At 41.5% G+C, this 72,089-nt stretch overlaps 2 protein-coding genes and 1 non-coding gene across 4 annotated transcripts; 1 reads left to right on the forward strand and 2 right to left on the reverse strand.

The window, feature by feature from the left end:
* The first annotated feature begins 381 nt into the window (after nt 1-381).
* Nucleotides 382-15,060, forward strand: LOC135556604 (cathepsin D-like). The gene is made up of 9 exons (XM_064989929.1): nt 382-490; nt 794-944; nt 1,118-1,241; nt 2,151-2,269; nt 2,717-2,913; nt 3,117-3,239; nt 14,014-14,158; nt 14,440-14,538; nt 14,914-15,060. The coding sequence occupies exons 1-9, from the start codon at nt 429-431 to the stop codon at nt 15,058-15,060; spliced, it is 1,167 nt and encodes a 388-aa protein (XP_064846001.1). The 5' UTR covers nt 382-428.
* Nucleotides 13,338-30,312, reverse strand: cdhr5b (cadherin-related family member 5b). Of its 2 annotated transcripts, XM_064989927.1 has the most exons (15): nt 30,069-30,312; nt 25,906-26,081; nt 25,646-25,696; nt 25,053-25,142; nt 24,681-24,767; nt 24,466-24,564; nt 24,135-24,311; nt 23,852-23,942; nt 23,561-23,658; nt 22,930-23,136; nt 22,537-22,650; nt 22,324-22,390; nt 21,997-22,128; nt 19,545-19,720; nt 13,338-19,151 (listed from the first exon to the last, which is right to left on the reverse strand). In XM_064989927.1, exons 1-15 carry the CDS (start codon nt 30,157-30,159, stop codon nt 18,597-18,599), a joined length of 2,211 nt encoding a protein of 736 aa, XP_064845999.1. In that variant the 5' UTR covers nt 30,160-30,312; the 3' UTR covers nt 13,338-18,596. The 2 variants fall into 2 exon arrangements, with proteins under 2 accessions (XP_064845999.1, XP_064846000.1); XM_064989928.1 differs by lacking the exon at nt 21,997-22,128.
* LOC135556966 (U7 small nuclear RNA) lies at nt 20,430-20,483 on the reverse strand. Its single transcript, XR_010458096.1, has one exon. It is a non-coding gene; the product is annotated as a U7 small nuclear RNA (small nuclear RNA).
* Nucleotides 30,313-72,089: the final 41,777 nt, after the last annotated feature.

A 72,089-nucleotide genomic window follows, 5' to 3' on the forward strand; every position in this document is an offset into this window, starting at 1 on the left:
AGAACCTCTGAGAGTGAGGTCACAGCGAGGGATCAGTCATTATTGATGGCGACCCTGGAGCATTTAGGTTTAAATGCCTTGCTCTCGGGCACATTGACAGATTTTTCAGCTTGGGGATTTGAACCAGCAACATTTTGGTTGCTGTCCCAACACTCTTAAATGCTAGGCTGCCTGCCGCCGGCATAGTCTACATCAATAAGAATTATCTTAGCTCCAATATTTTAACCTGTGAATTAGCCTAAGGTAGGTAATGTGTTGGATGACAGGAGTGACAAGTACACAGAAACAAGCAAACAATGATTTGTATAAACTGCTCTCAGGAGAGATGCTATCCAGTGTATGGATCCTTACTCTACTGTCCAACGCCACAGCAGTGGTAGAGAAGCCATCAGAATTTGCATTGACAACAACCACAAGAAAGAGTCAAAATGAAGATGATATATCTCTGTGTGTTAGCAGCATGTGCGTGGATGTCTGAGTCACTCATACGGTATGATACACGGCAGATGTGTTTTTAACAGCATTTCTAGTTCATTTATAAAACTGCATTATTAACTGCATTAATGTGTGGTTTGCAACTGGACATTACCTAAATTATGCAGTAATTCTATATGAATTATGTAGTGATAAAAATAGATTGCTTCAGATCTATATAAAAGTATACTGCTTAAAACATTATTACTAGTCTAGAGACCTTTTTCGTTCATACTTAGTGAAGGCTCGACAAAGGTCCTAGAGGCACTGAGAAGATCCTTATGTCCTGTGTACCTTTTTTGTTTATTTTGCTATCCAGTATACCCCTCACAAAGTGTAACTCCTTGAGACAATCTATGTCTGACTCAGAGGGGGATTTCAGTCGTCTATTCCATGATTCCTACTCCGACAACTTTGACGACGATGACGCCAGTGGGACCAGCAAAGTGGCTCTGAGGAACTATGTTGATGTAAGGGTCTGCCCGCCTTATGCACAGTATAAGTCATATAAAAGTCCTATTTAATGTGCACAGTTAGTGGCCTTATGCACAGTAACTCAAGTCATACTTCACCCATTATGCATTACTCATTATGCATTGGTTTTGATATATCTTCTTCATCGTTGATGTGATTGTGTCTTCAGGCTCAGTTCTATGGAGAGATTAGTTTAGGAACCCCACCTCAAATGTTTAGGGTGACCTTTGACACCGGATCCAACAATCTCTGGGTGCCCTCTTCCAAATGCTCCGTCGCTGACATCACATGCTGTAAGTCTCTCATCATGCACTGTGCACATGGGTAGACTATTCCCTGTAGCATATACACTTAAAGTACAAAACATTTTTACTGTAGGAATATCATGTATATCATATGTTACTGCAATGTAATGTTAGCACAGCCAGAGTATAGGAAAGTTAAAGGCGTATGGAAATATACACTGAGTGTACAAAACATTAAGAAAACTGATCTTTCCATGGCATACTGACCAGGTGAATCCAGGTGAAAACTATGATCCCTTGTTGATGTCATATTTTAAAACCACTTCAATCAGTGCAGATGAAGGGGAGGAGACAGGCTAAAGAAGGACTTTTAAGCCTTGAGACAATTTAGATATAGGTTGTGTATGTGTGCCATTCAAATAGTGAATGGGCAAGACAAAATTTTAAGTGCCTTTGAACAGGGCATGGTAGTAGGTGCCAGGCGCATCGGTTTGAGTGTGTCAAGAACTGCAATGCTGCTGGGGTTTTCATGCTCAACAGTTTCCTGTGTGTATCAAGAATGGTCGACCACCCAAAGGACATCCAGCCAACTTGACATAACTATGGCAAGCATTGGAGTCAACATGGGCCAGCATCCCTGTGGAACGCTTTCGACACCTTGTAGAGCCCAATGAATTGAGGCTGTTCTGAGGGCAAAAGGGGGTGCAACTCAATAATAGGAAGGTGTTTCTAATGTTTTGCACACTCACACACAGTGTAAATTTGAAGTAAATGGATATAAGGTTTAAAAATAAAGATAGAGTTAAGAGTTAAAACCCACGGCTGATTTCATGTCTGAGTGACATTTATTTCAATACTAGGAATAAACATGAGAATTGTGACTTCCTGTCTGAGTTCGTTTTTTGTTCAGAAAACACCATATCAAACTAATAATGTATGTTTAACGTTGTATTGCAGTGATTCACCGGAAATACAATGATACCAATTCCAGCACATATGTCAAGGGTGGAAGAAATTTTTCAATTCATTATGGACTGGGAAGTGTAACTGGGTACCTCAGCCAGGATATGTGCACAGTAAGTTCGGAAAGGAGGAGAAATGAATGGCTGTAACGAGATTCCTCCTGGGAAGGAGAGGCAGACCAAAATGCAGCGTGGTTATAATTCATGGTTCTTTAATAAGGAAACTATACATGAATAAACTACAAAACAAGAAACGTGAAAACCCGAAACAGTCCCGTGTGGTACAAACACTGACACAGGAGACAACCACCCACAAAACAGGCTACCTAAATATGGTTCCCAATCAGAGACAATGACTAACACCTGCCTCTGATTGAGAACCATATCAGGCCCAAACACAGAAACAGACAAACTAGACATCCAACATAGAATGCCCACTCAGATCACACCCTGACCAAACTAAACATAGAAACATACAAAGCAAACTATGGTCAGGGTGTGACAATGGCTGCCACTGACAGATTATATAGTTTTAAATAATCTGCTTTGCTCTTCTGTCAGATTGGAAATGTATCCGTAAAAGATCAGGTGTTTGGTGAGGCCGTCAAGATAAATGGAGCGAACTTCGTTGGTGCTAAGTTCGATGGAGTTCTGGGAATGTCTTACCCAACAGATGATGCCATGAGCCCTGTCTTTGACAACATAATGAAAGAGAAGCTGTTGGCGCAGAATGTTTTCTCCTTCTACCTCAACCACAGGTGAGTGGCGATAGTGAAGTGGAACGCAGATCAGTATTGTATTTTATACCTATTTATCCAGAAAGTCCCATTGAGAAGAACTCTTTCCCGAGGGAGATCTGAAAGAGCTGTAAGTTAACATGGCAGTTTTAGAAATCGACTTGTGCCACTGGAAATGAACTGCAGATGCTTTTCTTCTGATGGGCTCTACTGTTCTGTGACAGGATCTCCTCCAACCAGCCAGGGGGACAGCTACTGCTGGGAGGGACTGACCCTGCATACTACACGGGGGACTTCCACTATGCCAACGTCACCACAAAGGACCTCTGGAACATCCACATGGATGGGTTAGTGCTGCTAACCAGTGTATTTATTATAACCAGTGTATTTTATTTTATCGGCATATCCCAACAACAGATCAATATGGGTGTATACCGGTCTGTTGTGTTCAGTAATTTGTGTCGTAGCGCAGTTGTGTATTGAATACTGTTGCTTTAAGAATGTATCAGGCAAATTGTGCGTATAGGATAGGATGGGTGAGTTGGTACTAGTTGTTAACATGTTGATCTGAAGTAAAGACGTTCAGTTTAATTGCACAACAAGCCTCCGTGCATTTGTAACATTTGGCGACGAGGATGGCCGAGTTTAGCTTACCTCCACCATCTCTATTTCTCCCAGTCCCTGGAGAGCCACATGTTCCATGGAATCACTGGTTTCAATCCTTTCAGTTGTATATGGTAGCTATCAATCTGCATGGAGCTGCCAACACACACAAACGGGTGATTCTACTCCGCTACCTCGGCGCTGAGGGACAATGTGTCTTCTCCACTCTGCAGCCAGTGGAGAACAAGTTTACATCGGCTGCCCAAGCTCTTGAGGAACACTACAGTAGCTCAAGCAGTGTGAGCATGCATTGTTTTCTCTTCAGACAAGGAGCCCAACTGCCGGGTGAGTCCGTAGCACAGTACCTAGTGGGACCATGCAGATTGGGACCACTAGAAAACGAATTTGTACATGATCAGATCATTGAAAACAACGTCATGTTCTCCACTGAGGGAGAAATTGTTGTTAAAGACTTACTGTTGGAAAACAAATGGAAGTTATTCTCACTGACCTACAGAGCGCATCTCAAGGGGCAGGGCTTCACACACTGGCTGAGGCACCAGTCCAAAAGGTGCAGGAAACCACTGGGGGGCAACGTTGTTCTAAATGTGGAACAGTCTACATGTCCAGCAAATGAGCAACGCTGCAAGAACTGCAAAAATACAATAATCTTGCCCATTGTTGTCATTCAGCATCGGCAGGACAGCATCTAGAAGATCAATCAATCAATCAATCAAATGTATTCATAAATCCCTTTTTACATCAGCAGATATCACAAAGTGCTGTAGAGAAACCCAGCCTAAAACCACAAACAGCAAGCAATGCAGATGTCGAAGTTCACCAGTCTCCATTAACTCTGTACATGATGACTCAGTTGCGGCCAAGCAATGTGACTGCTACATCGAGGGTGTTAAAACCTCACTGGTGACTGACACTGAAGAAAATATGTCACATTTGAACAAAGCCACTTATGACTAATTATTCTCACATCTTCCACTGCAGAGACCAGCAGTATCACTCTACAGCTACAACCACACACCGATCTCAATCACTGCCAGTCTGTTTCAACAACAAAACCACACTGGCCAGCCAGGACTACGTTGCCTGCACCAGTACCTATGGAGTACTCACAACTGTTTGAGGGGCCAGGTCATCTCAGCGGTTTTGTCCACCGACCTACTATTAACAAAGTGGTCAAGCTAGTAATCCAGTCATTGTGGAGGGTTCCGCTGACAGTTCGGGAGCCCATTGACAAGGGACTTGACAACCTCCTTGACGCCTCGCCATGGGTCTCAAACCTGGTCGTTGTGCCCAAGAAAAATTGCGATCTTTGGATCTGCATGGACCTCAGGACTGTGAACAACTGCTCCTCTTTAACGGCTAGGACTGTCGGGATGCTATGCAGGAGCTCAAGGTGCAGCTTACATCAACACCAACACTGGCTCACTTTGACACATCAACACAAACGATTGTCCCCTGTAATGCCTCGGCAGTGGCCCTTGGAGCTGTTTTGTCTCAACTGCATGGAGGCGTGGAATAGCCAGTGGCCTTTGCCTCACGGGCCTTGTCTCCGATTGAACAAAAGTACTATGTGGTAGAGTAGGACGCCATGGCTTGCATTGTAAGGCAGAACATTCAAACTCCGCACAGACCATCAAACCCTCACAGCACTGCTGGCCACACAGGGCTCCGGACATAAGCCTCTATGGCTCTACTGGTCATTCATGACTTGCGTTTGAAATGGGCAGAAGCCGTGCCGTTGTCCTCTACTACCTCACAGATGATCATCCAAACACTGGATAAGCTGTTCAGTCAGTGGGGGTTGCCCAGCACCATCACGACAGACAATGGTCCCCAGCTTGTCTCGACTAATATGTCTGTGTACCTTGAAAAGCAATCCATCAAGCACATCTGGACGGCTGTGTACCACCCTCAAGCAAACAGGGGGGTGGAAAGCTTGAACAGAATCCTGAAGGAAGGAATACCAGCCATCTTGGCTGAGAGAACTTTTTGACGTGGCTCTGTGCCTTTAAAAAAATATATAGATTTCACCATTATTTAACCAGGTCGGCTAGTTGAGAACAAGTTCTCATTTACAACTGCGACCTGGCCAAGATAAAGCAAAGCAGTGTGACACAAACAACAACACAGAGTTACATATGGAATAACAAACATACAGTCAATAATACAAAAAAGAAATACAAAAAAAGTCTATATGCAGTGTGTGCAAAGGAGGTAGGATAAGGGAGGTAATGAATAGGCCATAGTGGCAAAAAAAATTAAACTCTAGAGCGATAAATGTGCAGAAGATGAGTGTACAAGTAGAGATACTGGGGAGCAAAGGAGCAAAATAAATAAAATAAATAACAGTATGGAGATGAGGTAGTTGGATAGGCTATTTACAGACGGGCTATGTACAGGTGCAGTGATCTGTGAGCTGCTCTGACAGCTGGTGCTTAAAGCTAGTGAGGGAGATATGTCTCCAGCATCAGTGATTTTTTTTTTTTTGCAGTTCGTTCCAGTTCGTCATTGGCAGCAGAGAACTGGAAGGAAAGGCAGCCAAATGAGGAATTGGCTTTGGGGCTGACCAGTGAAATATACTTGCTGGAGCACATGCTATGTGTGGGTGCTGCTATGGTGACCAGTGTGCTGAGATAAGGTGGGGCTTTACCTAGCAAAGACTTATAGATGACCTGGAGCCAGTGGGTTTGGAGACGAATATGAAGCGAGGGCCAGCTAGCAAAAGCATACAGGTCGCAGCGGTGGGTAGTATATGGGGCATTGGTGACAAAACAGATGGCACTGTGATAGACTGCATCCAATTTGTAGAGTAGCGTGTTGGAGGCTATTTTGTAAATGACATCGCCGAAGTCGAGGATCGGTAAGATGGTCAGTTTTACGAGGGTATGTTTGGCAGCATGAGTGAAGGATGCTTTGTTGCAAAATAAGAAGCCGATTCTAGGTTTAATTTTGGATTGGAGATGTTAATGTGAGTCTGGAAGGAGAGTCTATCCAGACATCTAGGTATTTGTAGTTGTCTACATATTCTAATTCAGAACTGTTCAGAGTAGTGATGCTGGGCGGGCGAGCAGGTGTGGCTTATACTACTCCACATCAGGGTTACCAAGCACTCAACCACTGGGGTGTCTCCTGTCTCCCTGATGATTGGTAGGGAACTGAAACTCCCTTTGGACTGTCTCTGCCCAAAACAAAAGAACAAGCCTGCTGCAGCAAGGCACGCCTATGTTGGAGCAGCACAGCAACAGATGAAACAACGTTATGACACGTCTCACAGAGTGAAACAACTAAGCCTGAAGGCCCAGGACTGCGTGCAGATCAGGACTGACAACTGTCGGAACAAGCTCTCCTCATTTTGGTCCAAGCCCCTAAAAGTGGAACGATAGCTAGGGCTTGCAACATTCCAACTTCTTGATGGATTCCGCTGGCATGCAAATCGCCTCAGAAAGGTCCATTTGCCTGCGGTGTATCCTTTCCTGACCTGTCGGTCCACAACTCACTATGGGCATGAGCAAGATCAAGGGGCTCCTGCACCTCCAACCATACACCAGGCTCAGTTCAGGGCCCTTCCACCAGTCAGGCCTCAAATGCCTGCAGTTCCCCTGTCATCAGCCGCACCTCTGGACACTGGGAGACCCCAACGGGTAATAGCTCCTCCCTCGTGGCTTAATGACCATGTGAACTAGAGTGGGTGGGGTTGGGGGGATACTGTGTTCAGTAATATGGTTTCATACCTCAGTTGAGTATTGAATACTGTTGCTTTAAGAATGTGTCAGGCACATTTCGAATGTACGGAGGTGAGGATTGGATGAGTAAGTTTGTGTTGATCTGAAGTAAAGACGTTCAGTTTAATTTCACAAATTAAAATCAAATCAAATGTATTTATAACCCCCTTCTTATATCAGCTGATATCTCAAAGTGCTGTACAGAAACCCAGCCTAAAACCCCAAACAGAAAGCAATGCAGGTGTAGAAGTACGGTGGCTAGGAAAAACTCCCTAGAAAGGCCAGAACCTACGAAGAAACCAAGAGAGGAATCAGGCTATGAGGGGTGGCCAGTCCTCTTCTGGCTGTGCCGGGTGGAGATTATAACAGAACATTGCCAAGATGTTAAAATGTTCATAGATGACCAGCAGGGTCAGAAAATAATAATCACAGTAGTTGTCGAGGGTGCAACAGGTCAGCACCTCAGGAGTAAATGTCTGTTGGCTTTTCATAGACGATCATTCAGAGTATCTCTACTGCTCCTGCTGTCTCTAGAGAGTTGAAAACAGCAGGTCTGGGACAGGTAGCACGTCCGGTGAACAGGTCAGGATTGCATAGCCGCAGGCAGAACAGTTGAAACTGGAGCAGCAGCACGGCCTGGTGGACTTGGGACAGCAAGGAGTCATCAGGCCAGGTAGCACTGAGGCATGGTCCTAGAGCTCAGGTCCCCCGGGAGAGAGAAAGAAAGAGAGAGAGCATACTTAAATTCATACAGGACACCGGATAAGACAGGAGAAATACTCCAGATATATTAGATTGACACTAGCCCCCCGACACATAAACCACTACAGCATAAATACTGGAGGCTGAGACAGGAGGGGTCGGGAGACACTGTGGCCCCATCCGACGATACCCCCAGACAGGGCCAAACAGGCAGGATATAACCCCACCCACTTTGCCAAAGCACAGCCCCCACACCACTAGAGGGATATCTTCAACCACCAACTTACCATCCTGAGACAAGGCCGAGTATAGCCCACAAAGATCTCCGCCACGGCACAACCCAAGGGGGTGGCACCAACCCAGACAGGAAGATCACGTCAGTGACTCAACCCACTCATGTGACGCACCCCTCCTAGGGAGAGCATGGAATTGCACCAGTAAGCCAGTGACTCAGCACCTGTAATAGAGTTAGAGGCAGAGAATCCCAGTGGAGAGAGGGGTACCGGCCAGGCAGAGACAGCAAGGGCAGTTCGTTCCTCCCGTGCCTTTCCGTTCACCTTCACACTCCTGGACCAGACTACACTCAATCATATGACCTACTGAAGAGATGAGGCTTCAATAAAGAATTAAAAGTTGAGACAGTCTGCGTCTCTCACATGAGTAGGCAGACCATTCCATAAAAATGGAGCTCTATAGGAGAAAGCCCTACAAGCCTCTGTGCATTTGTAACATGGTCATCAAAATAATTCATGCAAGTAGACCGCTGATTGGTCAGCTCGTCCTCCTCAGGAGGATGACATCATCCTCTATGAGGAAATAGCCAGCATTTTTATAAACTGTCTGTTTGAGAAGTTTTAAGTGGTATTTTTGAAGTGTTTTTTTTTCTTCAACTTATGCTTTGGCCACAAATACGAGTATAGGATGAATCAACAATATAATTTGGGTATGAGTTAACTGAATATTAACTTTTTGACCATATTTTATGTTATAAAATACATTTCACAGAGACAAATTTGATTTTTCATGTTTTGGATCCTTCAGTGGGATCTATCTCCAACAAACTCAGCAAAAAAAGAAACGTCCCTTTTTCAGGACCCTGTCTTTCAAAGATAATTTGTAAAATTCCAAATAACTTCACAGATCTTCATTGTAAAGGGTTTTAACACTGATTCCCATGCTCGTTCAATGAACCATAAACAATTAATGAACATGCACCTGTGGAACAGTCGTTAAGACACTAACAGCTTACAGACGGTAGGCAATTAAGGTCACAGTTATGAAAACTTAGGACACTAAAGAGGCCTTTCTACTGACTCTGAATAACACCAAAAGAAAGATGCCCAGGGTCCCAGTTCATCTGCGTGAACGTGCCTTAGGCATGCTGCAAGATGGCATGAGGACTGCAGATGTGGCCAGGGCAATACATTTCCATGTCTGTACTGTCAGATGCCTAAGACAGCGCTACAGTGAGACAGGACGGACAGCTGATCGTCCTCACAGTGGCAGACCACGTGTAACAACACCTGCACAGGATCAGTACATCCAAACATCACACTTGCGGGACATGTACAGGATGGCACCAACTGCCCGAGTTACACCAGGATCGCACAATCTCTCCATCAGTGCTCAGACTGTACGCAATAGGCTGAGAGAGGCTGGACTGAGGGCTCGTAGGCCTGTTGTAAGGCAGGTCCTCACCAGATATCACCAGCAACAACGTCGCCTATGGGCACAAACCCACCGTCGCTGGATCAGACAGGACTGGCAAAAGTGCTCTTTTGTCATACGAGTCGCGGTTTTGTATCACCAGGGGTGATGGTCGGATTTGCGTTTATCATCGAAGGAAGTGTTAAAACGAGGCCTGTACTCTGGAGCGGGATTGATTTGGAGGTGGAGGGCCCGTTATGGTCTGGGGTGGTGTGTCACAACATCATCGAACTGAGCTTGTCATTGCAGGCAATCTCATCGCTGTGCATTACAGGGAAGACATCCTTCTCCCTCATGTGGTACCCTTCCTGCAGGCTCATCCTGACATGACCCTCCAGCATGACACCAGCCATACTGCTCGTGGGACATCAATGATTACACATTGTAACTATGCAATAGACTAGAATCATGATTGAAGTAAAGGCTGATTTGTAATTCATATATACAGAAAATAAAACATGCCTATCTAACTCCCTTCATCTGATGTCACAGGATATGACATACTAATTTCAACCAGTTGAGAATGTGAAACGCTTTATTGAAAGAAGTCAATTATCCAGGTGTTATAAATACATAATACATGCATTATAATGACGATAATTGTAATATTATATTATAAATACAAGTTCAATTTGTACTTCAATGCACATATGGGTGTGCATTATAAAATGAGGAAGAAAGACGAGGTGGGGAGAGAGGTGTAGAAGACAGAAAGGGAAAGTTGTAAGAACAGAGGCAGACAGCGTATGATTCATGAATTACAGTGCTACCCTAATATTCTCTCAGTTCATCACAATTACATTGCTACCCTAATATTCTCTCAGTTCATCACAATTACAGTTCTACCCTAATATTCTCTCAGTTCATCACAATTACAGTGCTACCCTAATATTCTCTCAGTTCATCCTAATTACAGTTCTACCCTAATATTCTCTCAGTTCATCACAATTACAGTGCTACCCTAATATTCTCTCAGTTCATCACAATTACAGTGCTACCCTAATATTCTCTCAGTTCATCACAATTACAGTGCTACCCTAATATTCTCTCAGTTCATCACAATTACAGTGCTACCCTAATATTCTCTCAGTTCATCACAATTACAGTTCTACCCTAATATTCTCTCAGTTCATCACAATTACAGTTCTACCCTAATATTCTCTCAGTTCATCACAATTACAGTGCTACCCTAATATTCTCTCAGTTCATCACAATTACAGTTCTACCCTAATATTCTCTCAGTTCATCACAATTACAGTGCTACCCTAATATTCTCTCAGTTCATCACAATTACAGTGCTACCCTAATATTCTCTCAGTTCATCACAATTACAGTTCTACCCTAATATTCTCTCAGTTCATCACAATTACAGTGCTACCCTAATATTCTCTCAGTTCATCACAATTACAGTTCTACCCTAATATTCTCTCAGTTCATCACAATTACAGTTCTACCCTAATATTCTCTCAGTTCATCACAATTACAGTGCTACCCTAATATTCTCTCAGTTCATCACAATTACAGTTCTACCCTAATATTCTCTCAGTTCATCACAATTACAGTTCTACCCTAATATTCTCTCAGTTCATCACAATTACAGTGCTACCCTAATATTCTCTCAGTTCATCACAATTACAGTTCTACCCTAATATTCTCTCAGTTCATCACAATTACAGTGCTACCCTAATATTCTCTCAGTTCATCACAATTACAGTGCTACCCTAATATTCTCTCAGTTCATCACAATTACAGTGCTACCCTAATATTCTCTCAGTTCATCACAATTATTGTGTGTGGTCTCACCTGGTGTCCACACTAAGTGGCTACAGTACTTGCTGAAAAACAGACACACGAGGACAAACAATAGAAGATAGTCATTATTAGACAAATACCACTTGAAGCTTGATGATGACTTGATCATTTGAATCAGCTGTGTAGTGCTAAGGCAAAAACAAAAATGTGCACATCTTTGGAGCATTCCGATATGCCACACCTGTGAGGTGTCAGGTTCACCTCTGTACTTAAAGGGTGATTATTCAAACTCTGTGAAATACTGCAGATCAGCCCGCAGACGAGGTAGGAACACATATCCCACACAGAAGAGGTGGATTGAATTCGACAGGTCAAGGTACTCTTCTTCCTCCAAACTGTGCATGTGAGACAGGTTCTATGTACAACAAGACGGGCAGAGAGGAAGAGAGAAAAAGAACACGGAACAGTTTAATTCCCAATGCACAACTGTGTCTCTAATTGACAATAAATGGGCAATATAAACCAAATAATAAACTGATAATTGTGTACGACTTCAAATGAAACAAGCAGGGAGCAGGTTTCGCACCCTCAACCTTCTTGCCCGAAGTCCAGCGCGCTACCGACTGTGCACCAAAAGCATGCTCAAGCCGCTGAATCTGTATGTTAGCTATCTACCTAACGTTAGTAGTTATACATCAAACTTGACAGTATATTAACTATAGGCTAACTACCCAACGTTTATTGACTTGATTATTCTCGTCATTCTTAGCTTAGCTAAATGGTATAGTCGTTGTGTGTTCTCAATGGACATTCGGGTGCTTTCGTAAATTCGCTCTGGCTATCTACTCCAATTTCAGAGCACTCTAGTCTGAGTGTACCAGAGCGCAGAATAATGAATTTACTAGCGCTCAACACCCATTGAATATGGCCGGTGTCAGTAAACGTTGGCAAAAAAAAGCGTAATTAAATTGTTTCCAGCAGCACAGTTACAGTCACCAAAGCTCTGGTTAACACGAAAACTGCCTAACCAGCTCTGCTAGGGCGAGTAAAATGGTCAGAGTGGTCTCATTTGTGTCTGGAAGTAGCTAGCTATTCTACGTTGTAGAATAATAGTGAAGACATCACAACTTTAAAATAACATATGGAATCAGTTTTAAGAACAAATTATTATTTACAAGGACAGCCTACTCCTTCCTCACGGTCGGGGAATTGAACCCCGGTGTTCCACGTGCCTGCAATATGGAAGACTATTGAATGCTTCTCAAAAAATACCCTCTGGTGGACAAACTAGCACTAACTTGCATTAACAAAAATAAATGGCTGACAATTAAATGACGTGCCACAGAATGCTGCAACAGCCCGCAAGGTGTGCTGCAGTATGACGCAACTTTTAAAGGAGGAACCACTGTACGCTTGTTTTTGTGAGAAGTCTTCGAAAAAGAAGAAACTTTTCATTAATATGAACAGCACATACTAATATGAAAATACTACATGTCATGTCTCAAAATTGATATCTATCTTCTCCTCTATATTGTTTTAAGTTCTCCGGATATGAGAAGAAAGATGGCGAGTTCAATGGAAAGCCTGTCAGGTAACCTTAATTCTCAGGTAGCATCGCGTCAGCTAGGCTGGATGCTATTTACCAGATTTTTGACCCTTTTTTTCCTCTGGCCTCCATAGGTTTAGTCTCGCTGTCATGCTGATATAAAGGATTTTGGAGAAAGGATTTTGAAGCCTAAAAAGCCGGTGATGTAGACCACCGGAACTGGTGAACAGAATGAGCATCAGTACCAGGGGGATCCGTGACACTCCCTAATTTTGACCATCCTACAAGAGTAAAAACTCCAATAGAAATCCAACGTATTATGATAGAGACATGAGGTTTATATACACAATTTGTCACGGCTGTTGAAGGAACTGGACCAAGGTGCAGCGTGGTAAGTCTACATTTTCTCTTTAATTTGAAATGACGCTGACAAAACAATACAAAACAAACCGTGAAGCTTCAGGCTATGTGCCATCAAACAAAGTTAACTTCCCACAAACACAGGTGGGAAAAAGGGTACCAAAGTATGGTTCCCGATCAGAGAAAACAATAGACAGCTGTCCCTGATTGAGTACCATACCCTGCCAAAACATAGAAAATCATAGAAACACAAAACATAGAATGCCCACTCTCGCCCTGACCAAACCAAAATAAAGACATAAAAATGATCTCTAAGGTCAGGGCGTGACAGTACCGGCGACACAGTGCGCATCACCCCATTGCACGGGGCCTGACCAGTCACATGCTCGCCACGGTAAGTACGGGGAGTTGGCTCAGGTCTCCAACCTGACTCAGCCACACTCCCGTGTGCCCCAAACATTTTGGGGGGGGCTGGCTCTCAGGCTTCCTTGCCAGCCGTGTTCCCTCATAATGTCGCCTGGCTCCCCTGTGGGTGTGCCTATGCCCTTTCATGTGAAATCCATAGATTAAGGCTTAATTCATTTATTTCAATTGACTGATTTCCTTATATGAATTGTAACTCAGTAAAATTGTTGAAATTGTTGCATGTTGGGTTTATATTTTTGTTCAGTATATTTCTCTAACTAAATATTTTGGTGTCTTTGGCAGTTTGAGCGTTGGAGAGGATGTCAAGCTGTGTAAAGGTGGCTGTGAGGCCATGGTGGACACTGGCACCTCCCTGATCCTAGGTCCCTATGATGAGATCAGTGCTCTGCAGAAGGCTGTAGGAGCTGTGCCCTGGAACCGTGGAAAGGTAGAACATGACAGATGACAGAAACTAGAATCACCTATTATCTCTTCTCTCTACAATATCTCCCTAATCCTTTTCTTTAGAAAATGCATACCAACCAACGAGTAATATCCTCCTGGTATCTACCAAACCAAAGAGGGTGAATATATTTGTAATCATGAAGCTAAATAGGTCCTTGAATAGCCATTTCACATCTCTCTATGGATTCTGTTGACATTAAAGCATGTTAGCTGTAAGAGGGTGGTTTTACTGTTGTTAAACACTATCTGTTACTTGTTTCACAGTACACGGTTGACTGTGAGAAAGTGTCCTCCCTCCCCAGTGTCTCCTTCACTGTCAGTGGAAAGGTCTACCCTCTGAATGGAGAACAGTATATTCTCAGGGTATGTACAGTGTATAGAGTATCAGGCAGTTTGTAAAGAACTAAATGCACTATATATTTACTGTATATATATCATGTATATCATATGATACTGCAATGTAATGTTAGCATAGTCAGAGTCTAGGAAAGTAAAAGGCACATGGAAATATACAGTGTAATAATGTAGCATCATTATACAGGCTGTTATAATAGAAACCTTGTTAGTATATCTGTAGATGTCACTGGTGCTCCTTCTTACCTTCTTAACTGTGTGTGTGTGTGTGTGTGTGTGTGTGTGTGTGTGTGTGTGTGTGTGTGTGTGTGTGTGTGTGTGTGTGTGTGTGTGTGTGTGTGTGTGTGTGTGTGTGTGTGTGTGTGTGTGTGTGTGTGTGAACAGTGGACTACGAGGGGAAAGAAAGTCTGCCTTTTAGGATTTTCCCCCTTAGGCTTCCCTGGCTGGACCCTGGGAGATATCTTCATTGGAGCTTACTACACAGTCTTTGACCGGGACAACGATAGGGTGGGATTTGCCAAAGCAATATAAGAGGAAGGGAAAGTGGATACCTCTTCAGTTGCACAACTGAATACATTCAACCAAAATGTGTCTTCTGCATCCGCATTTAATCCAAACCTTCTAGATAGTGAAATAATGTTGAAAAGAGTGTAACGCTAAAACACCTGATGGTATAAAATACAGTATATACAAATGGGATGAGTAATGCAAGATATGTAAAAATCATTAAAGTGTCATCATTAATGTGACGAGTGACACATGATTTCAAGTCTGTATGTTGGCAGCAGCCTCTATGTGTTAGTGATGGCTGTTTAACAGTCGGATGCCCTTGAGATAGAAGCTATTTTTCAGTCTCTCGTGCTTTCATAGATTTAAAATGATTATTTTAAAATAACAAACTTGGTAAAAATAATATTTGTCCTTGAAAAAGAGGATAAGCAGACAAGTATCATAACTAATTTTCTACAGCATTCAGTCTTGTTTGTTTTATGAGTAAGTGGGTGCATTTTCCTGCGTTCATTTCCCTGGTTAATCTCCCTATTTAATCATGACCTCTATTTCATATTTGTGTGTGTAAAGAGATTAATGAATTAAATAAAGACTTAACTCCCAGTTATTTGGCATTTGTGTGTATGTTGTGTTATTTCAGAGTAATTGCAGCAGATTGGGTGGAGTTGTGAAGTTGCACCAACAGCGATGTTTATCACAATTTGTTATGGCCTTGCTGTTGCTGAGTGGAAATGAATGTGCTTTCGTTTGACTTTCGAATCACTTCAGCGCATCCCCATCTATATGGACTCAGCATGCCCTCTACATGCTTTTCTTCCTGCGTACATTTATACATGTGTATTATTCAATGTTATGAGGATATTGCTTCCTATGCAGATTTGGAATTGAACATTAGATAATAGTGATATTGCTGATACTTGAACACGTGTGGGGTCGTTAGGCACAACATTATTTTGGTAATTCCACACAAATACTGCAGTGACAAATAGCTAACATTTTAATTCAGTCCCTGTGATGGATTTGATTGACAAGTGGACTTGTTCTCCCCTGGTATGTCATGGGTTAAGATGTACTCATTCTCATAAATATAGAACATCTATGATTATTGTACATGGATGACTATTTTATTAGAGTACAAAGTGCACTTGTTTGCATCAGTCTATTGCTCTTTACAGCCCCAGACTGCTGGTAACCAGGGCCTTATCATAAACAAGCACTAACAATGGAGGACTTGTTGCTATCAGCATCTGTACTGACACGTTTTTACATTCAGGTGTCTGTATTATCAAACTCATGTGAGACATGATCATTCAATATTTGGTTTGTCAAATCATACTTGTGTTCTTTATTATTACATAAATAATTTTATTTTTAACATCCATTATTTACAAAGATACAAGAAAGTTGAAGCTTAAGTTCAAGCCATGAATGATCTTACCCGAACAACGGGAAAACAAAATGAGTAAACATTGCACTTAATGTTATTTTTTTCTGTTTGTTTTTGTGTATGATAACACATTTTCTAATAGTACTGTATCAAGCAATAAAGTGAGTTACTGATTAGTGAACAGCAGAGTTTCGGTAAGCAACAAGGAAGCATGACTGATGATGTGTACTAGGGTCAAAGTTCCACATGATTAATAATGGAGAGCAAGTATGGCAGGACTAAATGTTTCCAGGATTGATGAGAAAGCAGCAAAGTTCTAACATGTTGTCCAATAAAATAGTAGTTTAAAACCTCATTCCTGCAGTCAAATGACCAAATCGCCCTCTAGTGGCCTCAAGAGTGAAATGTAATTAATATTTTTCAAAATGTCATAATTAATAAACATCATTTTAAAAAACCTGTTAAAAATCCAGTGTTTCTACGTCAAGCGGTTTTGTTATATTTCAATCTGCTGTGATGTATATAAAGTGTAATATTGGGATGCTCAAAATTGAATACATTTTAACTCAATATCTGACATAATGCAGGATTCTTCTTTTTTAAGCCCATAACCATGTGTGTGAAGTGTATACTTTGTTTTCAAAGTAGATTTGTTTAAGACTACCAAGAAACACTCTGTGTGACCCTGATTTAGCCCAGTGCAGTAAAAGGTTGATGTGATGCTTCAGACAGGTGGGATCCTGGTGCAGAAAAGAGCATTTCTTTCTTTCACATACAGTACAGCACTTCAGAGGCCTCATTTATAAATGTTGCGTACATACAAAATATACCCCGAAACAGTTTTTGGGCATTTATCAAAATTTAACTTGAGAATGTCCCTCCACGCAAACTTTACACCACGCACACACACATTGTCTAGTGGTTGAAGTATTGTATTGCAAGCAGGCCAGTAATGCTGTGTTCACGTGCTCATCGGAACTAGGAAACTCAGAAATGTCTGACTTGCTAACAGGTTGAACGCGACACGTGTATAACTACAACCAGTTAGCAAGTCAAAAATGTGCTGGTTTTCTAGTTCCGACTAGCATGTGAACACGGCATAAGTATTTTGTGCAAATGGTTGCTATTACGACACGCTTATTCATAAAAACAGAATAACAAGATGAAGCAATTTCTGTAAAAAAATGTGTTGTTGAATGATTAGACATAGGAATCTATTCCTATTTATTTTATTTTCATAACCATTGCAGAATAAATGTCTCACCTTCCCAGCATATTAGGTTGGGGGAAGGTCAACGTAAAACATTGTTGAGGTCAGACGTTCTGCTGACAGGTCCACAACTATTTACCATCATTTCTCCTTCAGAAATTGTCACAGTCCTTTGCTAAATACAGAATGTTACTGCAAAAGATTAAAACAATCTGCCAACTCAGTAAATAGACCAGTAGTTTTAAGTAAAATGCTACAGCCCACAGTTTTACACAAAAGACTAATTGTTGTTCAATATTTAGTGTACCAATCGATGATTGTGTTTCTATCTCCTGTCTTGGTATAGGCTTAAACAGGCTATGATGTCACGCTCCTATTGCACAGCAATACTGTAGCCTATACCCATACTGTCAAAGTAAAATTGTTTTGCATATACAATCAATAATGTGCTTGGCACTCACTATAGGCATTATGAATGTTAAGTTTGAAAAAGGGACTGTAAAAAACTAAAACATTCTGCACACACCTCTACAAAATGTAATCAAATTTGCCATTACTCTTTCTTTCAGAAACCTACGTGGCCTAATTCCAATAGTTCCAAATTATACAGCAAATAAAGGGCGTTATTGTCACTATAAAAGGTGAATGAAAGGACTTTTTCTGACAGAGTTAGAATGCTTGTCCATGTGTGCACAGTTTACCGACAGGTCTGAATTATAATGGTAAACGTGTTTGTAGGGCATGTGCCAAGTTTAGAAATCTCAATATTTTTAGACGTACGTATTATTTTCAGAAATGGCGCACACAGATATTTAGTGTGGAATTTTCACAACAATTATAAATGGGGCCCCAATTGCGCAATATTTAGCTTACCCGGCACAACTGAACAAAAAAAGAAAAGCTCACCCACCCAAACAGACAAGGCAAGCTAAATCCAGTGCAGGCCTACCCCTCTACTCCTCACAGGTCAGACGTCTGGACCTTTTCTTTCTCAGAATCCTCAAACTTCACTCCACGGCCATCATTCATATCAGCATCAGAGAACAACACCTTTGGGGTCTGTGGTGACGAGTTGTCATATTCTTCTTCCTCCTCTCTAAACCCCTCCTCTTCCTCATCATCATCATCGTCGTCACCTTCCCGCTCCCCATTGTCAGGTATGATGACCACTTCCTCCTTGGCATTGGGGTCGATGTCCTCTTTGAACCAAACTGACTTGTAGCCCTCCTCCACACGCCTCTCCTTGGTCAGGATGGGCTTCACCTCCTTCTCGCTGTCGGCCTTATCAGACCCTGCCAGGCTGCTGGTGTCAAGCAGAAGGTTGGAGTACAGTGGAGCTGAGATCTTCATGACAGTCTCCTCCACAGCTCTGGAGGTCACTCCATTCCCGATGGGCCGCTTCCCATCCATCTCCTCTGGGCCTTTGGATCCCACGCTGCTAGTGTCTCCGTCATTCTGGAAGCCCTCGTTGGTGTACTGCACCCCACCCTTGAGTTCGCCAGGACCTTTCCCAAGCTGTAAACAAGTAATGTACCAGTCAGAACAGACTGCATGTAGGGAGGCAGAGCAAAAATCTTTAACACAAATATATATTTTTTGCCATCAATTGATTACTGCACTTCAAAATGGTTTTAAGCTGTCCACATAGGATAACCCTTTTTGTTTCCAGGTAGAACCATTTCTGTTTCCAGACAGAACCCTTTTAGTTTCCATGTAGAACCCTCTGTGGTAAGGGTTCTACATGGAACTCAAAAGGGTTCTACCTGGACCCAAAAAGGGTTCTTCAAAGGGTTATCATATGGGGACAGTAGAATAATCCCTTTAAGGTTCAAGATAGCATTTTTTTGTGAGTGTTGCTTTTAAAAGCTTTGCATTGCTATTTCTTCTTGCAGTGTAGAATGAACTCACAGAGCTACGGAAGATGTTGGCCTCTGACAGCTTCCTCCAATCTGTCTTGCCCTTCTGGATGCGGAAGACGAGCAGGCCAATGACGACCATAGAGATGACCAGTAACACAGCCAGGCTAGCACCCAGGGCAGCCATGTCCCCAGGACCATACCCACCTGGGGCCCCAAGAACCCCTTCTGCGGGTCCAAGGTCAAACACAATGTTTAAAACATGCCGCCCCTCACAGAAATAAATACAACACAAGAATGGACATTGGCATCCAGCTAATATGTCTACAGGACAGCCATCTTGGTCGGGGAAAACGTTCTTTCTAGAGACTAATCAAATATGGTAAAATATTGTATAATATTGTATATATGCATCTCTATAGCCCACTCCCCCCTAAAACACTTACAAAAGGTGAATTAGGGAAGGGGTTCAACAATAACCACAGGAATGTCCAAAGAAATACCTCTAACATTATGTGTGAGTATAATTTCAGCAAGCTTGGGTAAGCGCAGGTTTGCAACCTTCAGACATTGGTTTTACAATCAGTGAATGGATTTTGGGAGGTGTTGACAAGCCAAGCGAAAGGACTGTGTGTGACCTTGTGTAAGAAGCATAGGCAGCAGCAATAGGCATTATCAGTGAGGTTGTGTTTGGTCTCCTGAGAGAAAAAGAAGGGTGGTTAGGGGATACCTACATGAAAAAATACTATAGTATACTATGGTATAAATACTGTAGTATTGCTATATTTATATACTATAGTATTCACTGTAGTAATTACTGTAGTGTTTTTGCAGACATGATTGTAGTATACTGTAATAATTACTTTAGTGTTCTTGAGGACATTTTTGGAGTTTTTACTACAGCAATTTTTTATTTGATTATCTTTGACATAGAAGTGGGGGCTTTCTCCTTGAGGAAACCTACTGGACAAATACAAAAAGAACAATTTTCCATTACCTGTAGGTAGGAAGGACTGGAGGAGTCTGAACGGATAGTTCAGAGCTTCTGCTCTTTTCTATAACCTGTAGGTAGGTAGGAGGACTGGAGCCTGATTGGATAGTTCAGAGATTCTAGTCTTTTCTATCCATGTCATTTCATGGGATGAGAGGGGGAGGCAAGACAGTCAGAGGGCAAGGAGGGAGGATGTGTTTAACTCAAGGCTTGTTATTAAGGGTGCATTGCGTGGGTAGAGGGGAGTTTATTAGGTACACCAATTTAGTTCTGGGTCAGACCCACCTTTGCCTCCAGAACAGCTTGAAATGGAATCGTTACTCAATTGGTATCAAGGGACCTAACGTGTGCCAGGAAAATGTTCCTCACACCATTACACCACCGCCACCAGCCTGTACCGTTGACACCAGGCAGGGTGGGGCCGTGGACTCATGCTTCTTACGTTAAATCCTGACTATCAAAATAAAATAAAATAGCATTTTCTTTGTCACATGCGCCGAATACCTTACCATGAAATGCTTACTTACTGAATAACTGAATGCCTCGATGCCTGTCTGCCATGTGACTCGCTGTCTGTAGGAGTGAACCATTTTAATGAACGGGGAGGTGTACCTACTAAACTGACCACTGAATGCATATCATTTTGCAAAAAAAACATTTGAATTAATATCTAAATTCAAACATTTTCTATTGTATTTATATATTTCTTTATTTTTGTTAATAAAGGAAAGAAGAGTGCCAACTAGATGAGTTAAAAGTAGTTTGTGGGAGAAGAGTTAAAATAGTAGCAAAGTTTAGAAAGGTAAAAGTGTAAAGAACTGTTTGGAGATGCCAATAGTAGTGTTATGTTTAGTAAGTGGGAGGGGAGCGGGAGGATCCGAACCCAGGTAAGGGTTGGGGATAGGGCACATGTTAATCAGGGTTATGTTGTGTTTATAAGTGAGGTATGTTGATGTTGTGTGGAATGTGAGGTTGAGTTTATATCAGTCTGACATCTGGAGCATGATGGACAGAGGTGTTTCAGTGTAACCTATAAGGAACACAATATGTGGTCTATACTTGGCATGTAGGTTACTCACTCATGGGTAGCACAAATTGGGATATGGTGGATAGGAATGGGTGCGGTGTATGCAATTTAAATGCTGTAGTATTACTATAGTTAAAAACGATAGTGTTTTAGCAGACTCTGTAGTGTTTTTGCATTATTTACTTCACTTTAGTACTAGTGTTTAAATGTGGATAATACTGTAGCATTTACTATCGTATTCTCCAATATACTACTAAATTATAAAGTAAGCGCTACACAATCAAGGGGGATACTACAGTGTGTAGTATAATATTCTACAGTATACTACAAGATTCTAAAGTAAAGTACTAGACATGATCGAGGGATACTACAGTGTGGAGTATAGTATTCCACAGTATACTATCATTTACTACAGTTTACTAGAGAATTCTATAGTAAATACTATAATATTCTATAGTAAACTATAGTATTTTTCCATGTGTGTACCTGTTGTGGATTTGATGGCGGCATGGGTGGCAGTAGCCATGTCAGTGGTGGCCATGTCAGTGGTGGCCATGTCAGTGGTGGCCATGTCAGTGGTGGCCATGTCAGTGGTGGTTGGGGCCATGGTTGTAATCCCTGGGAGGAGAGCAGTGTCAGCAGCTGTTCAGCATGGACCCCCTCCCCATCTCTGTCCCTCCATAGCATGGAGAATGACATAGGGCGTGCAATAGCATGTGATTTGAGTGAAATTAATGGAGAGCAGGGAGGGTAATGGGCAACCAGTGTTATTTATAACTATGTAAGTGTATTAGCTACATTAATGGGTTTTACCTGGCATGACCTCCACCTTGAGAGATGCTGTAGTTGATTCTGCATTGGATGAGTCGATGGCATGCAACTGAGCAAACAATCAAAAAGTTAAACATTGAAAGTCTAAGTACAAGATAGTTTTTTCTAACGTCTTACTCAAACACCTTCAGTTGACTTTACTCTAGTTTATTTGTAGGTTGTTGTTTTGGCTTAAAGGGAACAGAACACACTCACATTCATGGAAACAGTGCCTGGCATAACGTTTTTAGTCATGAGGATGAAGCCTTGCGGGGTAATGGAGAATTCAGTGCTTCCCTGAACCTCATATCTCACATCAGGGTTGATGCCCTGTAGAGAAGGATTGGTTAGCCATAATGTTAGATAGGGGTACCATGAAATAAGGTCCCTGAAATGGGAAATGTAAGCTAATTAAAGATCATATTTAGAGTTAGTGTGATCAATATCAATATCATCTGTAGCATATTTGAGGTCTCTATAAAAATAAAATATCTCCAATAAATATCGAAGTTACACATTAATTGCAACCTTTCGTCTGAGATCTGTACTTTACATGTGCAATATGTTTTCACTGCTACTGACACAAGGGAATAGACCCATAGACCTCACATCAGCATAGTCTGTGTCCTTGGCCTGGACCTTGAGTGGCCTGTTGGAGGCTTTGCTCTCCAGAACCATGCTGTCTACTCCCGCGTCTGCAGAGATGAAGCCCTCATACTCCATCTTCTCAAACTGCGGCGGGTTCACACTCTTTTTCACAACAACGATAGTGACCGTTGTGGTCGCGAACTGGTCGCCATTGGGTGTCTGTAAAGCCTGAGAATAAAAACCGTGTTAACATTTCCTATCAATGATTGTATCTGTGCCGCAAAAAATATCATCCTGTGATGTCAACTGCATAATTATATTAATTGCAATAAGAGGTTATTAACTACACACACTTAGGATAAAACGGTTCCAAAAGGGTTCTGCTTCTGTCCCCATAGGAGAACCCTTTTTGGTTTGAGGTAGAACTATTTTGGGTTCCATGTAGAACCCTCTGTGAAATGGGTTCTACAGGGAATCCAAAAGGGTTCCACCTGGAACCAAAAGGAGTTCTTCAAAAGGTTCTCCTATGGCGACAACCGAAAAACCCTTTTCAATTCTAGATGGCAGCTTTTTTTCTAAGCGTGTATCGACTATATGGTTGGCAGAGGTCTATATGGACATTATGGATTCATTCAGAGAAACTTTTAATTACCAAAACTGTTAAGGTCAGTGGACCCGCTATATCTGCCGCCTTCAACATGGTGATGTCCCCAGTGTTCTGATTGATCTGGAAAATGTCAGACTCAGACCCTTAAAAAGAGAAAAAAAGAAACGTGAGAGCCCTGTTAGTAGAGCTATTTTCATTGGAGAAGAAATGTGTTGTTGGCCAGGCCTATAGGTGAGAGAGTTGCTCTGTGAATTATAGCCGAGTCTGTCAGTATCAATGATTGTGATATTTCTGAGAGTATTTACATGTAAAATGTTGAATATTCATCATGCTTACCGGTTGGAAATCTGTACATTATCGGCATATTTAAGCCTTTGTCACCATCAATGGCATGCACCGGACCTGGCAGCAATGGCAATGCACCAACCTGGGACGTAAATGAGACTTTGCATTACTTACTGTGGCTACTGTCACTACTATTTCAATCCAATAATGTCATGGGCTAAGCTAAACACATAATGATGTCTAGCTGTACTGAGTAGATTGTGAATATTAGTCAGATGTATTATAAGATTATAACAACGTTGTTGTTTTTGAGTGGAGAGGATGGTGGACGCACCTCTTGCTCTGTTAAGTTGACTGTTCCTGTATATCCAGAGCTGAGGCAGATTTTGGACATGTCAACTATGGTTTCTGTGCAGGGCTGAAACCATGGTGGACGGTTGTCAATGTCCAAGATGTTGACATGGATAGTGGTTGTGGCAGTGAATGAAGGTGGTGTGGATGAGGGGGTATCCTAAAAAAAACACAACAAAAGGACTCGGTGAAGATCTAAAGCTTGGATGCCGTCAAATAGATGATGGTTTCAACCAATACAGTTTATTATTCCACGGCCCCAAACAATCAATCACTTTCATGACAAGAACTATAAAAACAGAACAAGCACTCACCTGAGCAGATAATATAAGTGTCACACTTGTCACTGTGTCATAGTCAAGAACATGTTGCACCAGTATATTTGGGCTGTTTTCTTGCAGTCTAAAACCCTCCTGTGAGAATTTAAAAGGACGTTATGTTATTTTTCGATAAGTTATGTATGACTGGGAGGAGCATTTTCTTTTAGTATTCGCTCTCATATTTAGACAGGATGAGGAGGCAGACTTACTGTATCTGGCACTAGGCTGTAATAGAGTCGATCCTTATCTGCATCTGTTGCTTCAATTGCACCGACACTTTTGCCTACAGGTGACAACTGGTCCAAAGAAAATAACACATACAGTATTTATTTCTGTCACAAGTAGTTTTTTAAATATGTTTTATATATATAATAGAGTTAATGGAATCAGACATTCTACCATGAAACCTTAACAGGATTCTAGAAATATGGTAAAGTACTCATGGCTAGTATACCAACTGCTAAACTGTTTATCTGCTTAACTGTTTATCTTAACTGTTTGACTGACTAGCTAAAAACGTGATCTAACTTCCCTATGACTGATAATGAAGTACACTAACCGAGAAAGAAATATGCACTCACCTCATCGACATTGAGAGTGTACTGGCTTTCTGCAAATACTGGTGGGTTGTCATTCACATTCTCAATAAGTACCACTACTATTAGAGTGAGCTGGAATGAAGATCACTTTTGAATTACTGCATGCCATATGTTATAAATCTAACAATATTTAAGGGTTTTACCTCAAAAAAGGTCACAGTAGCTTTGAATATATCTTTGATAAGTAATTTTGCTCTAAAGGAGTGTTGTCCCTTGAGCACTACAGGTATACTGTATAATAGAATTCAAGTGCTATTTGCACGTGAAAATGTCATGGAATGCAGTTTGGAATATTTCTCCATTTACACTTTGATAGTAAACTAAATGTACAGTGTACAGTCTATATGTCTATTCCATAAAATTACCATACACAAGTGTGTAGCCAAAACCCCCAGTTATGACTGAATGAATCTCAAATCCAAATGATTTGTATTAGAATGTCAATCAATGTATTATGGACATTACTTTTTATTGTAATTACTTTTCTAAATAATGTATTTATTGGTCCAGCTTGCCCATAGGGTAGCCACTCCCATAACATATCGATCATTAAAAGTATAAGAAAGTGCACTTACAAATTGGTCACCTTTTTTACAAAGAAGGTCAATGGTGAAAGACGTTTTAGTCTGTGAAATAAACAAAATTACACCAACTTCTCATCTGCATTATACAATTGACTATATTCATAATCAACTGCAAGAAAAGGGCTAATTAATGTGGAAAAGGCACCAGCAGAGCCAAGGGAATTAAGTGTACCCAACAACACATGTGCCTTTCGTAGCTTAATCTAGATCCAAGATGAAAACCTATTCATGCTAAAAAAGTGATAACATACCTCATAGTCCAAAACTTTTACCGCTGTAAGATCATTGCCATTCAGACCAAAAGAGTCTGCAGGATTACTGACAATAGTTAGGGTCACTCCTTCTTCTGTGGTGATTGTGGTCACAACAGCACCAACAGCATTGTTCTCTCGAATAGTGGGAGGCGTTGCCCCAGGCATGGAGCATACTGCAATGGAAGAGAGAAAAGACGTATAAAATAAAATAATTGTCTGTTTTCAATGAAAGTATCATTCAAGCAAAATGTGTTTGAACTCTATGGATATTATCCCACAGGGCACACCTTGTCATTTAAACATGGAGAATTGGGTCATTTGGTAGATACAGTACGTTGATGAATGAGATTCCAACCTATTTTCTCTAACTCAAAAAGACAGTCAGAAGTTTGTTGACTTCTCAATGTGTTATCACAGCACTTTCAACCATTTAAAAGCACAACAAAGTTCAAATGGTAGTACAATGTCAGATCTTTGGTATTCATTAAACAATTTAATGTGTTACATTAAAGTACATACTTTAAGTGATCAATGCTGTTTGAGATTCTGTGCAAATTATTACAGCAATTGTGAAGATTTCCACAGACCTGCAACCCTGAACAAGCATGCTTTCTATGATTACATAGGAAGACATGTATACTTACATTAGGGTAACCTCAACATGTGGCCATGGATGTGTTACTCATTTTAAGGTTGAATAAATATTGTTACATTCGTTTTCAAGATATCCTTAACATTAGGCTATTTACTGCCTAACAAAGGTAATATTGAATTGTGTTTGGTTGACAACGCAACCAAAAATCAACATTTAAAGGAGATTTATCTACTGCTTGGATAGTTAGATCTGGGCCACTAGCTTAATCATATTATTTTATGTATTTAACTTATATTAGGTTGAGATGGAGACATAAATCCAACATTTGTTAACCTGTAGAAAAGTTAAAAGGCTATTTAATGTATTGCAAAAATCCTGAATCCAAGATGGCGTAGCAGTCAGACATCTTTTGTCCTCGTCTTGTCCTGTCCCGTGTATATATCCCTTTATATCTTTTTCTTTGCATATCTTTTTTATATTTTTTTTCTAAACCTCAACTTCAAAACACTCTCCTGCAACCCGCCTCACCCAATGTGGTGCGGATCTGTTTTTATCTAAAGTATTATTCACCTCGAATCCGAAATCCCCCAACAGAAGCTAGCCAGCTCACTAGCTACTAGTCAGCTAACCACTGCTAGCGGTCATCAGCTAACCACTGCTAGCAGTCATCAGCTAACCTTTAGCTCGGAAAGCTCTCGCCAGTTTGTACAACGTGACTCAAACCAGAGCATACCGGACCTATTTTCTCTCCATATCCCCGGAATCCTACCGCAAGCTCTGAACATTTCCACCTGGATCATCGCAGCTAGCTAGCTGCTATCTGAGTGACTACTGACTAACGTTGGTCCCGGAACAAGAACCAATTAGCCTGGAGCTAGCCAATGCTAGGCCCTTTCTCCCGGCTAGCTAAAGAGGCCCATCAGCCACTAGTGGGCCACAATACCCGGACACCTTCTACTGCCGGTACGGGGCACGGAACCCTGCCGATCCTTCACGACTGGACTATGATGTAATATGCTCGAGGGGGTACTCATCTAGCCTCTCCATCGCGTCGTCCCCTGAATGCCCATCCGCTAGCCACGGCCCTCTGGCTGTCTAGAGCATATTGGACTGTTAGCTGTATAGATCCATCGGCCAACTTCTTGGGCCATTATACCTATTTTGCCAATTGGACTTGGACCCCTCTGCTACTCGGAACCCTACTAATCCATCACGACTGGTCTATCAACGTCACCGCACATGGAGGCTAAAAAAGACTTCCCGCCGTCAAGACGTCCCTCTAAGGCCCTTCTGCTAGCTTGCTAGCCCCGGTCTGCTAGCTTGCTAGCCCCGGCCTGCTAGCTGTCTGAATCGCCGTGTCTCTAGCCAGCCCAACCACTCACTGGACCCCTATTGATCACCCGGCTACGCATGCCTTTCCTTAATATCAATATGCCTTGTCCATTACTGTCCTGGTTATTGATTATTGCGTTATTTCCCTGTAGAGCCTCTAGCCTTGCTCAATATGCCTGAACCTACCATTTAGTTCCACCTCCCACATTTGCGGTGCCATCACCTGGTTTAAACATCTCTAGAGACAATATCTCTCTCATCATTACTCAATGCCTAGGTTTACCTCCAATGTACTCACATCCTACCATACATCTATCTGTACATTATGCCTTGAATCTACTCTCTCATGCCCAGAAACCTGCTCCTTTATTAACTCTCTGCTCTGAACGCACTAGACGACCAGTCCTGATAGCCTTTAGCCGTACCCTCATCCTACTCCTCCTCTGTTCCTCTGGTGATGTAGAGGTTAATCCAGGCCTTGCAGTGCCTAGCTCCACTCCTACTCACCAGGTGCTCTCATTTGTTGACTTCTGTAACCGTAAAAGCCTTGGTTTCATGCATGTTAACATTAGAAGCCTCCTCCCTAAGTTTGTTTTATTCACTGCATTAGCACACTCTGCCAACCCGGATGTACTAGCCGTGTCTGAATCCTGGCTTAGGAAGTCCACCAAACACTCTGAAATCTCCATCCCTAACTAGAACATTTTCCGACAAGATAGAACTGCCAAAGGGGGCGGTGTTGCAATCTACTGCAGAGAAAGCCTGCCGAGTTCTGTCTTACTATCCAGGAATGTGCACAAACAATTCAAACTTCTACTTTTAAAAATCCATCTTTCCAGAAACAAGTCTCTCACTGTTGCCGCTTGCTATAGACCACCCACTGCCCCCAGCTGTGCCCTAGACACCATATATGAATTGATTGCACCCCATCTATCTTCAGAGCTTGTGCTGCTAGGTGACCTAAACTGTGACATGCTTAACACCCCGGCCATCCTACAATCTAAGCTTGATGCCCTCAATCTCACACAAATTATCAATGAACCCACCAGGTACAACCGCTAATCCGTAAACACAGGCACCCTCATAGATATCATAATAACCAACTCGCCCACCAAATACACCTCTGCTGTTTTCAACCAAGATCTCAACGATCACTGCCTCATTGCCTGCATCCGTAATGGGTCTGCGGTCAAACAACCACCCCTCATCACTGTCAAACGCTCCCTAAAACACTTCGACCTGGCCCGGGTATCCTGGAAGGATATTGACCTCATCCTGTCAGTAGAGGATGCCTGGTTATTCTTTAAAAGTGCATTCCTCACCATCTTAAACACGCATTAGCATCGAATAGCCCCCGTGATATGCAACTTTTCAGGGAAGTTAGGAACAAATATACACAGACAGTTAGGAAAGCTAAGGCTAGCTTTTCAAGCAGAAATCTGCATCCTGTAGCACAAACTCAAAAAAGTTCTGGGACACTGTAAAGTCCATGGAGAAAAAGAGCACCTCCTCCCAGCTGCCCACTGCAGCTGGGAAACACTGTCACCACCGATAAATCCACTATAAATCCACTATAATAGACCCTTTCTTGGGCCTTCCTCTGACATCACCTGGTATAGAGGTCCTGGATGGCAGGGAGCTCGGTCCCTCTGTTGAGTCTAGCCTTTGGAATGACTTTGATAGCAACAGTGAATCTATTAAGTTAAGATTTCTCAACAATCATTCTCATGATACCACTTTGGTTGTAGTCAGTGTAATATCAACTACAGTGGATATTACATTGAATATCAGATGTTGTTTCAAATGTACAAATTCAACATATTTTATACAAGGTTTGTCAATGTTGAAAATTCGTTACCCTCAAAACAACAGTTTACGTTGATAAATTTTTTCAAATCCAATGTATTTCCCACGTAGATTCCACGTCACTATAAGCTGGCAAATGACGTTGAAACAACCAGTTTGTGCCAAGTGGATAGCTTTACGGTTTGTGTAATTAAATGTCAAGAAAATACAGGTAATACATATATAGCCTTAGTTTCATTGGTGATTAAAGGACTGAGAAAATGCTATATTTTATTTGGGACAAATTCCAACTCCAGAATTAGAATTCCAAATTCGAAGTGTAAAAAAGTCATTGGACAACCAATCTGAAACATATTTCAAAAGCTGCAGACCCTGAAGCTGTGTCCCTGTCAATGTCCAATAATAATTTCAGTTCAGAAATACTTACTCTGTTGCGCTTCAGTTGATCTGTGAAGCAAAAACACAAGCAGAAAGCTCAACAAGGTCCTCAAAGGAAAGTGTGGATATTTCTTCTCCATTGCCCTGTTCAATTGTCCGATCGATTCTCATGAAATAAGGTAGGAATAGCAGGGCTTTGGTACCAACTTGTACTTGTCTGCATAAAGCAGTGATTATATGGCCTGAGGAGAGAGGACTGACTTTAGTCTCCACCTTTGTGACTATAAGGCTTATCTGCTGCTTTATGATCAGAGGAGAGGAGCATGTCTCTGGTGGACTTTCCCCCCTCATAAAGATACACATCTGTTGTGGAGAAATCATACAATAATAAGAGCCACTCCTACATGAAAGCGGATCTGTTTTTAAGGTTGAGATGAGATCTATTTGTCTGATCATTATATGAGAAATAGCACATTATCTGTTTTGAGGGCAGCATGGGGGAAAGGGATGGACCTTTTTGTCCTATAAGCTATAGTGTCCAGAGAATAGAACACAACTGTTGTAAAGTATAGTGAATAACCTGTAAGAAGAAATCATGTGAGGCATGATGACCTCCCTACACTTGGAGGATTAAGCCCATATAAAAATGATTTGATATATTTGTCATATTTTCTAATATGGAACTACTTGTCCACCGGGTCTGAATGACAATGAAAACAGGAATGTGTGGTGGCCTTTGGTCAGTAGCAACAAACTTCATGACTGTATGCTGTAAATGTACAACAACCATCCACATGAGGACAACAAGTATCAGGAGTTACAAAGGCCTATATTACTGACTATCCAAATATCAATGTTACCTACTGCAGACACTACTTTAATGATTTGGAAAGAATTAGATCCATATGAATCAATAAATGTATTTAAGACTTGGGCCAAACACTGTAAGGCAGAATTCAAAACGACATCAACAGGGGCAGGCAAACGACAGGTGAAGGCAGGCAGGGGTCGATAATCCAGAGTAGTGGAAAAGGTACAGAACGGCAGGCAGACTCAGGCAGAGTGGTCAAGCAGGCGGGCTCAGAGTCAGGACAGGCAAAGGTCAAAACCAGGAGGACAAGGAAAAATAGAGACTGGGGAAAACCAGGAGCTGAGAAAACCGCTGGTTGACTTGAACAAACAAGACGAACTGGCACAGACTGACTGAAAACACAGGTATAAAGACCCAGGGGATAAGTGGGGAAGATCTGCAACACCTGGAGGGGAGTGGAGGCAAGCACAAGGACAGGTGAAACATATCAGGGCATGACATTAATAAGGAAATGATTAGGAGAAGATTGTTTCATCGTTTCGATGAGAGATGCTGGAGGACCTTTGAATGGGTGGAACACAAGGGCATGTACTATAGGATATAACCTAGTTTCATCTGTGACTACACCACAAGAATATTGAACTCCACCCACCAAGTGCAACTGTCATACTATGATGATTTTCATGATTTGTTTTTATGTACTTTTATGTAGCTATGTAGGCCAGGTGTGTGGGCTGACTCTGACCAGATAGTGGCAAAAAGAAACCCAGTATGCCTATACCAGCGGTGGTCAGTGCTGTTTAAGATGAGGAAGGACAATTTGTTTTCTTCTCAAGAGCAGGGCCTTTTTTCTATTACAGCATTTTGGATGTCATTAATATTCCATTCGCTTGTTGCAATGTAACAGCGACAGGTTTAGGCTACTACATGATACTCAAATTTTCCCAATACTCATCATGAGGTTGCTACAGCCTATAAATGAAAGTTTACACAGTAGGTGCACACAGCTCGAGATATACATTTCAGGTGATGGACAGTAACACATGGTCAGACAGTGACACATTCAATCCTGCCTTGCTCACTCTTGTCTGCATCTAGCTGATTTAGGGTGTAATAATTAGTCCAACAGTTGCAAACCAGAGTTTCTATTGGTCAAATTCAAGTATGTTTATCTCCATTTCTTTTTCAATTGAATCGGCGTAATAAATAGACCTCTGATCATACGTAAACACAGTTCACGTTCATAGCAGCCACGTTGTATTCCTTCATGCATCTATGTGCTCTCCTCCTCTTACCTTTTCCCTTCGCTTGTGGACTTCAATGCACAACACATCAGCTGTATGTGACCAGGTCCAAAAAATCTTTCCATGCCAAACCATATCATAACTGCTACACACAGCCACAATACTAGGTAAAAAGCTTCCCTGTACTTGGAAGAGTTCCAGTGTTGTGTTGTGTTGGATAATCATAGCCAGCTAGCTAACATAGCATCCCTCTGTTTGAGCCAGGTGTTTGAGTAGGCAAAACTAGATAGCTGCATTTGCTAGATAGTGAAAGAAAACTATTTAAAAAAAGTATATCTCTTCTCTTGCTTCTCCTTAATTTTTGAAGAAATTAATTTGTTCAAAACTCTTCAACAATTGTCTTTCTCTCTCTTCGAGTCAACTACTCACCACATTTTATGCACTGCCGTGCTAGCTAACTGAAGCTTTTGCTTTCAGTACTAGATTCATTCTCTGATCCTCTGATTGGATGGACAACATGTCAGTTCATGCTGCAAGAGTTCTGATAGTTTGGAGGACATCCTCTAGAAGTTGTCATAATTACTGTGTAAGTCTATGAAAGGGGGTGAGAACCATGAGCCTCCTAGGTTTTGTATCGAAGTCAATGTACTCAGAGGAGAATGGAAGCTAGCTGTTGACTTGGAAGAGTTCCAGTGTTCTGTTGCGTCACCATGATGCAGAGTGCTGTTGTCGTCAGTGACAAATATCAAAGCTAAGCCGGGATTGGTTCCAACTCTGGATGGGTTCAAACTTGGTTAAAACTCGGGATAGCTGTAGATAGATCAACTACAGGGAACTTGTTATCAGATCAATGTGCAAAGAAAGGGGGTTAGTCCATGACAGTCTTTATATAGTATCAGGTATCAGTCCATGACAGTCTTTATATAGTATCAGGTATCAGTCCATGACAGTCTTTATTGGTATCAGGTATCAGTCCATGACAGTCTTTATATAGTATCAGGTATCAGTCCATGACAGTCTTTATATAGTATCAGGTATCAGTCCATGACAGTCTTTATATAGTATCAGGTATCAGTCCATGACAGTCTTTATATAGTATCAGGTATCAGTCCATGACAGTCCTTATATAGTATCAGGTATCAGTCCATGACAGTCCTTATATAGTATCAGGTATCAGTCCATGACAGTCTTTATTGGTATCAGGTATCAGTCCATGACAGTCTTTATTGGTATCAGGTATCAGTCCATGACCGTCTTTATATAGTATCAGGTATCAGTCCATGACAGTCTTTATATAGTATCAGGTATCAGTCCATGACAGTCTTTATTGGTATCAGGTATTAGTCCATGACAGTCCTTATATAGTATCAGGTATCAGTCCATGACAATCCTTATATAGTATCAGGTATCAGTCCATGACAGTCTTTATTGGTATCAGGTATCAGTCCATGACAGTCCTTATATAGTATCAGGTATCAGTCCATGACAGTCTTTATATAGTATCAGGTATCAGTCCATGACAGTCTTTATTGGTATCAGGTATCAGTCCATGACAGTCTTTATATAGTATCAGGTATCAGTCCATGACAGTCTTTATATAGTATCAGGTATCAGTCCATGACAGTCTTTATATAGTATCAGGTATCAGTCCATGACAGTCTTTATTGGTATCAGGTATCAGTCCATGACAGTCTTTATATAGTATCAGGTATCAGTCCATGATAGTCTTTATATAGTATCAGGTATCAGTCCATGACAGTCTTTATATAGTATCAGGTATCAGTCCATGACAGTCTTTATTGGTATCAGGTATTAGTCCATGACAGTCTTTATATAGTATCAGGTATCAGTCCATGACAGTCTTTATTGGTATCAGGTATTAGTCCATGACAGTCTTTATATAGTATCAGGTATCAGTCCATGACAGTCTTTATTGGTATCAGGTATTAGTCCATGACAGTCTTTATATAGTATCAGGTATCAGTCCATGACAGTCTTTATATAGTATCAGGTATTAGTCCATGACAGTCTTTTTGGTATCAGTATCACTCCATGACAGTCTTTATATAGTATCAGGTATTAGTCCATGACAGTCCTTATATAGTATCAGGTATCAGTCCATGACAGTCTTTATATAGTATCAGGTATCAGTCCATGACAGTCTTTATTGGTATCAGGTATTAGTCCATGACAGTCTTTATATAGTATCAGGTATCAGTCCATGACAGTCTTTATATAGTATCAGGTATTAGTCCATGACAGTCTTTATATAGTATCAGGTATCAGTCCATGACAGTCTTTATATAGTATCAGGTATCAGTCCATGACAGTCTTTATTGGTATCAGGTATTAGTCCATGACAGTCTTTATATAGTATCAGGTATCAGTCCATGACAGTCTTTATATAGTATCAGGTATTAGTCCATGACAGTCTTTATTGGTATCAGGTATCATTCCATCACAGTCTTTATATAGTATCAGGTATAATTTTACACACCCAGTCTACAGATACTCAGTGGTGGAAAAAATACTCAATTCTCAAACTTGAGTAAAAGTAAAGATACCTTAATAGAAAAGGACTCAAGTAAAAGTGAAAGCCACCCAGTGAAATACAACTTGAGTAAAAGTCTAAAAGTATTTGGTTTTAAATACACTTAAGTATCAAAAGAAAATGTAATCGCTAAAATATACAAAAGTATCAAAAGTAAAAAATAAAAGTATGAATAACTTAAAATTCCTTACATTAAGCAAACCAGACAACACAATTTTCTTGTTTGTTTTGTTTACGGATAGCCAACAAAGCATTTGTGTTTAGTGAGTCCGCCAGATCAGAGACAGCAGGGATGACCAGGGATGGTCTCTTGATAAGTGTGCGAATTGGACCCTTTTCTGTCCTGCTAAGCACTAAACATGTAACGAGTACTTTTGGGTGTCAGGGAAAATGTATGTAGTAAAAAGTAAATTAATAGTAATGTAAAGTACAGATAGCCCAAACAACAACTTAAGTAGTACTTGAAAGTATTTTTACTTAAGTACTTTACACCACTGCAGATACTTGGGTAACACTTTATAATAACATTAATAAACTTTCCATTACTTAAGATTTTATAAATGCTCATTACTTGTAATGTTTATAAATGTTTTTAAATATATATATTGATAAATAGTTTGTTAATGCTTAATCATGAAAGTTTCTGTGCTATTGTAAAGTGGTACAGACACTGGTGATACAGGTGGGAAACTAGATATCTAAATCACTATGACAGCTTATAAATAACTACAGATTAGCCTAATTCCTACTCACAAAATATATTTATTACACCATGAGACCTCTAAATAGCATATAGTTCCATGATTGATTAAACATCACATCTAATAGAATAGTATCTTAAAACGTCTAAACAATCCATTGTTTACTACTGTAACATTAGGTAGTCAGTCTTCTATGGTAGTCCAGTTGGAGAGACGCCAGTCGCTTCTCACATTTCCATCCCTGTTGTCCTCCAGTTACAACTCAGTTATAACTCAGTCTGCCCAGTGGTAGACATTGGGACACATGTACTGCTTTAACAGCAGGTTGACCTCTGTATCTGCTCCTAACCCACTGTGGACAAGCATGCAGTGATACATTGATACAGTATATGAAATTATTATGAGTTTTGACACGTACAGCAGGAAACACCAACACATATTGAAATGAATATGTTTGTTTACTCTGTTCATGTTCTGTTACAGAGAGAGAGAGTGACATTACCTTTTCTTAACACTCTGCATGCGTTGGAGGAAGGCGCAGATTGAGCTGTGCTTTGCTTTGGACCTCAGGTACTCAGCGTATCGGTTGGAGAACTCAATGTCCCCCAACTGTCTCGTCTGTGGGCCTGATCTTCTAGATTGACTGGAATAGTAGGCAGATCAATGAAGTGGTAGAAATATTAGTACTAGTGCTTATCATGCCGATATGGTCTCATTAGAATATTTAACCAATGCAGTTACAGTGGCTTGTAAAAGTATTCACCCCCTTGACATTTTTCCTATTTTGTTTCCTTACAACCTGGAATTAAAATAGATTGTTGGGGGGGTTGTATCATTTGATTTACACAACATGCCTACCACTTTGAAGATGCAAAATATGATTTATTGTGAAACAAACAAGAAATAAGACAACAAAACATAACTATTCACCTCCTAAGTCAATACTTTGTAGAGCCACCTTTTGCAGCAATTACATCTGCAAGTCTCTTGGGGTATGTCTCTATAAGCTTGGCAAATCTAGCCACTGGGATTTTCACCCATTTTTCAAGGCAAAACTGCTCCAGAACCTTCAAGTTGGATGGGTTCCACTGGTTTACAGCAATCTTTATGTCATACCACAGATTCTCAATTGGATTGTGGTCTGGGCTTGACTAGGCCATTCCAAGATATTTAAATGTTTCCCCTTAAACCCCTCGTGTGTTGCTTTAGCAGTATGCTTAGGGTCATTGTCCTGCTGGAAAGTGGTCTCAATTCTCTGGAAGACTGAAACAACAGGTTTCTCTCAAGAATTTCTCAATATTTAGCGCCATCCATCATTCCTTCAATTCTGACCAGTTTCCCAGTCCCTGCCGATGAAAAACATGGTGTTCTCGGGGTGATGAGAGGTGTTGGGTTTGCGCCAGACATAGCGTTTTCCTTGATGGCCAAAAAGCAACATTTTTGTCTCATCTGACCAGAGTTCCTTCTTCCATATGTTTGGGGAGTCTCCCACATGCCTTTTGGCGAACACCAAATGTGTTTGCTCATTGTTTTCTTTAAGCAATGGCTTTTTTATGGCCACTCTTCCGTAAAGCCCAGCTCTGTGGAGTGTACAGCTTAAAGTGGTCCTATGGACAGATACTCCAATCTCCGCTATGGAGCTTTGCAGCTCCTTCAGGGTTATCTTTGGTGTCTTTGTTGCCTCTCTATTTAATGCCCTCCTTGCCTGGTCTGTGAGTTTTGGTGGGTGGCTGTCTCTTGGCATGTTTTTTGTGATGCTTTTTACATTTTTTAATAATGGATTTAATGGTGCTCCGTGGGATGGTCAAAGTTTTGGATATTTTTTTTTTAACCCAACCCTGATCTGTACTTCTCCACAGCTTTGTCCCTGACCTGTTTGGAGAGCTCCTTGGTCTTCATGGTGCCGCTTGCTTGTTGTGTGCCCATTGCTTAGTGGTGTTGAAGACTCTTGGGCCATTCAGAACAGGTGTATATATACTGAGATCATGTGACAGATCATGAGACACTTAGATTGCACACAGGTGGACTATATTTAACTAATTATGTAACTTCTGAAGGTAACTGGTTGCACCAGATCTTATTGAGGGGCTTCATATTGAGATGCTGAATACATGTGTACGCACCACTTTTCAGTTGTTTATTTTTTAACATTTTTTGAAAGAAGTCATTTTTTGCATTTCACTTCACCAATTTGGGCTATTTTGTGTCTGTCCATTACATGAAATCCAAATTAAAATCCATTTAAATTACAGGTTGTAATGCAACAACAATAGGAAAAACGCACAGGGGGATAAATACTTTTGCAAGTCACTGTATATGTCACACATGAAGCCCCCATAGTGAGAGAAATGGATTTTTAAGAGGAGCATGGATGTGTAACCTACCTCAGTCTTGCATCAACTAGGGCATCCACATAGTTCCTGGCGAACAGGGACTGGGTGTTTAAATGACTGATCTCACTCCTGATGATCCCCTCCAGATTCCCCTGGTTACTGTGGTAATGACATGATATGATATTAAGTTGTGGAATAACACACACCAGCTAGTAACACTGGCTGCACATATACACATGTATGAAATTACGCATTTGCAGGAGACCAAAGGTATTGAAATCCAGATCAGGCAAGGTGAGCTATAAATGAGTGGACAAGAAAATCTTACCTCTCCCACAGAGGAAGGGATGCTGTATGGTGGAAGAGAATGGTTGTGAGCAGTAGCATCTGTCCCATACTGATGAGAAAGGCCATGATGTTACCCTAGAAAAATACTTAAATAGTTGGGAACTAACAAGACAAATGTTCTACAGTAGGTCTAGTCTTCAAGTCACATAATCTGACCACCCCAATTTTTTTTTTAAATAATCATACTGTACATGATACATTTTCCCAGATCTGAGCACAAACACAACAGTGATACACTAACAATCCCAGCAGTAGCAGCGACTCAACCACTAAGGTTGTGTTTAGACAGGCAGCCCAAATACCATATGTTTTCCACTAATTGGTCTTTCTTGACCAATCACATCAGCTCTGAAAAAGACTTGATGCGAAAAGGTCTGATGTGATTTTTCAAAAGACAAATTAGTGGAAATAATACCAGAACTGGGCTGCCTGTCTAAATGCAGCCTGAGAAGCCCCTTCAATTGCTCCTCAGATCTAATAGAGAGGAACAAGGAAAGTACTGACCTTGGTCTTGAGTGGCATAAAGCAGAAGAGTGACCGTCACCTCAGAGAGAATGTAGGGTCCCTCTGTGTGGTCGCCTTATGTAGCCCTGGACGTTATTGACCCCTTCACAGAACCTACGCCAGTGATGTCAACCGCCCGCTTCACATTCAGACTGACCCCTTTTGTCCATCTGATAGATACTATTTATTGTCATTCATATTTGCTGATGTAATTAAATCTCTGTTATTCGTGTTCTAATCAGGGCATGATGGTCCTGTTTGTGTACTTTGTTTAATAGAGATCAATCACATTGCCGGTCTTCACTTCCTTAATTGGTTTGAACTGCTGCAGATTGCTACTATTGGTCATGTCACATGGGTGTTTTCACATGATGAAATCAGAGAAAAAAAATCAATGTCAGAGAACTGATTGCTTGACATACATTCGACACCAAGGAGTGAATCCCAGATTAACACGTTTAGTTTGCCTCATTGGCACTGAAAACGGACAGGTCGATGTGGCAGATGTATCAACTACAAGTACTGTGTAAGTCTTTGACCAGTCAAGTCAGTTTTGACAGCCATCATTTAAGACAGCAAAAGCCTCTATGAGTGTGATGGTGCGTGATTGCCTACATATACAGTGGGGCAAAAAAGTATTTAGTCAGCCACCGATTGTGCAAGTTCTCCCACTTAAAAAGATGAGAGAGGCCTGTACTTTTCATCATAGGTACACTTCAACTATGACAGACAAACTGAGGGGAAAAAAATCCAGAAAATCACAATGTAGGATTTTTTATTAATTTATTTGCAAATTATGGTGGAAAATAAGTATTTGGTCAATAACAAAAGTTTATCTCAATACTTTGTTATATACCCTTTGTTGGCAATGACAGAGGTCAAACGTTTTCTGTAAGTCTTCACAGGGTTTTCACACACTGTTGCTGGTATTTTGGCCCATTCCTCCATGCAGATCTCCTCTAGAGCAGTGATGTTTTGGGGCTGTTGCTGGGCAACACGGACTTACAACTCCCTCCAAAGATTTTCTATGGGGATGAGATCTGGAGACTGGTTAGGCCACTCCAGTACCTTGAAATGCTTCTTACGAAGCCACTCCTTTGTTGCCCGGGCGGTGTGTTTGGGATCATTGTCATGCTGAAAGACCCAGCCACGTTTCATCTTCCATTCCTTTGCTGATGGAAGGAGGTTTTTACTCAAAATCTCACAATACATGGCCCCCCATTCATTCTTTCCTTTACACGGATCAGTCGTCCTGGTCCCTTTGCAGAAAAACAGCCCCAAAGCATGATGTTTCCACCCCCATGCTTCACAGTAGGTATGGTGTTCTTTGGATGCAACTCAGCATTCTTTGTCCTCCAAACACGACGAGTTGAGTTTTTACCAAAAAGTTATATTTTGGTTTCATCTGACCATATGACATTCTCCCAATCTTATTCTGGATCATCCAAATGCTCTCTAGCAAACTTCAGACGGGCCTGGACATGTACTGGCTTAAGCTGGGGGACACGTCTGGCACTGCAGGATTTGAGTCCCTGGCGGCGTAATGTGTTACTGATGGTAGGCTTTGTTACTTTGGTCCCAGCTCTCTGCAGGTCATTCACTAGGTCCCCCCGTGTGGTTCTGGGATTTTTGCTCACCGTTCTTGTGATCATTTCGACCCCACGGGGTGAGACCTTGCGTGGAGCCCCAGATCGAGGGAGATTATCAGTGGTCTTGTATGTCTTCCATTTCCTAATAATTGCTCCCACAGTTGATTTCTTCAAACCAAGCTGCTTAACTATTGCAGATTCAGTCTTCCCAGCCTGGTGCAGGTCTACAATTTTGTTTCTGGTGTCCTTTGACAGCTCTTTGGTCTTGGCCATAGTGGAGTTTGGAGTGTGACTGTTTGAGGTTGTGGACAGGTTGTGGTTTTTTATACTTATAACAAGTTCAAACAGGTGCCATTAATACAGGTAATGAGTGGAGGACAGAGGAGCCTCTTAAAGAAGAAGTTACAGGTCTGTGAGAGCCAGATATCTTGCTTGTTTGTAGGTGACCAAATACTAATTTTCCACCATAATTTGCAAATAAATTCATTAAAAATCCTACAATGTGATTTTCTGGATTTTTTTCTCATTTTGTCTGTCATGGTTGAAGTGTACCTATGATGAAAATCATGCCTCGAGTACACGTCCTTGTAATCCATCTGACCCCACGGATTTGTGAATGTTGGCCTGTTTAAAGTTCTTGCTCACATTGGCTACGGAGAGCGTGGTCACACAGTTGTCCAGAACAGCTAGTGCTCAGTGTTGCTAGCAGGCGCCATTATATACTAACCAGAGAATATTGTTTCTCATGGTCTGAGAGTCTTTAGGTGCCTTTTGGTAAACTCCAGCGGGCTGTTATGTGCCTTTTACTGAAGAGTGGCTTTTGTCAGGCCACTCTACCATAAAGGCCTGATTGGTGGAGAGCTACAGAGATGGTTGTTCTTCTGGAAGTTTTTCTGATCTCCACAGAGGAACTCTGGAGCTCTGTCAGAGTGACCAATGGGTTCTTGGCCACCTCCCTGACTAAGGCCCTTTTCCCCCAATTGCTCAGTTTGGCCAGAAGACCAGCTCTAGGAAGAGTCTTGGTGTTTCCAAACTTCTTTCATTTAAGAATGGGGACCTTCAATGCTGCAGAAATGTTTTGGTACTCTTCTCTGTGCCTCGACACAATTCTGTCTACGGACAATTCCTTCGACCTCATGGCTTGGTTTTTGCTTTGACATGCACTGTAAACTGATGGACCTTATATAGACATGTGTGTGCCTTTCCAAATTATGTCCAATCATTTGAATTCACCACAGGTGAACTCCAATCAAGTTGTAGAAACATCTCAAGGATGATCAATGAAAAAAGGATGGACCCGAGTTCAATTTCGAGTGTCATAGCAAAGGGTCTGAATACTTATGTAAATAAAGTATTTATGTTTTTTATATTGAATAAATTAGCAAACATTTCTGAAAACCTGCTTTCGCTTTGTCATTATGGAGTATTGTGTGTAGATTAATGAGGATCTTTAAAATACATTCTAGAAGGCTGCAACGTAACAAAATGTGGAAAAACATTGTGTTACAGCTTGAATTTAAAATGGATTTGATGAGATGTTTTGTCACTTTCCTAAACACAATAACCCATAATGACAAAGTTAATTTTTTAGAAATGAAAAAAAAGCTTAATGTCGAGACAACAAGTATTCAACCCCTTTGTTATGACAAGCATAAATAAATTCAGGAGTTAACATTTGCTTAACAAGTTACATAATAAATTGGATGGACTCACGCTCTGTGCAATAATAGTTAACATGATTTTTCAGTAACTACCTCATCGTTTTGAATGACTACAATTATTGTATCTGTAAGGTCCCTCAGTTGAGCAGTGAATTTCAAACACAGATTCAACCACAAAGACCAGGGAGGATTTCCAAAGACTCGCAAAGGGCACCTATTGGTAGATGGGTAAAAATCTAAAATGCAAATATTGAATATTTGAGCATGGTGAAGTTATTAAATACATGTATCCTTCCTAACTCAGTTGCCAGAGAGGAAGGAAACAGTTCAGGAATTTCAAAATGAGGCCAATTGTGACTTTTAAACAGTTACAGAGTTTAATGGCTATGATATGAGAAAACTGAGGATATCAACAACATTGAAGTTACTTCACAATACTAACCTAACTGACAGAGTGAAAAGGAAGGCTGTACACATTAAACATATTCTAAAATATGCATCCTGTTTGCAGCACTAAAGTGATATTGCTTTGCCACATATTTTGCAGTTCGCTTTTTGCCCTGAATACAAAGTGTTACATTTGAGGCAAATCCAATACAAAACATTACTGAGTACCACTTTCCATATTTTCCATCATAGTGGTGGCTGCTTATGGACTGGGGAGTTTTTCCAGGATAAAAAAGAAACCTAAGCACAGGCAAAATCCTAGAGTGAAACCTGGTTCAGTCTGATTTCCAGTGGAAGATGAATTCTCCTTTCATAAGGACAATATCCTAAAACACAAAGCCAAATCTAAACTTAAGTTGCTTGACAAGAAGACAATAAATGTGGCCGAGTTTTGGCTTAAATCTGCTTGAAAATCTATGGCAAGACCTGAAAATGGTTGTCTAGGGATGATCGACAAACAATTTGACAGAGCTTGAAGAGTTATGAAAAGAATGATGGGCAAATGTTGCACCATCCAGGTGAGGAAAGCTCTGAGAGACATACCCAGAAAGACTCACAGCCGTAATCACTGCCAAAGTTGATTCTACAGTGTATTGACTCCAGGGTGTGTACTTATGTAAATGAGATATTTCTGTATTTCATTTCCAATACATTTGCAATAAACTCTAAAAATATTTTTTCACTTTGTCATTATGGGGTATTGTGTACTTGCAAAAGGTACTCTAGATTTTCTTTTGACTCAAGAGCTCCTGAATATGGCCAAAAAATGAACTAAACTGAACAATACTAAAGGAAAACTCCACTCAAACTATATTTTTGTATTTTTTTCATTACTGTTAATACAGTCCCACAATGTTTTGCATGATAGCAGTCAGGTTTTCAAGAGATTGGACTTTCAAGAAGCAAAGTGTCACTTGCCACATCGTCATGATGAAGCAAAACTCATCATATGAAGCAAAACACATCATTATGATGTGGCAAGTGACACTTTGGACTCCTGAAAAAAAAAACATAAGATTGTTTATAGTGGTTGCTCTATACAAAAGGAAAATTCCACTCAAAAACAATCTGTAAACTATGAAATATGACTGACTGTTTTCACAATGAGATACATCTTCTAAACATGGAGAGGAATGGCATCAGAACCCAAAGAGGATGTATGACCCAATGTATTTAACACTCCAACGGCCCCACCTCAAACAGCACTGACAGTTCCCAGCTAGTAGGGTGGCACCAGACAGCACGAACAGTTCATAGCTAGTAGGGTGGCACCAGACAACACAAACAGTTCATGGATAGTAGGGTGGCACCAGACCAGTGAACAGCACTAAGGCTGTCCCTCGCTTTGGGAAATCTGACCATAACTCTATCCTCCTGATTCCTGCTTATAAGTGTCGTGGAAATTCTTACACTGGGACACTCGAAGTCAATCTTATGTGAGCAGACCAAGTCTTTTTAGGTTGCTCCAAAACGGAAAGGTGGAATAAATGAGTCGAGAGCAGGTTCTTACATTGAACAAAGTTCTCTTTTGGGGTATTTTCTCTTAAACAAACACTCCCACACAATCAAGGATGATCTCACAAGGACACAAATAAAAAAATTTGCAGGAATAAGTAGCACAAGGTGAGTAACTATAAACATAAATCACGGGTGTGTCAGCGCCTTAACTATCAGTTCGATGAGAGCTCCTTTCAGGTGGTGGTGCAGATCCATGATTGCCATTCCCAAGAGGTAGTTTGTCCTCTTCCTCTCCAAATCGTCAGGTAAATCCTCCCCTTTGGAGAATCAATCACTCTTTTTTCCAGCCAGTCTCCCCCTGCCAGTTCCCTCCTCTCTCTTGTATGGGGAAGAATTTGTAAGTCGCTCTGGATAAGAGCGTCTGCTAAATGGCTTAAATGTAAATGTAAATGTAAGAAAATAGGTGATTAGTACCGTCAGCTGTGCTTAACTGCCTCTGATCACCTTGACTCACATGTAATGCTACTATCCGTGGAACCAGCCTGCCCCCTGGTGGTCCTTCCACACTTAAATAAAGCATTGTTTATTTGTCAGCGCGCTGGAGGGGTTCCAACCAACTCAATGCACCATAGTACATGTCAATCAGAAGGTCTTCCTGGGTAGTCCCAGCAGTTGTCTTATATACGACTATACAGAGACAAGTAATATTTGCATGATTTAGCATAATTAATTCATCATTACTGTTTTCTTTCATCCATGAGGCCGACCAATACTGGCTCATAACATGTGACAGACTAGTACCTCATGCGGTTTCTTCTCTCTAAGCCTAGACCTTGAAACTGAGATATCTTTTGTTTCTCAAAACAAGGTCTGGGCGTACTGCCAAATTGCAGCTACTGATAGTAAGGATTTGTTCAGTCAGCCACTTGTTTGAACACAGAAATTGGTTATTAGAACAGCACATTAATAAAACACAGAAATTAGTTATAAGACAAGCACAAACATTAAAATTCATTATATAAGCAAAACCTCAAACAGGAAGTACCAGTAACACGGAAGTGGTCCGATGAAGCGGATGCTAAACTACAGTACTGTTTCGCTAGCACAGACTGGAATATGTTCCGGGTTTCATTGAGGAGTTTACCACATCAGTCACCGGCGTCATTAATAAGTGCATGGACGACGTTGTCCTAATAGTAGCCGTACGTGCATGTCCCAACCAGAAGACATGGATTACAAGCAACATCCACACTGAGCTAAAGGCTAGAGCTGCCGCTTTCAGGGAGTGAGACACTAATCCGGTCGTTTATAAGAAATCCCGCTCCGACCTCCGACGAGCCATCAAACAGACAAAGTGTCAGTACAGGACTAAGATCGAATCCTACTATGCCAGCTCTAAAGCTCATTGGATGTGGCAGGGCTTGCCAACTATCATTCATTACAAAGGGAAATCCAGCCGCGAGCTGCCCAGTGACGCGAGCCTACCAGACAACCTAAATGCCTTCTATGCTCGCTTTGAGGCAAGCAACACTGAACTATGCATGAGTACTAGCTGTTCCGGACGATTATGTGATCTCACTCTTCGTAGCCGATGTGAGTAAGGCCTTTAAACAGGTTAACATTTAGAAGGCCATGGGGCGGAAACGGAGGGCTGAGCACGCCCCCATTCACATCGACAGGGCTGTAGTGGAGCGAGTCGAGTGCTTTAAGTTCCTTGTTTTCCACATCCTTATGAAATTAACATGGTCCGCACATACCATTACAGTCGTGAAATAGGCAGGATAATGCCTCTTCCCCCTCAGGAGACTGAAAAGATTTGGCATGGGCCCTCAGATCCACAAAAGGTTTTACAGCTGCACCATTGAGCGCATCTTGATTGGCTGCATTCGACCACAAGGCTCTACAGAGGGTAGTCCGTACGGCCCAGTACATCACTGGGGCCGAGCTCCCTGCCATCCAGGACTTCATTACCAGGCGGTGTCAGCCTCCCGCCACCCAAGTCATAGACTGTTCTCTCTGCTACTGCATGGCAAGCGGTACCGATGTACCAAGTCTGGAACCAACAGGACTCAGCTTCTACCCCCACAAGATTGCTAAATAGTTAACCAAATAGCTACACAGACAATCTGCATTGACCCTTTTTGCCTGATCACATATGCTGCTGCTACTGTTTATTATCTATCCTGTTGCCTAGACAATTTACCCCTACCTATATGTACATATTTATCTCAATTACCTCATACCCCGCACATCGACTTGGTTCTTGTACCCCTTGTATAAAGCCAAGTTCTCGTTACTCATTGTGTATTTTTTTCCTAATTGTTCTATTATTTTTCTATTTTTTTCTCTCTGCATTGTTGTGAAGGGCCAGTGATTAAGCATCTCACTGTTAGTCTACACCTGTTGTTTACGAAGCATGTGACAAATACAATTTGATTTGATTTGAGTTCCTAGCTTGCAGGGTGGCACCAGACCAGTGCCATCGATGTGACAAGTTGACCCATCACAGCAGGCTGTGGCACTTCCCAAATCCTACTGGCACCCATATGCAGAAACTAAATTACATTGGAAGGAGGTGATGGCTGCACGGATGTTAGTCTGGGTGCCAGTCTGTTTCTGCTCTCTTGGAGTTGGCAAGGGTACAAACAGATCTGGGACCAGGCTACATTGATATGACCTCAGCAGGCAGAACCAATCTCAGTAAATAGAAGGCATTGCAGCCCAGGCCAAATGGAGGTGGAGGAGCAGAAGGAACAGGTGGAGGAGGAGGAAAGGGAAGGAGGATGAGCAAAAGGAGGAAGGGGAGGAGGAGAAGCAGCAGGAGGAAGGGGAGAAGGAGGATGAGGACTGGGAGAAGGAGGAGGAGCAGGAGGAGGAAGAGCAGGAGGCCAAGGTGAGCCGGTCCCCTTGATTCTGTACCATGAGGTGACTCCCAAATCTGTCCTGTTTTTTGAATCACGGTCTCGCTCTACCGCCTTCCTAACTGCAGCCATCTGTCTCCGCATCCCCAAATTATGTCAACGAGCGGGTAGCAATGAGCCATGTCTACGGACACCCTACTCTGGAGAGACGGAGATGATGGATAACTCCAACATCTGATGAGCTGGAGAGAAAGGGGGATGGTTGGGATTGACTCCCACAATGCTGTCAAACAACTGTTGAACAACCCCAAATCATCAGCTCATGCACCATGGTCACACGTTATCTGTTAGTGAGCATTTCTCCTTTACCAAGTTAATTCATCCACCTGACCGGTGTGGCATATCAAGAAGCTGATTAAACAGCCCGATCATTACATAGGTGCACCTTGTGCTGGGGACAATAAAAGGCCACTCTAAAATGTGCAGTTTTGTCACAGATGTCTCAACTTTTGAGGGAGGATAAAATTGGCATACGGACTGCGGGAATGTCCCCCAGAGCTGTCTCCAGACAATTTAATGTTCATTTCTCTGCCATAAGCCACCTCCAATGTCGTTTTAGAGAATTTGGCAGTACTTCCAGCCGTCTGACACCAGCCATCCGGACAGCTAATGAAACTGTGGGTTGCACAACCGAAGAATTTCTGCACAAACTGTCAGAAACGGTCTCAGGGAAGCTCATCTGCATGCTCGTCATCCTACCCAGGGTCTAGACCTGACTGCAGTTTGGCGTTGTAACTGACTTCAGTAGGCAAATGCTCACCTTCGATGGCCACTGGCATGCTGCAGAAGTGTGCTTTTCACAGATGAATCTCGGTTTCAACTGTACTGGGCAGATGGCAGACAGCGTGTATGGTGTTGTGTGGGTGAGCGGTTTGCTGATGTCAGCATTGTGAACAGAGTGCCCCATGGTGGCAGTGGGGTTATGGTATGGGCAGGCATAAGCAACGAACACAATTGCATTTTATCGATGACAATTTGAATGCACAGAGATACCTTGGCGAGATCCTGAGGACCATTGTCGTACCATTCATTCGCTGCCATCACCTCATGTTTCAGCATGATAATGCAAGGCCCGGTTTCACAAGGATCTCTACACAATTCCTGGAAGTTGAAAATGGCCCATTGCCCTTCCATTGCCTGCATACTCATCTGACATGTCACCCATTGAGCATGTTTGGGATGCTCTGGATCGACAGATGTTCCAGTTCCCTCCAATGTCCAGCAACTTCACACAGGCCACAATCAAAAGGCTGATAAACTCTAGGTGAAGGAGATGTCGGGATTCATGAGGCAAATGGTGATGACCAGATACTGACTGGTTTTCTGATCCATGGTATCTGTGACCAACAGATTCATATCTGTATTCCCAATCATGTGAAATCCATATCACAACCTTCCAACAGCGCAGACACTGAGCTAACACACTTCTAATCCTAATTCCTAACCCTAACCTTAAATTAAGACCAAAAAGCACATTTTTGTTTTCCTCAATTTTTACAATAGCCAATTATGACTTTGCAGATGGCCCATCTAGAGGAAATCTCTCAGTTCTGCCTCAAGGACAAGACTCCTCCAAATAAACGACAACCTGCTTAAGAGGCATTAGAAGAAGACAAAAATGTATATTACCAACTGAACTACATCTATTGCAGGATAAATCAATGTTAGAGTTTATATAACTGGCCATAAATGGATGTTGCATTTTACTTGATGGATTGGTTGTGTAGGCTTCTTCTAACGACCCCTTGCTTTCTACTACAGATAATAATACTATTAGACTAGATCTTTACTTAAAAAACAGTCTGTCAGATTTCCAGTCCTTCCAATTCATTTCTTACATGGAACTATTGATTAGCCTAATTGTTTTAGGCCTACCTTGGGGCGGCAGGGTAGCCTAGTGGTTAGAGCGTTGGACTAGTAACTGGAAGGTTGCAAGTTCAAACCCCTGAGCTGACAAGGTACAAATCTGTTGTTCTGCCCCTGAACAGGCAGTTAACCCACTGTTCCTAGGCTGCCATTGAAAATAAGAATTTGTTCTTAACTGACTTGCCTAGTTAAATAAAGGTAAAATAAGCCAAAAACTAAGGACTAATTAGCCAAATCTGTTGTTTTTTATTATTTTGTTGTCATGGAAGACTGATTGGGCTTGTCACGCCCTGGCCACAGAGAGGCTTTAATTCTCTATTTTGGTTAGGCCAGGGTGTGACTCGGCTGGGCATTCTAGTTTCTTTATTTCTATGTTTTGGCCGGTTATGGTTCTCAATCAGAGGCAGCTGTCTATCGTTGTCTCTGATTGGGAATCGTACATAGGCAGCCTTTTTCCCACCTGTGTTTTGTGGGTAGTTGTTTCCTTATAGATTATGCACATTACAGAACTGTTTCGGTTTTCACCCGCGTGTTTATTTTGTTTGAGTGTTTTTGTGATCAAATCACACTTACCACGGTGCGCTTTGGTCCGATCCTCATTACTACAAAAGCCGTGACGGGGCTCTTGGCTTCAGTTGAAAAATAAATGCTGCTCTCGGAATGGCATGGTTTGAGCAGTACCAAGAAAGTGCTATTTGCATGTTAAAAACTAGATGGTAAACTTTAAATTAAGAAAATAAAAACCACTCTCAATGTCTTTTAAAATAAAATCTTATTTTAATAGTATGGAGCACAATACCACAGGGAAGTTTAGAAGGGAGGAACTAAAACTTGTATTATTTTGGCTGAGATCTGCACTAGGCCTTTGCGAGCTGTTGCAAGAGAACACTTTTTACTGGCTGTCCATTGCCACCGATTCTGTTGCAAAACGTTTGTTTCTTAAACGGAAGCAAATAGAACGAAACGGGGAGGGATTTGAATTTGTCCAACAAAAATTCTCGTTTTGCTCTGTTTGCTTCCATTTGGTTCTTACACGGTAAATGGTTTCCGTAATGAATACACCACTGGTCGTAAAAACAATTATTGATGGGTTGCTTAAACTATTTAAATTCAGCCATTATTGGGTTAAAATATACGTATACATTTGTGAACAGCAATCCACAACAACCACAATCCGCAGAGGGAAAATAAATGAGAGAGCAGCAGTGTGATTCACATCAGTGCGCTATGTAGCCAAGATATCAGTATCGCTCATCTCTAAGGCTATGTACCACTGCTGTCGTCCTTACCTCCAAGCATTTATTTAAATTGAATAATATGTGGATGCCGAGAGCAGTCACTCCATTAGAAGACAAAGCTTGGACAGTAGCCTACAAAAGCCTTTTCCTGCGATCCATCAAACGCATTTGGTGTGTCGCGTTTTAGTTCCTTCCTATTGTGTTCAGACTCGCTCAGACAGAACAAACTTAAACTTGCTGATTTGAATGTCATTGAAATCAGAAAAGTGTCAGTTTTTGCTCAAACATCCTTTCTAAATTTAAAAGTAATCATAGAAATCATCTATTTTTCCCAAAATATATGTAATCTCATTACAATATTTTTGCTGTTAATTTAACAGATTACAGCAATAGTTTTTTTGTAATCTATTACATGTAATCGTTACTCCCCAACCCTGGCTGCTACCCATAAATACCTTCTATTCTTTCTAAATTAATTCATACCAAACACACTACAACACTCAACTGCCAGTATTTCAAAACATTGTCATCATCAACAGACATTAACCAAAGCCAACATCACACATTAACAAAAGGACCAATGTCAACAAAGACAATAACACAATGAATATCAGGGAAAATAAAGCATGATGAATGTTTTGGAATAAAAGGCGGCATTATCATACTTTCCATGCAGCTAGAATAACAATAGCATTACTGTAAAGCCAGGGATGCCCTGCTGTATTGAAACAATTGCAAACAAGATACACACACACACACACTATTCTTTCTGCATGACCAGAACCAGAGAGGCATGTCTACTGTTTCACTCTCCTGACTGGAGCCATGTAGGAAAATGGTCAGTCGCACACATTAGAAGAGGTCTGCCCTCCCAGCATTGAAAAAGAGTTCAACTGCCAAAAGTGCCTGGAAACCCCATTCCCCCTCCCCGGTCCCCACTACCCCTTGGCAACAAACTTTTTGATTAACTATACCAGATACGAAAGTGTCTGCATTGAAGTGATGCGTGATGACCATATAAGGAGAACAGTAAAGCTTACTGTGCGGAGTACAGACACAACGGAGGCATCTCCTTAATGGCCCTGAACTGCTTGTGACAGGCGGAATCCTCCTCTGTTGTGGACTGGTCAATTAAAGAACTGTTAGTTCCACTGGGGATGAACTATGACTGACTGACCAAATTAATCAGACAGGAGCTACGTCCCAAATGGCACCCTATTCGCTTTATAGTGCACTAATTTTGACCAGAGCTCTATCCTTGCAAACAATAATGTGTCGTTGTTAGGACGTCCATCGGACATTACAATATTGTTGCCTAAAGTCGTCAGGGCGTTGTGTCATGGTCCCCTGGAGGTTTTGTCTCATTCACCTGATGGTTGCAAAGAAAATGTTCTTCCTCTAAAAAAATGTTCTACCCAGGGCACACCACCCTAGATTCATTACACATCACCCTGTTTACTGTTGCCTAGCCCATCAAGGCCCTGATTGGTGAACTGCTCAAGTCGTAACTCTTTTGGCAACACTAGGGACAACCACACAAACAGTTCTTTAAACATAGTGTTTTTCAATTTATATATTTGACATACATGATTACATTATGTATGTGTATTCATACAGTAATGATAATTTCCTGGGATTGAAACACACAACCTCCTGGTTCACAGCATTCTGAACTTCCTGCTTACGCCATCATGTCTGTATTAACGACTGATTTCACCTATAGGCCTATTCCTACACTTTTCACTTCAAAGTAAATCTCAGCTCTGTTAAAAATACACATAATAAAAAACTATTATATTTTTTATAGTGATTCAGTAACATTAAAACAGAATAATATGCCCCACCAAAATTAGACAACTATATTGAAAACCCAAACTCAGATTGATGAAATAAATAAAATCAATGAGAGAATAGTCAAATAAACTGCTAATTAAGTACGCAGGCACTATTTTGCTAAGTGTAGAGATGTATTTTAGGTAATGAATGTGTAGGGGACTTATGAAATACTACAGTGTTTGTGGCACAGCACAGAGGTTGTGAGTTCAAATCCAGAGGTTGTGAGTTCAAATCCGAAAGGTTGCAGGGCGGCAGGGTAGCCTAGTGGTTAGAGCGCTGGACTCATAACCGAAAGGTTGCAAGTTCAAATACCGGTGCCGACAAGGTAAAAATAATTGTCATTCTGCCCCTGAACAAGGCACAATTTGTTTTTAACTGACTTTCCTAGTAAACTAAAAATCCCAGGTGGGGTCATATTTAAAAGTCACTACTAAGTTATGTAAGGTCATTGATTAAAGATTTTTTAGCTGAACAGCGTTCCACTTACCCTAAAATCCCCATACAATGTAATAACTTTACATATAATTGTTTGGGACACCTTGGACAATATCATGACAAAAACCTCCAGGGTACGTCTCAAGAACGTTCAGGGGACCATGACACAACATCCTTAAAACGTCCCTGGGACAAACCGGGAACTACACAAAACCTCCAGGGGACCATGACACAGCATCCCAAGAACGTTCAGGGGACCTTCAGGGGACCATGAAACAATGTACTAAAAACTTCCCGGGACAAACTGGGGACCATGACACAGCATCCCAAGAACGTTCAGGGGACCTTCAGGGGACCATGAAACAATATACTAAAAACTTCCCTGGGACAAACCGGGGACCATGACACAGCATCCCAAGAACGTTCAGGGGACCTTCAGGGGACCATGAAACAATGTACTAAAAACTTCCCGGGACAAACCGGGGACCATGACACAGCATCCCAAGAACGTTCAGGGGACCATGAAACAATGTACTAAAAACTTCCTTGGGACAAACCGGGGACCATGACACAGCATCCCAAGAACGTTCAGGGGACCTTCAGGGGACCATGAAACAATGTACTAAAAACTTCCCTGAGACAAACCGGGGACCATGACACAGCATCCCAAGAACGTTCAGGGGACCTTCAGGGGACCATGAAACAATGTACTAAAAACTTCCCCGGGACAAACCGGGAACTATAAAATGATCCCCGAGAGAATGTTCCCTTGGGACCATCACGCGATGTCCAAAGGACAATTAAAATGAAGGTCCTGTGAATGTCCTAAAAAGGACCTGATATGGTCCAGACATGGTCATGACATGGTCCTCAGTGAAGTACTGAGAACTTACAGGGAACTACACAAAGGTCTCCCAGAGAACATTCCCTTGGGACCATCACACAATGTCCTAAGGACTAGTAAAATAAGACCTGAGAATGTCCTTAAAAGGACCTGACATGGTCCAGACATGGTCCTCAGTGACGTCCTGGTAACTTACAAGGAACTATACAGAGGTCCCAAAGAAAACGTTCCCTTGGGGACCATTTTATAGTTCCCGGTTTGTCCCGGGGACGTTCTTCAAACGTTCTCAGAATGTCAGTGGAATAACATCACACCAAAACTCTTAAGGGTCCTAATGGGAACATAACCAAACATCCTCATGACATCACCTGTTTGCTGGGATGGGCCCTGGACAAAATTAGTGCACTACAGGGAATAGGGTGCAATTTGAGGTGCAACCAGGGTTATTAGTGCCAAAGGAAGCTTTGCAGGTGCTGGATAATGACATAACAAATACACTGGTTAACTGTACTTGTCAATTGTTCCAAGAAAAGTGGAAACCTGTCACGAGTTTACAACATAATTGTCTCCCTTTGTCTTATTTAAAATATATATATTTATTTGTTCCGCTAAGTAATTATACATCCGTACCATTTATCTTTGTGCTGTGCATTATGCAAGATCTATTTACAAAATGTAATGTCATGTCTCGTGAACTAATTAAAAAGATATGCTTGCATTGCTCACATTGCTCCTTTTCATTGGCAGAGAAAACAATGTATAATGTAAAAGACAAAACAATTATTATACTGGTAATAACATTGAGCCAATGTCCTAATAATCGGTTGCCAGCGAGGTTGGCTTGTCTAGAGTAGCTACTATTATTACAATAAACAAATGTATTCATACTAGGGAGAAGATTGGATATGGTCTGGCCTCTTTGTTTCTCTATTCACACAGCAATCCAGTCATATTTGACTTTGTCCCAAGATATTTACATAAGAGATAAAAATAGAATATACAGTGCCATGACAAATTAACCAATTTCACCATTGACAGAAATAATAAAAATGTGTTTACATATACAATGCCTTCAGAAAGTATTCACTCCCCCTGACTTTCTCTACATTTTGTTGTGTTACAGCCTGGATCTAACATGGATTAAATTGCTATTTTAATTTGCTATTTGTGTCACTGGCCTACACACAATAGCCCATAATGTCAAAGTGGAATTCAAAATGAAAAGCTGAAATGTCTTGAGTCAATAAGTATTCAACCCCTTTGTTACGGCAAGCCTAAATAAGTTCAGGAGTAAAAATCTGCTTAACAAGTCACAAAATAAGTTGCATTGACTCTATATGCAATAATAGTGTTTACCATAATTTTTAATGCCGACCTAATTTCTGTACCCCACACATACTGCTTATCGTGCGGTAGCAGAGAGAACAGTCTATGGCTTGGGTGGCTGGAGGCTTTGGCAATTTGTTGGGCCTTCCTCTGACACCGTCTGGAATAGAGGTCCTGGATGGCAGGAAGCTTGGCCACAGTGATGTACTGGGCGGTACACATTACCCTCTGTAGCGCCTTGTGGTCAGAGAGCGAGCAGTTGCCATACAAGGCTCAGACGCAACCAGTCAGGATACTTTTGGTGGATCAGCTGTAGAACTTTCTGAGGATCAATTCCAAATCTCCTGAGGGGGGATAGGCGTTGTCATGCACTCTTCACGACTATCTTGGCGTGTTTGCACCATGATATTTCGTTGGTGATGAGGACACCAAGGAACTTGAAGCTCTCAACCTGCTTCACTACAGTCCCATCGATGAGAATGAGTGCATGATCGGCCCTCCTTTTCCTGTAGTCCACCATCAGCTCCTTTGTCTTGATCACATTGAGGGAGAGGTTGTTGTCCTGGCACCCCTCTGCCAGGTCTCTGACCTCCTCCCTGTAGGCTGTGTCATCGTTGTCAGTGATCAGGTCTACCACCGTTGTGTCATCAGTAAACTTAATGATGGTGTTGGAGTCGTGTTTGGCCACGCAGTCATGGGTGAACAGGGAGTACAGGAGGGGACTAAGCACACACCCCTGAGGGGCCTCTGTGTTGAGAATCAGTGTGGCAGATGTGTTGTTGCCTACCTTTACCACCTTGGGGCGGCCCGTCAGGAAGTCCAGGATCCAGTTGCAGAGGGAGGTGTTTAGTCCCAGGGTCATTAGCTTAGCGATGAGCTTTGAGGACACTATGGTATTGAACGTTGAGCTGTAGTCAATGAACAGCATTCTCATGTAGGTGTTCCTTTTTGTCCAGGTGGGAAAGGGCAGTGTGGGGTGGAATAGAGACTGCGTCATCTGTGGATCTGTTGGGGCGGTATGTAAATTGGAGTGGGTCTAATGTTTCTGGACGATGGTGTTAATGTTCGCCATGACCAGCCTTTCAAAGCACTTCATGGCTACAGATGTGACTGCTACGGGTAGTCATTTTGGCAGGTTACCTTGGTGTTCTTGGGCACAGGGACTATGGTGGTCTGCTTGAAACATGTAGGCATTACAGACTTGGCCAGGGACAGGTTAAAAATGTCAGTGAAGACACTTGCCAGTTGGTCAGCGCGTGCTCACAGTACACATTCTGGTAATCCGCCTGGCCCTGCAGCCTTGTGAATGTTGACCTGTTTAAAGGTCTTGCTCACATTGGCTACGGTGAGCGTGATCACACAGTCGTCAGGAACAGCTGGTGCTCTCATGTATGCTTCAGTGTTGCTTGCCTTGAAGTGTGCATAGAAGTCATTTAGCTTGTCTGGTAAGCTCGTGTCACTGGGAAGCTCGCAGCTAGGCATTCCTTTGTAGTCCGTAATAGTTTGCAAGCCCTGCCACATCTGACAAGTGTTGGAGCTGGTGTATTAGAATTCAATCTAAGTCCTGTATTGACACTTTGCCTGTTTGGTGGTTTGTCGGAGGGTATAGCGGGATTTCTTATAAGTGTCTGGCTTAGAGTCCCACTCTTTGAAAGCGGCAGCTCTGCCCTTTAGCTCAGTGCGGATGTTGCCTGTAATCCATGTCTTCTGGGTGGGGTATGTACGTACAGTCACTGTGGGGGGGACGTCGTCAATGCACTTATTGATGAATCCAGTGACTGATGTGGTGTACTCCTCAATGCCATATGAACATATTCCAATCTGTGCTAGCAAGACAGTCCTGTAGCTTAGCATCTGTGTCATCTGACCACTTCTGTATTGAGCGAGTCACTGGTACTTCCTGATTTTGTTTTTGCTTGTAAGCAGGAATCAGTAGGATAGAATTATGGTCAGATTTGCCAAATAGAGGATGAGAGGGAGCTTTGTATGCGTCTCTGTGTGTGGAGTAAAGGTGGTCTTGAGATTTTTTCCTGTGTCTGCACATGTAACAAGCTGGCAGAAATGAGCTAAAACAGATTTACATTTCCCTGCATTAAACTCTCTGGCCACTAGGAGCACCGCCTCTGGATGAGCATTTTCTCGTTTGCTTAGGACCTTACACAACTCGTTGAGTGGGGTCTTAGTGTCAGCATCGATTTGTGGTGGTAAATAAACAGCTATGAAAAAGATAGATGAAAACGCTCTTGGTAAATAGTGTGGTCTACAGCTCATCATGAGATACTTTACCTCAGGCGAGCAAAACCTAGAGACTTCCTTAATATTACATTTTGTAAACACAGACCGCCACTACTTCTCTTACCAGAGGCAGCTGTTCTGACTTGCCGATGAACGGAAAACCCAGCCAACTGTATATTATCCATGTCGTCGTTCAGCCACGACTTGGTGAAACATAAGATATTATAGTTTTTAATGTCCCGTTGGTAGGAAAGTCTTGAATGGAGCTCATCCAGTTTATTCTCCAATGATTGCATGTTGTCCAATAGGACGGATTTTAGAGGCGGGTTGACCACTCATCGATAAATTCTCACAAGGCACCCGGACCTGCGTCCCCTGTATTGGCATCAATGCAGGTAGTCACGTGTATTGCCTCAGGTCATTGTACACCGTGGCCTAAATTATTTAATTACCTACCCATGCACCACTCTGACAATGCATAATATGTGCTCCAGGGGAGACTGCATTGAACTGATAACACCTTTCCAATGCTGTGGCGGTGCTGTACTATACACTGTGACCTGGCCTCACCTTCATGGACAGCGGCCTGTAGACCTTCAGCGCCTCAGCCAGTCAGCCTGCATCCTCGGCCATAGCAAAAACAATATGTTATAGACAGCATTACATCTTCTGGTATTACCAAATTGAGGCCAGGTCAGGATCAACAATCCCAGCAACCACTGGAAAAACATACACATGTAATACCCCTTGGACAACACACATGACTGAGGTCACTGTCAAACAATCTAACATTAGCTTCCTTAAAAGAAAAATTGTTGCTGAGACACCCCAGACTTCTTAATATAATGAGTCTCGTCCGCATTAACAGTTTGACCAGGAGACTAAGTTCCTACAAATTCATCTGCTCTGACATCCAGCACAGCCGGTGGACTATAAATAACACATTGTAACATCATTGCCGATATTAAATCCCTGAGCCAACACATCAACTTAACAAACGGTTATCATAGTGCACGTATGCAGTAGCTGGGTCTTTGTCTCAGTAAATGAGATGCATAACCTCCCCCAAGGGTAACCGTAATGTAGTCTGGCTATGAGGAGGAGTGGGGCCAGGGTCTATATATTTTAAAACACTCCTTGGAGACAGTTGTGAGAAGGAGTACATAGAAGGCTGGTAAATCCCCCCTTGGGAATAGAATTACCATAAACAGGTTTTGTCCCAAATGGCAGCCTATTCCCTACATACAGTAGTGCACTTATCAAAAGTAGTACACTATATAGGGAAAAGTGTGCCATTAGGGATGCAAGCATAAGATTCCGCTTCGTTGTAATGGGCTCTGCTAGGAGATTCTTCAGCAGCTGTTACTGGGCTGGATTCTAAAAGACAACCACACACCTCTATTCACCCTTAGGGAATAATTAACTTAACCACGGTTTTGAAACATTAGACTATACATACACTAAGAACACCTTATAGAGAATCAGAAAGAATCATATTGCATATTATAGCTCATGCTTGATGACCAAGAAATTGTTTGACTAACAGGCTGTTGGACTAATGGTCAAAGTTAAAGATGCAGTACACACTGGAAGAGCTTTTTGTGTTGCCACAACAGCGGAACCTTTCCAGTTGAAAAAGGTTCCGAGAGGAACCACTCTGAAAAGGGTCTTTGAGGAACCTTTTTGTGATGAGAGGGGTTTATTTTGGCCCTTGAGGAACTCATACACTTCTGTTATCCTCATCGAAGCTACAAAACTGTCAGTGTTCAACCTTTACTCTAACAGGTGGCCAAAAAAACTATATATCCTAAAGCCACACCCCTACTAAGCAGTGGTGTAAAGTACTTAAGTAAAAATACTTTAAAGTACTACTTAAGTATATTTTTTTGGTATCTGTACTTTACTATTTATATTTTTGACAACTTTTACTTTTATTCCACTACATTCCTAAAGAAAATAATGTACATTTTACTCCTTACATTTTCCCTGACACGCAAAAATACTCATTACATTTTGAATGCTTAGCAGGACAGGAATATTGTCTAATTCACACACTTATCAAAAGAACATCCATGGTCATCCTTACTGCCTCTGATCTGGCAGACTCACTAAACACAAATGCTTTATTTGTAAATTATGTCTGACTGTTGAAGTGTGCCCCTGGATATACGTAAATTTAAAAAACAATCAAATTGTGCCGTCTGGGTTTCTTATTTTAAGAAATTTTCAATGGTTTATACATTTACTTTTACTTTGTTGCTTAAGTATATTTTAGCGATTACATTTACATTTGATACTTAAGTATATTTAAATCAAATACTTTTAGACTTACTCAAGTAGTATTTTACTGGGTGACTCACTTTTATTTGTGTAATTTTCTTTTAAGGTATCTTTACTTTACTCAAATATGACAATTGGGCACTTTTTCTACCACTGCTATTAAGCCACGCCTGTACTAAAGGATACCTCCAGGAACTCCTTGCTACATTGAACCATTAAAAGTTCCTCCAAGAACCCCTCAACTAATCGAAGGTGCAGATATAAACCATCGACTAGCAATGGTTCCTTGAGGATCTTCAGGGTTCCTCTCGCCACCACTAATTCTAAGAGTGTTGTAAATATAATAGGAGTACGAAGTTTTAGATCTCTCACCCCAAAGTATTGATTTGATTAAAATAAGGAAGTGACAACATCATAGTGTATTTAATCTCAGTCTCGCTCGATCAATACTAAATTGAAGGAATAACAAAATCGATGGGTTTGTTTACTGACCCATATCACATCACACAACCCAGTGGCTTCCATCCAAAAAACAAGTTGAACCTGGATGCTTTCCAGGAGCTTCCTGCTCCTGTGCACTTCAGATAAGGGAACAACAATTATTTAAATGTTTCCTGAAAGTTCTGAGGAGATCGTTCTTCCCCGGACAATCTTCCTCAAAAAAGTCAGACTTAAAGGAATTAAAGTACTGATTAGCAGTGCACTTCCCATTAAGTCTGTGAAAAACCTCAGAGTTAGTGGATATAATGATGAGGTGTTTGTGTCTCCGCCCTAACATTGGGATTTGTTGTCCACTGAGCGGAATGGAGGACTGTCAAGCTCTGGCTTATTCCTCTCTTTGGATCGGTGGATACATCTAGTTATTTTAATACTTTTTTGAATATTTGATGAGAAATATTGACATCAACCGCCTGTATTCAATGGAGAGAGATGCTATGCTACAAGCCTCATGTACAGTATATGCATAGATGGTCTCGGATTTCAACAGGGACACCGCCGATATTCAGTGTTTTTTCTTAAAGTGGCCAGAATATTACATGTATCACACATATCAGTACACTCGTAACAACCTAAGCATTGCAAAACTTATATTAAATCAAATAAGCCTCACGTATCAAAATCAAAATACATTTTTATCTTGACTAAATTAGACAAATCTGCTTAACGTGATTTCGGGCGGAGTAAAGCCTCTTGCTTCGCCTCTTCGTCTTTGATAATGTCAACCACTACAATTATTGAAATGAGATTCAAATGTCCTTTGTGCCTTCAAGTGAAATTCTCTGTAAATATTTCTAATCAGTAAAAGTTCATATCTGAAATGGCTGAGCCTGATGACCTTGTTAACTCTCCTGCAACCCTGATACAAGAAAGAGGCACACTGCTGTAACACTTCACCCTGCTGAAAACAGCAGACCCTCATGTCCCTACCACAATCAGAGACCGTGAACAAACCTGAGTGACGTGGTACATTATTAATATGACAGTCTTCAGGGGCAGCTGTAGAGCAACAGAGGTGCCCAAAATGATCTTTCCCATGTGCATCTCTTGCTGAGAGAGTGGAAATAATGCATGTTCGCTAATGCAACTTCAAACTTAACGTTTGGTGCCTATGAGTTCTTCTGGCAGTTTTATGCAAGAACCCCCCCCCCCAAGCCTGTGACACTCATCTTTTCCCATTGACTACAATGTATTAAGAAAAGCTTTAAACTTTTTGCAAAAACGTGCAAAAATATTATGTTGGCAGGAGAGAGGCAGCCATGATTATATTTGATTTGTGTGTATAATTGTGTAGAGTGGATATTGATTCATTACAGTTTGACCTCTCATACCTATCTTTAAAAAATATATTTAAACAGTTTTTAACTGTGTATGTTGCTGGTTATTACAGTATAAAAACGGTATTATAAGTTGAAAATATTAAGTTAAGTTTCAAACCATACAGTATGTAGAGCAGCAGTAGTAACAACCTGACAGGCGAAGTGAGAAAAATACTAGAAAATGTATCATACAGTAGCAGAAAAAGAATACAAAATGGTTTGTTTATTTGAATATATTCATATTAACAGTTAGACTGGTATTCAGTACGGTATGAATGGCCATGGCCCTAAGACTGATTACACTGTACCAGTGTAAGTGCCCCTATACAAGGCCCCCCCATTAGCCTTGTTTTGCCAATTTGTAAATTAAGATTTGTCTGTATTTCTAGTGACCAAAAGTCACTGGAAATTTGCATTTAAAACCTGTTTTGCCCCCAAAAAATACTCACCCTAATGTGTCCCCACCCCAATGTGACAATGTCAGTCTCTCCTACGCCCCTGTAGACATGAGAGTCTGCCTGACAGACTTACAGCAGAGCAGCAGAAGTTATTCTGACCCACAGCATGCATGGCGAGAGCTGAGTTGACAGAGACACAAAATAAATCTGATCAGAACGCTGAATTTAGCCAAGCTGTCACCAGGAACATACTGTAGAGTATGTGAAGTAACAAGAGCATGCATATGATTACAATTAAATTAGCACCAATTATGCTATTTTTCTGCCTCACACTTCTGTTCCAAGCCACAGGCAGAGGGGGCCGGGTGTTGGGTGGGCACGGGGTTGGGGCGGCGGGGACAGCGGAACAGACAAAATTACAGAACAACAGCCACAGTAATATAAATGTCTATCCCCGTACCAGCTACCCCGTATGACAGATATTCCTGTCGACCGAGCCCCCAAAATAGCCCTTCTAAAGCATGACAATCAGTCAGGTAAATGATAGAATTTACTGTATGCTGTAAAGGTAATTATCTAGGCAGATTAGGATTATCCTTATTGAATGTGCAGTACCAGGCCGGTTGATGGAGAGGGCACTAGAACCGCTGAGGACTCTTGTAAACGGGATCATCTTTCTCTGATGACCCACTGCCGATGGAATGCTTGTGGCTTGAGCTCTACTGGATTTGACCAGCAGAGTGAGTGGAGCCATGATTTGTTTTGACTGAGCGTTTCACTGGCCACAAGTCTGATGCTTGAATGCTGCCGGAATACCACTACACTCCATTGTTCACATCCTGGTCCTGGGCAATGGAGCAGTCACATGTTGTCTGCGGCCAAAATGGCAACCTATTCTCCCTATGGACCCTGGACAACAGTAGTGCACTATATAGTGTATAGTTTGCCATTTCAGATGAATCCATTGTTAAAGAGCGACTGCCCCGAAAAAAACAAATAATCTCTTTGAAATGACCTATGTGGCTTCGATATGAGTCAGAAACATTTATTCTTAATAGGATCATTTTGTTCATAACGTCAGTCTCGACTTAAACGGAGTTTGGAACCTGAGTGCGTCACAACAAGTAAATTAAGGTTAGGTTTGGATGACAATTATGTCTACAATTCATGCCCCCTTTTGCCAAGCGCCACATGCAAATCGCCCCTCCACTCACTTTGCTTCTCTTCATTGAATGGGGCTCCATTGTTTTATCGCGTTCAAAGGATCAGACCGTTTGAGACAGAAAAGGCCTATACAGATTGACAATGCCTCTGGCTCCGGTTCAACAATGCATGCTGAATGACCCTACCACGCGGAATAGGTGGTTGGAGTTGGTTCCCAATGGTAGTGAGTATACTGGTAGCTAAACCATATACTGCTGGCTTTGTATCTGATTATGTACAGTATATTTTGATAATCATTATCACTATCATCGCTAGCATAGCTGACAGCTAGCTAACAAGCTACCTAACTAGCTAGCTACCTGGCTAATGTTAGCCTACCTCAATACAACTCAGATTTGGCTTGGAAACACGATAACACTGATTCCTGGTCGTGAACGGATGCCGGAACCTACCAGAAGGAGCAAAGGTGGGTATCATAACATGTCCAGCAATATGATTGCAATGGTTTAGCAACCTCCAAAAATAATTTATTTCACTGTACACTTGCTATTTTACAGCTTGTCAGGCAATACGAGAGTCTCCCTCGACTCCTATGAAAAGGACACACCATCATGAGGTCTCATAGTGACCTGAGTTACTGCCCTGATAACACAGACAGCTCCATCAACAAAGTGTTAATTTCATAAACAAAAATAGTGCATTTGTTAATTTGTTAAACACCAATTTTTCAGTGGCAGTTGACGAGACAATAACTGACTAAATAGACACACAAAAAACTATAACTAAACAAAAAATATTTTTCATTTCGTTTGAAAAAAACGAGACTAAATTATCTCTGTAACCAAAATCTGACTAGTAAGTGGACTGTGCAAGAGTTTTTGGAGAAATTGAGAGCTTTTCAGTGTTATTAATTTGGTCCAATCAAAAGCATGCATGAAATTAGCCAAATAGTAAGGCTTTCTCACTGCAATGTTTCAATGCTGTTATTGGAAAATAAATACAATGCCCGGGTCATGTGTCTGCCATCAACCGTTCTCCAATCTGTCAGCAACAAATCATTGATTTAAATAAGGCACACGCAATGTTTGGAGACACTTTACTTATCATGTTAATTAAAAAAATTCAATTCAGACCCAAATGCAATGTTTCCACAGGAAAAGAGACTGTTTGCCCCACAAATTGACTGAGGAAAATACTATCAACCTCAAGAGACATCTGTAACGCACCATCCCAAAATATAAACCAAGTATACTAAACATTAAGAACACCTGATCTTTCCATGACATACACTGACCAGGTGAATCCAGGTGAAAACTATGATCCCTTATTTATGTCACTTGTTAAATCCACTTCAGCCAGTGTTGATGAAGAGGAAGAGACAGGTTAAAGAACGATTTTTAAGCCTTGAGATATGGGTTGTGTATGTGTGCCATTGAGAGGGTGAATGGGCAAGACATTTAACATTTAACATTTAAGTCATTTAGCAGACGCTCTTATCCAGAGCGACTTACAAATTGGTGAATTCACCTTCTGACATCAAAAGATTGAAGTGCCTTTGAACAGGGTATGGTAGTAGGTAGTAGGTGCCAGGTGCACCGGTTTGTGTCAAGAACTGCAACACTGCTGGGTTGTTCACGCTCAACAGTTTTCCGTGTGAATCAAGAATGGTCCACCACCCAAAGGACATCCAGCCAACTTGACACAACTGTGGGAAGCATTGATGTCGACACCTTGTAGAGTCCATGCCCCGATGAATTGAGGCTGTTCTGAGGGCAAAAGGGGGAGGGTGCAACTAAATATTAGGAAGGTGGCCCTAATGTTTGGTATACTCAGTCTATACTCTCAGGTAATAACAGATTGACAATGTTACTTAGTTTGCTGCAACCTATCATACCGCTACTGATGACAGAACTTTGATTACAGTATAGCTACAGTATGTCCAAATCCGTTATGGTCCAAACATCCTCTTTTTTAGCAGCTAAAACCACGAATTGGTCAAACAGTAAAGTGCATTAGCCTCATGATTCCTGTATTGAAAGGGTCTTCTGACCCACTGGAATTGTGATACAGTGAATTATAAGTGAAATAATCTGTCTGTAAACAGTTGTTGGAAAAAATACTTGTGTCATGCACAAAGTAGATGTCCTAACCAACTTGCCAAAACTATAGTTTGTTAAACAAGAAATGTGTGGAGTGGTTGAAAAACACGTTTTAATGACTCCAACCTAAGTGTATGTAAACTTCCCAACTTCAACTGTATCAGGATATCAGGGTAAGACCCAAGTGTAAACTGTGTGAAATAACAATGTTTATTGTAACACCAGGGGCAGGAAAACGACAGGTCAAGGCAGGCAGGTTCAGGGTCAGGGACAGGCAGAGTTCAGTAAGCCAGAGGTCGAGCAAAGGTGCAGGACGGTAGGCAGGCTCAGGGTCAGGCAGAATGGTCAGACGGGCGGGTACAGGGTCAGGACAGGCAAGGGTCAAAAACCAGGAGGATGAGAAAAAGAGAGGCAGGGAAAAGACAGGAGCTGACAGGTCGAACGTTGGTAAGCTTGACAAACAAGACGAACTGGCAACGGACAAACAGAAAACACAGGTATAAGTACACAGGGGATAATGGGGAAGATGGGCGACACCTGGAGAAGGGTGGAGACAAGCACAAAGACAGGTGAAACAGATCAGGGCGTGACAGAATATTGTGCTGTAGGACAGCTGAACTGACTGACATAATTAAGTGGATGGCGGCAAATTGTCTACTTTTAAACTCGGACAAAACAGAGATGCTAGTTCTAGGTCCCAAGAAACAAAGAGATCCTGTTGAATCTGACAATGAATCTTGATGGTTGTACGTTCGTCTCAAATAAAACTGTGAAGGACCTCAGCATTACTCTGGACCCTGATCTCTCTTTTGACGAACATATCAAGACTGTTTCAAGGACAGCTTTTTTCCATCTACGTAACATTGCAAAAATCAGAAACTTTCTGTCCAAAAATGATGCAGAAAATGCATTCATCTTTTTGTCACTTCTAGGTTAGACTACTGCAATGCTCTACTTTCCGGCTACCTGGATAAAGCACTAAATAAACTTCAGTTAGTGCTAAACACGGCTGCTAGACTCGTGACTAGAACCAAAACATTTGATCATATTACTCCAGTGCTAGCCTCTCTACACTGGCTTCCTGTTAAGGCAAGGGCTGATTTTAAAGTTTTACTGCCAACCTACAAACATTACATGGGCTTGCTCCTACCTATCTTTCCAATTTGGTCCTGCTGTACATACCTAGACGTACACTACGGTCACAAGACGCAGGCCTCCTTACTGTTCCTAGAATTTCTAAGCAAACAGCTGGAGGCAAGGCTTTCTCCAAGAGCTCCAATTTTATGGAATGGTCTGCCTACCCATGTGAGAGACGCAGACTCGGTCACAACTTTTAAGTCTTTATTGAAGACTCATCTCTTCAGTAGGTCCTATGATTGAGTGTAGTCTGGCCCAGGAGTGTGAAGGTGAACGGAAACGCACTGGAGCAACGGACCGCCCTTGTTGTCTCTGCCTGGCCGGTTCCCTTCTCTCCACTGGGATTCTCTGCCTCAAACCCTATTACAGGTGATGAGTCACTGGCTCACTGGTGCTCCTCCATGCCATCCCTAGGAGGGGTGCGTCACTTGAGTGGGTTGAGTCACTGAGGTGATCGTCCTGTCTGGGTTTGTGTTTGGGTTGCCCCCCGCCCTCCCCCCTTTGGGTTTGTGCCATGGGTGAGATCTTCAGGGGCTATACTCGGCCTTGTCTCAGGATGATAAATTGGCAATTAAAGATATCCCACTAGTGGTGTGGGGGCTGTGCTTTGGCAAAGTGGGTGGGGTTATATCCTGTCTGTTTGACCGTGTCGGGGGTGTCGTCAGACGGGGCCACAGTGTCTCCCGACACCTGTCTCAGCCTCCAGTATTTATGCTGTAATAGTTTATGTGTCGGGGGGCTAGGGTCAGTCTGTTATAGCTGGAGTATTTTTCCTGTCTTATCCTGTGTGAATTTAAGTAAGCTCTCTCTAATTCTCTCTCTCTTTCTTTCTCTCTCCCGGGGGACCTGATCCCTAAGACCATGCCTCAGGACTACCTGACCTGATGACTCCTTGCTGTCCCCAGTCCACCTGGTCGTGCTAGTGCTCCAGTTTCAACTGTTCTGCCTGTGGCTATGGAACCCTGACCTGTTCACCGGACGTGCTACCTGTCCCAGACTTGCTGTTTTCAACTCTCTAAAGACAGCAGGAGTGGTAGAGATACTCTGAATGAGTGGCTATTAAAATCCAACTGACATTTACTACTGAGGAGCTGACCTGTTGCACCCTCGACAACCAATGTGATTATTATTATTTGACCTTGCTGGTCATCTATGAACATTTGAACATCTTGGCCATTTTCTGTTATAATCTCCACCCGGCACAGCCAGAAGAGGACTGGCCACCCCTCATAGCCTGGTTCCTCTCTAGGGTTTCTTCCTAGGTTCTGGCCTTTCTAGGAAGTTTTTCCTAGCCACCATGCTTGCTGTTTGGGGTTTTAGGCTGGGTTTCTGTACAGCACTTTGTGACATCAGCTGATGTAATAAGGGCTTTATAAATACATTTGATTGATTGATTGATTGATTGATTGAACACCTGCGGGCATTCAACTTGCAATAGTTGATATTGTTTCCACAGTAACGTGTACACTGTATATCCATGATGTGATGAAACATTGAAACTAAGTTGCAAGCTACTTTTGCAGCAACGCATTGTGGAACAAGTGTTATACAAAAGCACATTTCAGACACTGGCTCATGCTATCTTGCCATAACTGATTTGTCAGAGAAATACACCACATGACCAAAAGTATGTGGACACCTTGCTTTGTGCACGGGGGCATTGTCATGTTGAAACAGAAAAGGGCCTTCCTAAAACTGTTGCCACAAAGTTGGAAGATTTGTCTAGCATGTCATTGTATGTTGTAGCATTAAGATTTCACTTGATTCCACTGGAACTAAGGGGCCTAGTCCGTACCATGAAAAACCGCCCCAGACCATTATTCCTCCTCCACCAAACTTTATGGTTGGCACTATGCATTGGGGCAGGTAGCGTTCTCCTGGCATCCACCAAAACCAGATTCTTCTGTCATTTCATTAAGCGGCCGACGAACAGTTTGGAAATCAGTAGTGAGTTTTGCAACCGAGGACAGATGATTTTTATGCGCGAAGCGCTTCAGGTTGTGGGCTTGTGTGGCCTATCACTTCACGGCTGAGCTTTTGTTGCTCCTAGACGTTTCCACTTCACAATAACAGCACTTACAGTTGACCAGGGCAGCTCCAGCAGGGCAGAAATTTGACTAACTGACTTGTTGGAAAGGTGGCATCCTATGACGCTGTCATGTTGAAAGTGAGCTCTTCTGTAAGGCCATTCTACTGCCAATGTTTATCTATCGAGGTTGCATGGCTGTGTGCTCGATTGTATACACCTGTCAGTAATGGGTGTGGCTGAAATAGCTGAATTCACAAATTTGAAGGGGTGTCCACATACTTTTGTATATACAGTCTATCAGACAGCTAGATAGGCTAGCTAGCTGCTATCCCCAAGTAATGCTAACTAACTGCTGTCAGCTTGGCTAAACACAAGGTCAGCACAGCCTTTAGCCTACACAGAACTGAATTAGCTGACCATCTTGAGATGGCGAGTCAGTCAGGAGGGAGACGTTCTCAATTTTAAAACTTCATTCTCTCCATAGCAAAGCTTAATTTACCTTGCTGTAATCCCTACTGCACTTGTTTGTTGTGATTGAATGGCAATGACACACCCAGGAAATACCCACATCAAACCACATCCCCAAGACAACTTTAATTCGCCTTCGGTCAAGGCCGCTAGCATTTCTTCATGAGCATTGATGAAAAACAAGGTCAGACTAGGAACTGCAGTTGATAGGCCATTAGACACATTCTATTCCTCAACAGCTTGAAAGACACCAATCTTTCAGTGGTGTGGGGCAACAGTGGGTGATGAGGAGGGACTCTGCCTGCCCTTAGGAATTTACATAATGGAAGTAAGAGGAGACATTTTAATCTCAGTGCCAACTGTATGTGTCTTGCGTATGAGTGCAGTGGCCGATATAAACGTAATGAGTGCAGTGCTAGATAAAAACCTAAACAGTATGAAGTATAAAATATCTTGAACTGCCACCTTTTCATTTTTACTAGCCATGTGGAATACAAATTCCAAAAACACAAACCACTTGATACAGAAATGTGGCTCAGTATATAGACACTTTCAAAGTATTTTTGGCAGAAGGAAAATGGAAACTGACATGGGCAAAATATAACTCCTAAATCCCATGAAGATCAACATTGGGATCAATATCGAGTTTGAGGCTAAGAGCACTGATCCGCAGAGCAAGCTTGACCTCTGTCATTTTTAAAGACCAAAGAGTAAGCTCAGGTGTTACACTGTAGAACTGTGAGGTGGTCAAACAGTATCCATCAAGATCATCCGTTAATCAATGAAAGATTACTATATGACTGAAGTAATTACCGCCTTCAATCTGATTCAGAAACTTTTTTTTTAGCTGGAATATTTATGAATTAAGTATATAATTTCATAAAAATAAATTAACTACAATATTGTTGCTTATCAAAGAATCTATCCATAATATCTGTGTGAATATCATATTATGATATCATAATATGATACAGTGTATGAACTGAATGGAACACACATGTAATATAGCCTCTGTTACTGTCCTGTATGTTAGGTTATTGCACATTGTGAGATGCACCCCAATGGGCACCACAGAATGCTGATTGGATAATGTTAAAAACATTCAGCATTATTGAGGTCATTAGTAAGGTACACCTACAAGTATCCACAGGCTACAAGGGCAGAGGGTAGAACCCCTGAGGAGTATATCAACATAATCATCAAATCATCAGGTCTCACATGTGAACGAGCATCAGGTGCATCCAAAGTGCACCTGATGCTCATTCAGTCACATGGGCCCGTATCCGATGCACCCATGTGTTTTTATACTTTTAAAGACATTCGCCCATCTAGATTAAGCTTGAAATGGAGGATTATTGGATGACAGCAAAGTGAAAATAACAAAACAAGGCGCATGACTGAGCATTCATTGTTAAAGGAGTGTGTTTTGGGTGTGAAACCAAAGAAACGAGGAAGGTTAATAGCACTCACACCATTTATGGCAAATATCATACTATTATTTTCACACCAGTTCTGAGCATGGAGGAAATTGGTTTTGATTTAAGAGAGCAAAACAATGTCAAATATTTCCTCTGGGTGAGGGATAATGAAATTGATACCATTTAAAGGGAATTTAATGAGATTGAAACTAGTATTGATGTCATTCCTAATGTCAAAACAACTCTCTTGTGCAAATTGAAATTGAAACCTATTTGATCAGTCGACTATAGATCATGAATATCATAGTGCCCTTGCTATTGATTTTAATCAATAATGTTGCATATTATGCTATGGTCGAGTCGATATAATTAATCAAGGTTCTTGAAAAAGATAATTTGAGGTCATAAGGTATTCACATTAATGTGATGGTTGCATGATCCCTTTCAGATCTGTGTTTTAGGTTCGGTCAAACTTTGAATTCCTTGACAGTTTTCTGTTCATGCTAATTCACCAGGAAAGCAGGGTGTGATTAGGGTACTGTATTGAATCATGTCAGCAACATCACAGTCAGTTGCTATAATACATCTAATCCTATATTCATATTATTTATCTGATGATTTTTGTCACTTCAATCCCTCATAATCCCGGAGTTTGTCACCTGAATTGTAATAGATAAGTGGTACCCTACTGTAATGTCTAAGATGCCAGTGCATTGAGTGTCATGCTCTTGGTCAATATGACCAGCAGGCCATTGGGCTCATGGACCAGACGGTCTCTGTGGTTATACTAACTAACCAAGTGAAAGCAGCAGGGACATCATGCACATTGGTCGGCTATTATCCAGACAGATTTCTATTTTTGACATTTTGCAGGATTGCATCTCTTGAGATGCACAATCTCGTTTTCAAGAGTGTCCAAATGAGACAAACGAAACAAACAAACAATACTTAATAACAACCATATAATGGCAACCACTGCCTTATAACAATAATAACAACAATTAAATAATAATATTAACAATACAAAATAAAAAATGTACAACATGAAAAGTTTTGTACAATTAATAAAAACTACTACTACAACTACCAAAACGACTAATAAATCGAAGTACCTATAATATATACATACTTACATATAGTACTTACAAATATCTTCACATGGTGATGTTTCTAAAAACACAAACAGTTTGTTCTTAACATTTGAAAAAGTGCTTTCTTAAATTCACTGTGTGATTTTAATGCCCTGATTTCTATAGGTAAATGATTCCAGTCAGGTCTTTGTATCTTAAAGATCTTACTCCAACCTCATTATGTACCCCATTGAATTTCTGATTGCTGCTGTTGTTGAAAGGAGTAGTTGCCATATTATTACAGATTTCTTATGTAGGCCTAATTCAACTCCAGCTCCGGCTCCAGTGCTAAATGAGAGCAAAAATGAACAATAGGCAATGCTTTAATAAGCAATTTCTTGGTCATAGATTATGGATTATGTATAATATCATTGACGTGTGCCATAGATAGTTTTAATTGCACGAATGCACTGCAACCAGCGCATGACATTTCTCACTCACACAGCAAATTTGCGATCAGAATTTGTTCTGGACCTGGACACTGTGAAGAGACCTCTGGTTGCATGTCTTGTGTTGTACCGATGAGTGTCCGAACTGTGCGCTAACTGCTTGAATAGAGGTACCTTCAACACATCAATGCCTTGCACAAAGACCAATAGTGATGCAGACAATTTCTCCTCAACTTTGAGCCAGGAGAGACTGACATGCATGTTACTGACACTTTCCCCTTGTGCATATATAAGTGCGATACGTGCTGCTTTGTTCTGAACCAACTGCAATTGACCTATGTCCTTCTTTGCCACACATGACCAGACAGCTGGGCAGTAGTCCACATGTGACAAAACTAGGGCCTGTAGAACCTGTCTGGTTGACTGAGATGTCAAGAAGGCAGAGCAATGCCCTATCATGGACAGACCTCTTCCCATTTTAGAAACCATTGAGTCGATATGTTTTGACTATGACAGCTTGCTATATAGGGTTACAAGCAGCAGTTTAATCTCCTCAACTTGCTCAATAGCAACATTGTTAATTAATAGATATAATTAGGTTTAGTGTTGAGCGAGTGATTTGTCCCAAAAATGATGCTTTTAGTTTTTGAGTTATTTAGCACCGGACTGTTGCTATAGTTACCCATTCTAAAACTGACTGGAGATCTATGTTAAGTGCACTGAACAAAAACGCAACATGTAAAGCTCTGGTTCCATGTTTCATGAGCTGAAATAAAAGATCCCAGAAATGTTCCATATGCACAAATATCTAATTTCACTCAGATTCTGTGACACGGTTAGCTTTTAACAGCGAGGACGGCTATTTCTTGTCCCGGAATATTAACTTACAGGTTAAAAGTCTGCTTGAAAGAAAATGAACGGTTCCAGCTCTGTAGGAGCTGTATCTACTACGCTTTGTTTCGGGACAAACTGGATCACTCAGAGTTCCAATGCGGCAATTGTTTGCTTGGCGAGGATTATAGGCTTGAGGTGGCTTCGTTGATCACACAGGTCGCCAGCCTACGTAAGAAACTGGGGAAAACGCAGAGCGGAATGTTAATGTTTTCTACACTGGTGGCTGGACGGCGTTCATATTATGACTATCTCAAACTCACTTACAATACCTTTGATGATACAGTGATAGCAATACAAGGTTATAACATTTACAGAAAAGACCAAAATGCCAGTGGTGGAGGTTTTGCTGTTTATATTCAAAACCACATTCCTGTAAAGATTAGAGAGGATCTCAAGTTAAATACTGTTGAAGAAATATGGCTACAGTTTAATCTGTCTCACCTAAAGTACATTATTGTGGGAAGCTGCTATAGACCACCAAGTGCTAACAGTCAGTATC

This window comes from Oncorhynchus masou, chromosome 15, assembly GCF_036934945.1.
Source record: "Oncorhynchus masou masou isolate Uvic2021 chromosome 15, UVic_Omas_1.1, whole genome shotgun sequence".
In the NCBI taxonomy this organism is placed as follows: domain Eukaryota; kingdom Metazoa; phylum Chordata; class Actinopteri; order Salmoniformes; family Salmonidae; genus Oncorhynchus; species Oncorhynchus masou.

Coding starts and splice junctions, on each gene's coding strand:
- LOC135556604 (XM_064989929.1), top strand. CDS start 429: ATGAAGATGATATATCTCTGTGTGTTAGCAGCATGTGCGTGGATGTCT. Junction 2,914..3,116: donor TCCTTCTACCTCAACCACAG/GTGAGTGGCGAT, acceptor GTTCTGTGACAG/GATCTCCTCCAACCAGCCAG. Junction 3,240..14,013: donor TGGAACATCCACATGGATGG/GTTAGTGCTGCT, acceptor TGTCTTTGGCAG/TTTGAGCGTTGGAGAGGATG.
- cdhr5b (XM_064989927.1), bottom strand. CDS start 30,159: ATGGAGAAGAAATATCCACACTTTCCTTTGAGGACCTTGTTGAGCTTT. Junction 23,943..24,134: donor TCAACTTAACAGAGCAAGAG/GTGCGTCCACCA, acceptor TTTACGTCCCAG/GTTGGTGCATTGCCATTGCT. Junction 23,137..23,560: donor CACTGACCTTAACAGTTTTG/GTAATTAAAAGT, acceptor TTTTATTCTCAG/GCTTTACAGACACCCAATGG.